We start from the raw sequence: 72,089 nt of genomic DNA, 5'->3' as shown, positions 1-72,089 counted from the left end.
AAACACTCATGCACACAGCACACATACATAGCAGAACAACCCAACCCATACCTTCTGTATTTTTTTCAAGAGACCCTAAAGAATGCCTACAAAAATCAAGTCTGTAGAAAGCAACGTAGAAGCAGAACAAATGAAAATAGAAGTGTCCAACATAAGCATCCATCTCTAGCAGAATTTATAAGAAACGTTGAAATAAAACAGCTAATACAGTCATTTAGTGAAACAAAAGATGTTTCAAGTACAGAAACTTTGCCTCCTCTATCAAAATGCAAAACAAACCAGAAAACAATTAACAAAAAATCAGCTATCACTACAGCTAAAACTGCTTCTATAAATCTTGATATAGTGCAAAGTAAGCCTACCAAGAAAAGTATTTTAGCCAAAATGTTCCATCACAGAGTCCTTCAAAATCTTATAAAAACAGGAGAGAAACCAGGTTCAACCCTTAAAACCTATCGTAGGAAATTAAGCTTAGAAGCGTTGATAGACAGTGCAATTCTTCTCAAAAGAAAATTATTTATTTTAGTGTTAAACAAAATGAAACCACTAACAAAACTAATGACTACATTACAAAAAAGACTTCTCAATAAACAAAATGTCAACAGAAAGAACTTTTTAAATATCTGCAGAGGTGAATGGAGTCACACTACAAGCACAGAACCATACTTTAATGAAGAAGCATACAAACAAAAGCAAACAAATACAATTGCCATACATAGCAGTGGTCGAGGTTATGAAAAAGTTAATAATACCATAATGGAACAAGAAGTACTGCTTACAAAAATATGCCCTGAAAACTTAGAATGACCTCTCCATTCAACTGAATCAGAACGTCTAGTGTACAAATGGCCATGCACGTCAATGTGTACCATTCCCAAAAAAAAATGTCAAGTCTTTACGCCAATTCCTCAATCAATATGTGAAAGGCAAAGACAAAATCAAAATTAAACTACTGCAAAATATGGATACCTGTCCAGTGCACAGGTACACAGGACTACAAGGACATTTATTGGCCTGCATTACAGGACCTATTTGCAAAACCACCTTCCATGATTTCAAAAGGATATCAACACATCTTTCAACTATAAGAAATTTAATCTATAAATTGTACTATGCTAAAAGTCCTGCTTTAGCACTAGCCAATTTAAATAACATTCTTCTACATGGTACAGCAAAAGACCTACTTGAAGAAATCGACTATATCCAGAAAAAATATTTTGGAAGTGAAAGCCTCTTACAAAATGAAATAGCTTTAAACCAAATTAGCAACAATTCTACGCATGGCAACCTTTTACTACACACATACAAAAAAGAAATACTAAAATTTAAAAGTACATCAGCTGAAGTACCAAATCATGTGTGTGTATGTTGCCGCAGAACTTTTTATAAAAGTAACACAAAAACTGTAGACCTATCATACAAAATAGAAGACAATGAAGATTATAAATGGTATGAATTAGCTCTCTACCTTATAGCAGAAAACAAATACGAAATAACTGACCCCTTAATACTTTGCAGTTACTGCACGACAAAACTTGACAACAACCAAACTCCTTCACGTGCTATCACAAATAATTTGGAATTATATCCACTACCAAAACCCCTACAACAACTTAATTTATATGAGAGCATCATAATTCAAACAGTACACCCATTTCAAGCAATAATACGCCTTCAACCAAAAACAGCAAAATTATCTCCCTCTGAATTAGTGAAAGGTATTCGTGGAAAAGTAGTGTATTTACCATTAGATCTAAAAGAAAATGTGCACACTCTAGGAGTGCAACGTCCAATGCAGCAATCTTTAATTATCTTAGTAAATGGAGTACCTACAAAAGACAAAAAAGTATGGCAACAGCTGGTAGATTTACATAAAGTTAGACAAGCCTTGCAATATCTTAAAGAAAATAATGAATACTACAAAGAAATTAATACTGAAGAAAACTTGAAGGATACAACTGAAATAATTCAAGAGACACAAGAAGCTGGTCAATTTGATCTCCTAGATCCTGCTACAATATCAAATATTTTAGAGCATTATACAATTCATCCATTGCACTCTAATGACACCATAGAAGATGCACTAGAAACATACCAAATGTGTCAAACAAAAGGATCACCAATCGGCATATGGGAAAAAGTATAGAAGCACATGCTTTTCCTCTACTCTTTCCTACTGGCAAAGGAGGAAGGTACCATGATAGACCTATTCAAATATCAGCATCAGAATACCGCTCATTACGGATGTATTCTGAAGATCCCAGATTTAGACAAAATGTGGAATTCATATTCTACCTACTCTTTGAAAGAGAACTAGCAACTTTATGTTATGGAGTTGCACACACATTAAAATCAGGATCCCACTTTCAAAATATGTCAGCTACACAATTATTACAAAAAGTGCAACAAAAAGATGAGGTTGTACAATCAAATATTACAAATCTATTAGCAAATATGCATGGTACTAAAGAGTACTGGTTTCGACGTCATGGAGATGTACGTTGTATGATCAGAAACCTTGGCCCACCCACTTGGTTTGTTACATTAAGTTGTGCAGAATATGCATGGGAAGATTTACATGATTTCCTACGCATATCAAACAAAAACAAAACAAACATAGATATACTAACACCTGGAGAACTTTGTTCTCTGGATCCTGTTAATGTTTCAAGATATTTTCACCATTGCTTCATTGCTATGCTACACTTTATTTGTAATAAAACTGTTCCTCCCCTTGGAGAAGTGCAACACTTCTTTTGGAGAAAAGAATACCAAGCCAGAGGAGCACCACATATCCACATGCTTTTATGGATTAAAGATGCTCCTAAATTTGGACAAGACAGTGATGCCACTGTTTTACAGTTTACAGAAAATTACGTCACTTGTGAAATTCCATCAGAAGCCACAAATAGTGATCTTCATGCACAAATTTTACAATTTCAAAAACACAAATGTGGCAAATATTGTTGTCGCAAATACAAAAACAAAGGAAAATACTACACCAAATGCCGCTTTGTTTTCCCTAGACCGGTTACAAATACAGGTCAAGTGAACAACCTCATGTCTTCAGTTAGACATAGTGTTAAAGGTAAGTCACCTAAAAATACATATTACATAAAAAGAACAGAAGAAGAAAAATATAACAATGATTACAATGCAATCATTGCCCACTTATGGAATGCAAACATAGATGTGCAGTACATTGCAGACAATTCCACTGCAGTTGCACGATATGTTACAGCATACTTAACCAAAGCAGAAAAAACAGAGCTCCAAGACCTCTGGAATGACCTGTTATCAGATAAAATAGTGTCTCAGAAATTATACAGCTTAGGCATAAAAATGCTCTCCCATAGAGAATGTGGATTCTATAAAGCAGCAGATTGTTTAACTGGTACTGCATTGTATGGTAAATCTGAAAATATAGTATGGCTAAGTCTTGGTCCTGCTAAATGTAGAAATAAAAGTTCTAAAATCATACGAAGATATAGCAACAATAGCCAAACATGATCCCAACAGCCAAGTCATTTTAAAAAACAATTTATTGGACTCATACTACCCAAACAGAAGTAATACTTTGGAAACCATGTGTCTATACCACATAGCCCAAAACTTCAGATGAGAAAAGAGGTAAATACAGAGTGACAAACTGTGAAGGCAGCTTAGTAAAACTCACCAAACCAAATTTAATTAATCATATCAAATTGTCATTAAAGACAACATAAAGAACTATGTTACATGTCCCTGCTACAACTCTTTAAACCATGGAGAAAAGAAGAAGAAATACTAGATAACTATGACTCATATGAAGACACTTTCAAACTAAATGAAAGCACTATAACTGATGTAAACTTTACACAGTACAAAACAATGTTGCACAATGAACAGCAACACAAAGAAGAACTGCAGGACCAACTAGATAAGGACACTCCTGACAGTAGTCAACCTTCTGTAAGAGGAAGCCAAGAACCACTGGGTGAACCACTAATAACAAATGAGGCAGAATTAGCTACGACAGAAGTAGAAAACACCATGTGTCACTTTGAAGATAAAGAAGACTTAACTATACTACAAACAAAACTAAACAATGAGCAACATAGCATGTTTCAAGAAGTACCAAAAGAAATTGCACATGGTGTACAACATGGAAACAAAGATTGCACCTGCCAAAATTACAAACCTATACTACTGTACGTCAATGGTGAAGCTGGTTCTGACAAAACATTCCTAATCAAAATCATCAGTAAGTTCCTTCAACAATTGACAAACAACAAACTGTCAGCTGTTGTCACTGCCCCCACAGGATTAGCTGCCTACAACATAGGCGGTGTCACTTTACACCAATAACTACTCCTGCCAGTAGAACACCAAAACAAATTAGACTATTACAAACTTTCTACAGAAGCTGCAATGTAACTACGCAGAGTATTAAAACAAATGAACATTCTACTAATAGATGAAGTGAGCATGGTGTCCAACCTAATGTTGGCTTTGATTCACCTCAGATTACAAGAAGTACTCAAAACAAACTACGAAGAGCTCTTTGCCGGAAAACACATTATTGTTTTCGGAGATCTTCTTCAATTGACACCAGTAAAAGGTGAGCCTATTTTTAAAATATTAGGACACAAACTCTGCCATAAAACTGTTGGGAGCATTGGAAATGTCAACCTTTGGCAACATTTCCAATACAGAGAATGAACAGAAAACATTCAGCAATCTGCAGATCTCACTTATGCCAACATCTTTAAAAGTATTAGAGTTGGTATACTATCTAAAGAAGCACAAGCAGTATTGAAAGCCCGGCACATTCATGCACTTTATGGCGATAATGCACGTGCTACAGATGTTATGGAACAATTAGCCCATAAAAATGTCAGTTGTATGGCCTTAATGCCAACTCTTACAAGCTGTTTCAAATTCAATGAAATAATGTTAAATAAAGAAATGCAACCAATCATGGAAATTGGCGCCACAGACAAACTAGATGTACATGGTATGACACTACCCATGTGTGAGCAAGCCACAACAAGACTAAATAGTTTAGAAAATTCAATCTCCAACACAGCTGGGTTGGAAAAGATATTAAAAGTATCCTTAAATTGCAGAGTAATGCTTAAACGTAACCTTGGCGTGAACCAAGGACTAGTTAATGGAGCACTGGGTACAGTTGTTGGCTTTCAAACATACCCATGTGATGACAAAATTCAGTTTGTCAATATTCTCTTTGACAAACTTTCAGAAGTAAAAAGGATAGGACGCTCAACAGCTCAATTCCTTCTCTTCAAAGACATGTATGTACACAGAGAACAATTTTCTCTAACTCTTGCATACTCAGTCACCATTCATAAATCACAAGGCCTTACCGTAGACAAAGCAATGATAGACATTGGTAACACAGTCTTTAAAGAAGGCATGAGCTACGTAGCACTATCACGCTTACGTACACTTGACGGTCTTTTTCTAATCAACTTTGATGAAAGTAAAGTAAATGCTGATATTCCTTGCATTTTAGAATACAATAGACTTCGCTCACTATACACCCCCCATCTAAACACATATTCTGTTCCACAAAAAGTAAAACGTTGTAAAACAAAACTAAATCAAACAGAAATGCATCAGGATGTCACTGCAAATCCTCCAAAGAGAGTAAAAGAAACTAAAACTTCATCAAGTACCACAAACATAAAAGAACCAATTAGGGAAAGTAAACCAATTACTTTGTCAAAGAAGGAAGACAAACTAAAAAAAATCAATCAGATACAGAACTACCTGATCCATTTACTCTTTCAAATATAGTTGGAGTAAGTTGCTACGCAAATGTAGCAATGAATATTCTATTTCAATTGCCACCAATATTTGAAAACATTTACTTACACGGTGCAGACCAATTGTGTCTGCAAATGTTAGTACTTCATAGAAACACAACAAAGAATCCTGACAGCATGTATAGTGTTTATGGAAAAAGACAACAATTGGATTACTGTGCTGGAATGGTTAAATTCACTATAAACTCACAGGAAGATCCACAAGAATTTCTAATGTACTTACTACAAGTACTGGAAAATAAAAACATACCTACAAATGAAATCTTCCAGATTTCATACATGTGGAGACATGCATGCACTCTCTGCAACAATGTGACACAACAACAAATCCCCAATGAACGCTTTGTATATATATCAATACCTAATTGTGAATCCATTCCATTTCAGCAACTTGTACAAAATGCAAACCATGGTAGATTATGTACTACCTGCAATTCGGATAATCGCTCCACCTTATTAATACAAACACATAGTAAATACGTAATACTAATGCTTGTACGTTACAATGCAGATGGTACCAAAAACAACTGCAAACTGACTGGATTCACACATGGTCAAGTATCACTTGGTAAGAAACCCTTCAAAACAATAGGTATAATCTACCACGCAGGAGCCACAACCAATTCAGGTCACTACACTGCATATATAAAAAAGAAATGTGGATGGTTTGAATGTAATGATAGTACCATTACTCTAAAGCAGAGATTACGAGCAAATCTTTCAAACACTTATTTAATGTTCTTAAAACCCAAATGTATCAACTAAACTGTACTTAAACCTTAACTAAACTTGTAGTAAACAAATATAAACTGTTAGAATATTCCAACAGGTATCTAACTGCCCAAAGATTCTACAACAAGTAATCAGATAAATAGAGCAAAAATTAGATAGTTATAATACACCAACTGGTATCTAACTAACCCAACATTTTACAATATCCAAACTAATTAATCAATACCACTAAATAATATAAAAAAATAGACAGTTAGAATACGCCAATTGGTATCTAACTGCCCCAAAGTTTTACAATATCCAAACAGATAAATCAATACCACTAAAATATATAAAAAAAATAGACAGTTAGAATACACCAACTGGTATCTGACTGCTACAAAATTTTACAATATCCAAACAAATAAATGATATGTAACTGCTCCAAAAATCTGCAACACGCCAATATATAGAGCATTAGCCAGAAAGAACAAGTGAACACTGAAAACAAACAAACAAATAGACTGTAGCATAACAAAAAAAGTTTTTTTTAATCCAACATGGATTTTTTTTTCTCCCACAGACCCAATGATTTTAGCAACAAACACAGAAACTGAGCAAATTGCACAGTACACTGGTTTGTAATGTACTAAATATGAGGGTAAAAAAAAATGTTGATTATTCAATGTTATAAGTCGTTACAAAATACCAATACTAACATGATCTTTTCTTTTATCACAGAAATGAACAAGAAATACATGTACTGCAGTTACTAAACCAAACAGTAAGTATATTATAATAAGTACAACCATCGCAGCATATCACACCCATAGTGGCTTATAACTTTGTTCCTTATAAATTTGTTTTTGGATCCCAAAGTTATAAGCCACTATGAGTGTGATATGCTGCGGTGGTTGTGGCCAGGGCATAGAGTCTGGGGAGCATGGCCATGTGGCCATGCTCCCCAGACTCTATGCCCTGGCCACAACCACCGCAGCATATCACACCCATAAAGTCAAACATTTTAACTATGCCTTATGGGAACTTTTAATGTCCGCGGACATAATGTGTGTTCTTAGAACACTTTCAACTTGCCAGCGAACAATACGGACAGTGTCCTCAGGACACCCCCATTTTGTTTATTTACGAACAGTTCAGAAGACCGCGAGTGTTCTTAGAACAGTTTGAGCTTGCTTGCGAACAACACGGACAGCGTCCTCAGGACCCACCCTTTTCGTTTATTTACCAACATTTCAGGACACCGCGAGGGTTCTCAGAACACTATCAACTTGCCATCGAACAATACGGACAGCGTACTCAGGACACCCCCATTTTGTTTATTTACGAACATTTCAGGACACCGCGATTGTTCTTAGAACACTTTCAACTTGCCAGCGAACAATATGGACAGCGTCCTCAGGACACCCCCATTTTGTTTATTCATGAACATTTCAGGACACCGCGAGTGTTCTTAGAACGCTTTCCAGTTGCCAGCGAACAATACGGACAGTGTTCTCACGACACCCCCATTTTGTTTATTTACGAACATTTCAGGACACCGCAAGTGTTCTTAGAACACTTTCAACTTGCCAGAGAACAATACAGACAGCGTCCTCAGGACACCCCCATTTTGTTTATTTACGAACATTTCAGGACACCGCGAGTGTTCTTAGAACACTTTCAAGTTGCCAGCGAACAATACGGACAGCGTCCTCAGGACACCCCCATTTTGTTTATTTATGAACATTTCAGGACATCGCGAGTGTTCTTAGAACACTTTCAACTTGCCAGCGAAAAATATGGACAGCATCCTCGGGACAACCCCATTTTGTTTATTCATGAACATTTCAGGACACCGCGAGTGTCCTCAGGACAGTGTCCTCAGGACATCCCCATTTTGTTTATTTATGAACATTTCAGGACACCACGAGTGTTCTTAGAACACTTTCAAGTTGCCAGCACACAATACGGACAGTGTTCTCAGGACACCCCCATTTTGTTTATTTACGAACATTTCAGGACACCGCAAGTATTCTTAGAACACTTTCAACTTGCCAGCGAACAATACGGACAGCGTCCTCAGGACACCCCCATTTTGTTTATTTACGAACATTTCAGGACACCGTGAGTGTTCTTAGAACACTTTCAAGTTGCCAGCGAACAATACGGACAGCGTCCTCAGGACACCCCCATTCTGTTTATTTACGAACATTTCAGGACACCGCAAGTGTTCTTAGAACACTTTCAATTTGCCAGCGAACAATATGGACAGCGTCCTCAGGACACCCCATTTTGTTTATTTACGAACATTTCAGGACACCACAAGTGTTCTTAGAACACTTTCAACTTGCCAGCGAACAATACGGACAGCGTCCTCAGGACACCCCCATTTTGTTTATCTACGAACATTTCAGGACACCGCAAGTGTTCTTAGAACTCTTTCAACTTGCCAGCGAACAATACGGACAGCGTCCTCAGGACACCCCCATTTTGTTTATTTACAAACATTTCAGAACACGCGAGTGTTCTAGAAACACTTTCAAGTTCTCAACGAACAATACGGACAGCGGCCTCAGGACACCCAATTTTGTTTATTTACGAACATTTCAGGACACCGCGAGTGTTCTTAGAACACTTTCAACTTGCCAGCGAACAATACGGACAACGTCCTCAGGACACCCCCATTTTGTTTATTTACGAACATTCAGGACACCGCGAGTGTTTTTAGATCACTTTCAAGTTGCCAGCAAACAATACAGACAGTGTTCTCAGGACGCCCCCATTTTGTTTATTTACGAACATTTCAGGACACCGCAAGTGTTCTTAGAACACTTTCAACTTGCCAGCGAACAATACGGACAGCGTCCTCAGGACACCCCCATTTTGTTTATCTACGAACATTTCAGGACACCGCGAGTGTTCTTAGAACACTTTCAACTTGCCAGCGAACAATACGGACAGCGTCCTCAGGACACCCCCATTTTGTTTATTTAAGAACATTTCAGAACACGCGAGTGTTCTTAGAACACTTTCAAGTTCTCAGCGAACAATAGGGACAGCGGCCTCAGGACACCCCATTTTGTTTATTTACGAACATTTCCGGACACCGCAAGTGTTCTTAGAACACTTTCAAGTTGCCAGCGAACAATACGGACAGCGTCCTCAGGACACCCCCATTTTTTTTATTTACGAACATTTCAGGACACCGCAAGTGTTCTTAGAACACTTTCAACTTGCCAGCGAACAATACAGACAGCGTCCTCAGGACACCCCCATTTTGTTTATTTACAAACATTTCAGGACACCGCGAGTGTTCTTAGATCACTTTCAAGTTGCCAGCGAACAATACGGACAGCGTCGTCAGGACACAACCATTTTGTTTATTTACGAACATTTCAGGACACCGCGAGCGTTCTTAGAACTCTTTCAACTTGCCAGCTAACAATACGGACAGCAACCTCAGGACAACCCCATTTTGTTTATTTATGAACATTTCAGGACACCGCGAGTGTTCTTAGAACACTTTCAACTTGCCAGTGAACAATACGGACAGCGTCCTCAGGACACACCCATTTTGTTTATTTACAAACATTTCAGGACACCGCGAGTGCTCTTAGAACACTTTCAACTTGCCAGCGAACAATACGGACAGCGTCCTCAGGACACCCCCATTTTGTTTATTTACGAACATTTCAGAACACGCGAGTGTTCTTAGAACACTTTCAAGTTCTCAACGAACAATACGGACAGCGGCCTCAGGACACCTCATTTTGTTTATTTACGAACATTTCAGGACACCGCGAGTGTTCTTAGAACACTTTCAACTTGCCAGCGAACAATACGGACAGCGTCCTCAGGACACCCCCATTTTTTTTATTTACGAACATTTCAGGACACCGCGAGTGTTCTTAGAACACTTTCAACTTGCCAGCGAACAATACGGACAGCGTCCTCAGGACACCCCCATTTTGTTTATTTACGAACATTCAGGACACCGCAAGTGTTCTTAGATCACTTTCAAGTTGCCAGCAAACAATACAGACAGTGTTCTCAGGACGCCCCCATTTTGTTTATTTACGAACATTTCAGGACACCGCGAGTGTTCTTAGAACACTTTCAACTTGCCAGCGAACAATACGGACAGCGTCCTGAGGACACCCCCATTTTGTTTATTTACGAACATTTCAGGACACCGTGAGTGTTCTTAGAACACTTTCAAGTTGCCAGCGAACAATACGGACAGCATCCTCAGGACACCCCCATTTTGTTCATTTACGAACATTTCAGGACACCGCAAGTGTTCTTAGAACACTTTCAACTTGCCAGCGAACAATACGGACAGCATCCTCAGGACACCCCCATTCTGTTTATTTACGAACATTTCAGGACACCGTGAGTGTTCTTAGAACACTTTCAAGTTGCCAGCGAACAATACGGAAAGCGTCCTCAGGACACCCCCATTCTGTTTATTTACGAATATTTCAGGACACCGCGAGTGTTCTTAGAACACTTTCAACTTGCCAGCGAACAATACGGGCAGCGTCCTCAGGACACCCCATTTTGTTTATTTACGAACATTTCAGGACACCGCAAGTGTTCTTAGAACACTTTCAACTTGCCAGCGAACAATACGGACAGCGTCATCAGGACACCCCCATTTTTTTTATTTACGAACATTTCAGGACACCGCAAGTGTTCTTAGAACACTTTCAACTTGCCAGCGAACAATACAGACAGCGTCCTCAGGACACCCCCATTTTGTTTATTTACAAACATTTCAGGACACCGCGAGTGTTCTTAGATCACTTTCCAGTTGCCAGCGAACAATACGCACAGCGTCGTCAGGACACAACCATTTTGTTTATTTACGAACATTTCAGGACACCGCAAGCGTTCTTAGAACTCTTTCAACTTGTCAGCTAACAATACGGACAGCAACCTCAGGACACCCCATTTTGTTTATTTATGAACATTTCAGGACACCTCGAGTGTTCTTAGAACACTTTCAACTTGCCAGTGAACAATACGGACAGCGTCCTCAGGACACCCCCATTTTGTTTATTTACAAACATTTCAGGACACCGCGAGTGCTCTTAGAACACTTTCAACTTGCCAGCAAACAATACAGACAGCGTCCTCAGGACACCCCCATTTTGTTTATTTATGAACATTTCAGGACACCGCAAGTTTTCTTAGAACATTTTCAACTTGCCAGCGAACAATACGGACAGTGTCCTCAGGACACCCCCATTTTGTTTATTTACAAACATTTCAGGACACCGCAAGTGTTCTTAGAACACTTTCAACTTGCCAGCTAACAATACGGACAGCAACCTCAGGACACCCCCATTTTGTTTATTTATGAACATTTCAGGACACCGCGAGCGTTCTTTGAACACTTTCAACTTGCCAGTGAACAATACGGATAGCGTCCTCAGGACACCCCCATTTTGTTTATTTACAAACATTTCAGGACACCGCGAGCGCTCTTAGAACATTTTCAACTTCCCAGCAAACAATGCAGACAGCGTCCTCAGGACACCCCCATTTTGTGTATTTACCTACATTTCAGGACACCGCGACTGCTCTTAGAACACTTTGAAATTGCCAGCGAACAATACGGACAACGGCCTCAGGACACCCCCATTTTGTTTTTTTACGAACATTTCAGGACACCGCGAGTTTTCTTAGAACACTTTCAACTTGCCAGCGAACAATACGGACAGCATCCTCAGGACACCCCCATTTTGTTTATTTACGAACATTTTAGGACACGGCGAGTATTCTTAGAACACTATCAACTTATCTACGAACAAAACGGACAGACATACCGTTCTAAGGACACCCCCATTTTTTTTATTCACGAACATTTCAGGACACCGCAAGTGTTCTTAGAACACTTTCAACTTGCCAGCGAACAATACAGACAGCGTCCTCAGGACACCCCCATTTTGTTTATTTACAAACATTTCAGGACACCGCGAGTGTTCTTAGATCACTTTCAAGTTGCCAGCGAACAATACGGACAGCGTCGTCAGGACACAACCATTTTGTTTATTTACGAACATTTCAGGACACCGCGAGCGTTCTTAGAACTCTTTCAACTTGCCAGCTAACAATACGGACAGCAACCTCAGGACAACCCCATTTTGTTTATTTATGAACATTTCAGGACACCGCGAGTGTTCTTAGAACACTTTCAACTTGCCAGTGAACAATACGGACAGCGTCCTCAGGACACCCCCATTTTGTTTATTTACAAACATTTCAGGACACCGCGAGTGCTCTTAGAACACTTTCAACTTGCCAGCGAACAATACGCACAGCGTCCTCAGGTCACCCCCATTTTGTTTATTTACGAACATTTCAGAACACGCGAGTGTTCTTAGAACACTTTCAAGTTCTCAACGAACAATACGGACAGCGGCCTCAGGACACCTCATTTTGTTTATTTACGAACATTTCAGGACACCGCGAGTGTTCTTAGAACACTTTCAACTTGCCAGCGAACAATACGGACAGCGTCCTCAGGACACCCCCATTTTTTTTATTTACGAACATTTCAGGACACCGCGAGTGTTCTTAGAACACTTTCAACTTGCCAGCGAACAATACGGACAGCGTCCTCAGGATACCCCCATTTTGTTTATTTACGAACATTCAGGACACCGCGAGTGTTCTTAGATCACTTTCAAGTTGCCAGCAAACAATACAGACAGTGTTCTCAGGACGCCCCCATTTTGTTTATTTACGAACATTTCAGGACACCGCAAGTGTTCTTAGAACACTTTCAACTTGCCAGCGAACAATACGGACAGCGTCCTGAGGACACCCCCATTTTGTTTATTTACGAACATTTCAGGACACCGTGAGTGTTCTTAGAACACTTTCAAGTTGCCAGCGAACAATACGGACAGCATCCTCAGGACACCCCCATTTTGTTTATTTACGAACATTTCAGGACACCGCAAGTGTTCTTAGAACACTTTCAACTTGCCAGCAAACAATACGGACAGCATCCTCAGGACACCCCCATTCTGTTTATTTACGAACATTTCAGGACACTGTGAGTGTTCTTAGAACACTTTCAAGTTGCCAGCGAACAATACGGAAAGCTTCCTCAGGACACCCCCATTCTGTTTATTTACGAATATTTCAGGACACCGCGAGTGTTCTTAGAACACTTTCAACTTGCCAGCGAACAATACGGGCAGCGTCCTCAGGACACCCCATTTTGTTTATTTACGAACATTTCAGGACACCGCAAGTGTTCTTAGAACACTTTCAACTTGCCAGCGAACAATACGGACAGCGTCATCAGGATACCCCCATTTTTTTTATTTACGAACATTTCAGGACACCGCAAGTGTTCTTAGAACACTTTCAACTTGCCAGCGAACAATACAGACAGCGTCCTCAGGACACCCCCATTTTGTTTATTTACAAACATTTCAGGACACCGCGAGTGTTCTTAGATCACTTTCCAGTTGACAGCGAACAATACGCACAGCGTCGTCAGGACACAACCATTTTGTTTATTTACGAACATTTCAGGACACCGCGAGCGTTCTTAGAACTCTTTCAACTTGTCAGCTAACAATACGGACAGCAACCCCAGGACACCCCATTTTGTTTATTTATGAACATTTCAGGACACCTCGAGTGTTCTTAGAACACTTTCAACTTGCCAGTGAACAATACGGACAGCGTCCTCAGGACACCCCCATTTTGTTTATTTACAAACATTTCAGGACACCGCGAGTGCTCTTAGAACACTTTCAACTTCTCAGCAAACAATACAGACAGCGTCCTCAGGACACCCCCATTTTGTTTATTTATGAACATTTCAGGACACCGCAAGTTTTCTTAGAACATTTTCAACTTGCCAGCGAACAATACGGACAGTGTCCTCAGGACACCCCCATTTTGTTTATTTACAAACATTTCAGGACACCGCAAGTGTTCTTAGAACACTTTCAACTTGCCAGCTAACAATACGGACAGCAACCTCAGGACACCCCCATTTTGTTTATTTATGAACATTTCAGGACACCGCGAGCGTTCTTTGAACACTTTCAACTTGCCAGTGAACAATACGGATAGCGTCCTCAGGACACCCCCATTTTGTTTATTTACAAACATTTCAGGACACCGCGAGCGCTCTTAGAACATTTTCAACTTCCCAGCAAACAATGCAGACAGCGTCCTCAGGACACCCCCATTTTGTGTATTTACCTACATTTCAGGACACCGCGACTGCTCTTAGAACACTTTGAAATTGCCAGCGAACAATACGGACAACGGCCTCAGGACACCCCCATTTTGTTTTTTTACGAACATTTCAGGACACCGCGAGTTTTCTTAGAACACTTTCAACTTGCCAGCGAACAATACGGACAGCATCCTCAGGACACCCCCATTTTGTTTATTTACGAACATTTTAGGACACGGCGAGTATTCTTAGAACACTATCAACTTATCTACGAACAAAACGGACAGACATACCGTTCTAAGGACACCCCCATTTTATTTATTTACGAACATTTCAGGACACTGCATTCTCAGGACACCCCCATTTTATTTATTTAACAACATTTCAGAACACCGTGAGTGTTCTTAGAACAGTTTCACCTTGCTTGCGAACAACACAGACACATATTGCGTCCTCAGAACACCCCTATTTAGTTTATTTAGAACATTTCAGAACAGCCGTGTTGTCCGCAGACAAATCGAACACAACAAGAGGGTCTACCACATAAAAAAATACAACATTTAACCTATCTCATACTCTTACACCCTCCCCAAACACTCCTACACGCCAACACACTCTACTAAATACAATTTTTCAACCAAGATTCACCGCGCTGTCCGCGGACGTCCGCGGTCCAAGGTGGCGGGCACTACCGAAAATCTGACGTGCTTCACGCTCTACGCCGTCCAATCAGCGAACATGTTGCATGTCCGTGGACATGACGTAAGCCTATTGGCCAATCAGGACACTGTCCGCGGAGCGAACAGGGAGTGTGTCCGCGGACCAAACACAGATATCACTAATTTTCTTTTACCTACTTTTTGGTCATTTTAAAAAAAACTACTGGACGGATTTTCACCAAATTTGCAAAAGCACGCTTTCAGGACCAGGCCTCTACTCCTGGTCCAAATTTGGTGAAAATCCGTCCAGCGGTTTGGGCTGTAGGCACGAACAACGTTTTTCCCCCATTCAGTCTATACGGAAAAAAAAAAAGTTTTGGGACCCCCCTTATAACTTTGCCCCTCTGGACGAATCCTCACCAAATTCAGAGTGGGCTATATACTTTTTTTGCAAAGTTTGGTGAGGATTCGTCCAGGGGGAGCAAAGTTATAAGCCGCCCAAAAAGTCCTCTTCCTATGAAAACAGCAACTTAACCATAACTACATGGCCACTGCCGTGGCCATGTCATATACATATATATATATATATACATACATACATACATACATACATACAATTTGCCATCTTCTAGAAAAGCCTGGGTGCTGTGAGGCCATTAGCATGGTGATTTGGCACAGTGACATTACATAGATAACACAAAAAGAGACCATGTTCAAACCACATGGACAATTCTATTTACCAATTGACTTTTGTTCTGCCATTTCCTCTTTTTATATTTAACGTATTAAATGCAGATCCATTGGGAACACTCCAGAGGTTGATGGTCTTCCTCCTGGAAATGCCTGTACAGCATGTCTATCCTGATGTGTACAGGTGATTTACATTTTTTATGTGTGACAAAGTTAAATTGTGAATTGACTTTTCAGGGGGCCAGGAGACTCTGAGGGCTATGGGAAGCTGCCCGCTGGAGGAGGTATATGCTGTATGAGGGCATACCAGATAATATGTAGCCCAACCCTGTAGAACCAATGGATAGAGACAAGAAGTGAGCAATGGGTATTAGAACATCTGGACCCACCGATTTAGGTGGCAACCTTGACCCAGGCATCAAAGACTCCAAAGTCAACAAGGTTGAGGCCATCTACAAGAGAATACCTGAGGGCTCAAAACCCATTGATCTGCACAAGAACAGGGACTACAGATGCCAAAAGTTCATATAGGCTGACAGTAGGGACAGGATAGAAAAAACACGATTACAATACGTCCCCTTTTCTCTTTGGGGCAGTAGAGCGCTCCCATGGTAACCTCAGGATCACCCTGCTTTAAGGGCATTCCGTAAAGAGTGTTCATCATAGAGAAATGGGGGCATCTCTGATCCAACACTCAGGAAGCTTATTGGATCAATGGAACATAACCCCTAAAAACCTCTTAGACTCCTATGTAACCAACATTTGGATACAATACCACAGCACTAAGCAGCGCTAAGGGAAACAAAACCTTTAAAAATACTTCTTAAAATACAATCAAAGGGCAGGTATGGTGTTCGCCAAGGCCAGTGAGTAGATACGTTCTAGAAGAGACACTGATGACTGCCAGGAGCAGCAAAAGGGAGCCCTCGAAGGAGTTTGAGCCTTAAATGCACCTGATCTTAAAATGGTGCCTGACCATGTTGATGCCTCAGACATTCACCAGCAGCACCCACCTTTAAGCAATGGATCCATTATCCATGTTATTCGATCCCCACGGGAGAGCCCAACAATCTCTAAATAGTAGGACAAGGTAAAAACACAACACCAGGCCCTGACTATTAGGAGAAGGGAAATACATAGGGAGGAGATGGAACTATCAAGGAGGAGCCAATCACTAAAAAGAGACTAAGGGTGAATTGGGTCCACCAAGAAGAACATTCACTGCGACTACTACAGCATCAGCAGCTGCATAAAAAGAGGCAGATGCCTCCAGACTTTGGTGAATTAAGGGAGGCACTTCAAAAAGCTGGTGAGCAAGTTGTGAGGAAAGGAGAACTGAGAAATCAGATGTAACCTAGCAGGGGCACACACCAGAAAGATGCTAAAAAGCAACCAATTCAAGGGGGCTATATGAGAAAACAGAATCTGAGTGATTTTCCCGCGACTGAAAGTACAGCGGGCAAATCTTTTGCATGAGAAAGGTGCAAACTATCAAAAGTTTGCACCTTTCTCACGTGAAAACACATACATTCTCACACCCACACACCCACAACACACCCATAACACACCCCACAACCACACCCTCAGCACACCCACACCCCGTACATAAACAAACCCCGCTTACCTTCATCTTCACGCTGGTTACGGTAGGCTGCGGGGATGTCCCCCGCATTCCCCGCTCACTATACCATAAATTATAGTGAGTGGGGCAATGCGGGGGACACCCCAGCAGCCCCCATTTTATTTTTCAATGCTACCACCAAAGGTTCGAACTTTTGGTGGTAGCATTTTTAGAACTTTTGGTCAATGCGACCATTTTTTTTAGGTAATTTCGACCTAAACCGAAAAAACATAAATGGCCAAGCCAACATGGCGAACAAAGAGAGAAGGTAAGAAGCGAAAGGTAGCCGAACCAAGAGAGCCACCCAAGAGAGCCAGAGCAGTCAAAGACAAGAGAGTCACACCAGAGAGAAGCTTTGAAGTAGGAGGTGATCAATCCAAGATGGTCATTTAAGAAATCAGAGGTGACCAGGCCAAAATGGCCATACAAGGCTGAGAAGAGAGTGGGTTGCTATATCCACAAGAGTGTGAAGAGAGCAGGGTGTTACACAAAACATGATGCCATCGAGTTCATGGATTGGGTAAATTTCTCTTAGGTCGAGTAGATATAGTAGTTGCTCGACCTGTGGGACAGAAAGGATTTTAATGATTTTTCGAGGCCTGAAAGGTGACCTTGTGGTTATATTCAGTGGCATGTGGCCTAGTAGCTAGGCATTAGGAGATGTAGCCTAGTGGTTATGCTCAGGGGCATGTGGCCTAGGGTTTATGCATGCATTTATGGGGCCTGATGGGAACAATTAGGGGCATGTGGCCTGGTGGGTAAACACTGTCTGTCTGTCTGCTTGTCTTCCTTTCTCAGTCTGTCTTCTGTCTACCTATCAATATTATCAAAAGTATTTTTTTCAGGCATTTCCATTTCAAAATTACAATTTAAACCATTATATTAACACAGATTATCCTCACACATACAAACTAGGATAACTATCTAAGGGTACGACGTCCTTTCATCGCCTGCATGTTCATCCCCTGGCATTTTAACGTGCACATTCCATCGAATGTGCTGATCAAAAGTCTTAGGGGGGGTGGGAAAGGGCAGATAAGGGTTTGGCCGGTTAGGCAATAGCAAAAATAAGTGTGGGAGAGGGGTCTGGGGGGGATCCCTGCCCCCAAATAAATAAATAAAAAACAATGAGCATTTTCGATGGAATGTGCACATTAAAATGATAGGGTATGAAATTACAGGCGATGAAATGACATGGAACCCTATTTAAGATGAAAACTTAATATATACCTTCAAAGAACTCATGGAATGAGCATTATACGTGTTCTGAGATCATCAGACCATCTGTCTGTCTATATCAATCGTGAATCTAGTGCTTTATCTACCAATTTCTCTATCAGAGTTTATCCATGCCCTCCAAGCCAGAACATTCTCCAACTCCACTGTTGCGCGTCAATGACATACAGTGTCACAGTTCTGTAAGGTGGTGTGGAAAACCATAGGCTTTCTAAGCCCCAGCCAGGACCTACTCCTCACAAGCCCAGAATGGAATGTGATGGAGATGACAACTAGGTGTCCACCCTCAAACCAGGACTGTTCCCCTATCCAAAACAAAGACACACCTGGACTTCCCAACATAGTTCAGGATTGTAAAAATGTGCTATGTAGCCTACTACAATGTTGTATTAGGGGACAGAAGTGTCAGATGCTGCAGCAGGGCCTGCTCTGTCCCAGGTACTGGAAGATGGGACCATGTACCAAAGAGCAATTGTTGTGGAAAGAAAGAGTTAAGGAGAGGGTAGCTAAAACATTCTCCGTGAAGGACTGAAATTGTAGTGAGGCTTCACTGGCAACCATACATAAAGGTTATTGATATTGCATTTGAGATCATTCTAGACATCAGAAATCTGGATTATAAATATTTTTCAAAACATTCAGATACATGAACAGAAAGATGTTGTGTGAGTCCAGTGTACAGAGATTTTCCATTCATCTCTGAGGGTCAATTCTCCAACCTCTACGAGCATGCATGTATGGGAGTAACATCCTAGTCACTACGTGCAGAATTGGTCAGACCTGTTTTGGTTTGATGGTTTTCCTACACTGAGATTCCAGGGCTCCATCAGTTATCCTATGCTGAACCATCAATTATGTTGTTGGCAGTTGCTTGTTCCCTGTCCCCTACAAGTAAACGTGCCTCATGCCTGCCGGAGAGAATGGGTATGATGCTTTGCCATCCTGCTCTCTCTGAAGTCTGCCCTATCTGGCAGAATGCGGACCACCACTGTGGCATTAGTGGCTCCACTACCCTCTCTGATTTTGAGTACATGCTTTTGATCTGGTCATTCGAACCACATCAAAAAGGGTAGGAAACTTAAGAAAGAACTTCTTGTAGCGCTAAGGTTAAACAGAGAGGAGAATTCACAAGGGTTAAAGATTTAAGATCTAGATATAGAAAACTCACCAAAAATATGGGAAAACCTCTGGCCCAGATGCATGCAATGCCAATTGATTTATATAAAAGTGAACCCTCAATATGGGTCAGAGTATTGACTCTCAAGTTTAATTTTATGGCCCTCATTGCAAGTGTGCCGATCTGGTAACAATGCTGGGAAAAATGCAGGTAACACCTGATCTGTCATTGTTATCTGACCGGCACACCTGCTAACCTCACAGCACCCATCCACAAGCCAGCTAGACATGGGTCACTAGTAGGGACTTGGACACCCCTACCGTTCTATGTATCGGCTAAAATTCACACACACATGCTAAACTCCTCTGACAAATCTCCCATACCTTGGACTTTGGTCCCACAAGAACGTTCACCTACAGCGCTTTGAAGCCATACCAATGGTAAAAGTTTCTATACATTGACAAATTACATTACATTACTTTAGATACTGTAATTGAAATCCATGTACATTGCTCACGTGTAGCACAGCTTTATAAATTATGAAATAGTGAGTGTTAAAGTATTCTTTAAACAATCCATGATACTCCAAAACTAAGAAGTCCGCCAAGTTGTATGTAATGTCAAGCAAATAGAAAAAGCTTGCTCATGCTTTAGCAGTTGTAAGAAGAAGAATGCAGATAGGTTACACTTATAATAGGGGGTTTGTACATGTCTTCATCTGAAGATGTTGACGTAAACAAAAGATGGTCATCGATGTTTATGTAAACCAAACTAAGCAGACACAATTGTTTTATTGAGATAAACATACACAGCAAAAAAACATTTTTTTTTTTATGAGTGGCGAAACTGTTCTCTTCTCTTTGGCAAGGTCAGTTGCTAATAAGCTCAAATGTTAAATACGAATCTTGCATTTCTGTGTTCAAAGACAAACATCACAGTGAATATGTGTGCAGTCAACAGCATAACTTTGGCTTCATTTTAATGAAAACTAACAGGACGATCTTTTGCAACTGATTATATGAATGGTACTCATCTGTTAGCATTGGAATGGCTAACATGGAAGCAGGGAGGAACAAACTAAGCTGAAAGGGAGGGACTCATGCTTTATAAACCAACTGTTTTAGACAGCCAGGAGGCCATTCCCAAAAGACTGCTGGAGGCTAGATTACTGCAGATCCTGAGAGACATAGCCTGGAGCACAACAGCTGACCCACATGACTTGACCAGCTTAGGTAATCGAGCAAGCAGAACATGTACTGACGAGGCCAAGACAGTCACTCCAGTCTATTATCCTAAAAATTGGCAAACCATAAACTTTCTAATATGTGTGTTTTAGTGCTCCCCAGACTAAGATTTCATAATACTCACACTTTTATTATAGTAATTGCATACTAAATTCCACAAACAAACAAGGAAGAAGACATTTTATATTTTTTCAGTTAGTCTTCTGATTTATTCTATTCAAAATAAAATTGTATCCATAACCTTATGACAATAGTCACAAATACTTAAATAGAGTTTGTCACATTTGTATCTACCCTTCCAACACGTGTTTGGACCTCTGGTCATTTTCAAGGCAACCTCTCATGATTCACCAAATAACTTGTCAACTACACATTTTTATTATTGATCATCAATTCAACAAATTTGATTAAAGCATTTGTTTGCAAAAGACTAAGATGTGAATGTTGATTATATTTTTTCCATGACCTATTTGAAAAGTACAAGTTTCAGGGTGAGAAATAAAAATCTAATTATTGAAAAAAGGCTTCTATGTTCTACTGTGTTACCATATTCTTATGGCCATCAATCAAATATGAACTGTGCCACATGAAAGTTAAGAATGCTGTCTTAGCATACACATCTTTTTCAGAGCCTTGATGCGCACAATTGTGTTGCTGTTTCAAAATATTCTTTCGCATCAGAGAGAGCAGGCTTAAACCCCAACAGCTCTTGAATGAATTGAGTTTATGTAATGATTTGTAAATGCATATCCATGATACTCCAAAACTAAGAAGTCCGCCAAGTTGTATGTAATGTCAAGCAAATAGAAAAAGCTTGCTCATGCTTTAGCAGTTGTAAGAAGAAGAATGCAGATAGGTTACACTTATAATAGGGGGTTTGTACATGTCTTCATCTGAAGATGTTGACGTAAACAAAAGATGGTCATCGATGTTTATGTAAACCAAACTAAGCAGACACAATTGTTTTATTGAGATAAACATACACAGCAAAAAAACATTTTTTTTTTTTATGAGTGGGGAAACTGTTCTCTTCTCTTTGGCAAGGTCAGTTGCTAATAAGCTCAAATGTTAAATACGAATCTTGCATTTCTGTGTTCAAAGACAAACATCACAGTGAATATGTGTGCAGTCAACAGCATAACTTTGGCTTCATTTTAATGAAAACTAACAGGACGATCTTTTGCAACTGATTATATGAATGGTACTCATCTGTTAGCATTGGAATGGCTAACATGGAAGCAGGGAGGAACAAACTAAGCTGAAAGGGAGGGACTCATGCTTTATAAACCAACTGTTTTAGACAGCCAGGAGGCCATTCCCAAAAGACTGCTGGAGGCTAGATTACTGCAGATCCTGAGAGACATAGCCTGGAGCACAACAGCTGACCCACATGACTTGACCAGCTTAGGTAATCGAGCAAGCAGAACATGTACTGACGAGGCCAAGACAGTCACTCCAGTCTATTATCCTAAAAATTGGCAAACCATAAACTTTCTAATATGTGTGTTTTAGTGCTCCCCAGACTAAGATTTCATAATACTCACACTTTTATTATAGTAATTGCATACTAAATTCCACAAACAAACAAGGAAGAAGACATTTTATATTTTTTCAGTTAGTCTTCTGATTTATTCTATTCAAAATAAAATTGTATCAATAACCTTATGACAATAGTCACAAATACTTAAATAGAGTTTGTCACATTTGTATCTACCCTTCCAACACGTGTTTGGACCTCTGGTCATTTTCAAGGCAACCTCTCATGATTCACCAAATAACTTGTCAACTACACATTTTTATTATTGATCATCAATTCAACAAATTTGATTAAAGCATTTGTTTGCAAAAGACTAAGATATGAATGTTGATTATATTTTTTCCATGACCTATTTGAAAAGTACAAGTTTCAGGGTGAGAAATAAAAATCTAATTATTGAAAAAAGGCTTCTATGTTCTACTGTGTTACCATATTCTTATGGCCATCAATCAAATATGAACTGTGCCACATGAAAGTTAAGGATGCTGTCTTAGCATACACATCTTTTTCAGAGCCTTGATGCGCACAATTGTGTTGCTGTTTCAAAATATTCTTTCGCATCAGAGAGAGCAGTCTTAAACCCCAACAGCTCTTGAATGAATTGAGTTTATGTAATGATTTGTAAATGCATATCCTCATAAACAATGCATGCAGCTAGATTTGCCCTATTTTAGCAACAAATGAGTTATGAGAGTTAGTTGTGAATATCTTTCTTTTTTTCTGGCCATGCTTCACAATGTCCATCAATCGATGTCTTGGTGTAGAAAGTTTAGCAACAATGAACTGCTGAAGTTTTCATGAACTGCTGAACTTTGGGAACAGTGAACGTAAAACAACCGCAGAACTATGGCACAAAGAGCCATTTCGCATGGGTAAGCATTGCAGACCGGTTAAAAAAGAAATCAGAAAAAGATATATTTTATACTTTGTACATTGTCTACACCATGGACCCTACCGACATGCCACATTTCAGGTTTGTAGCTTTTTGGGAAGTGTGCTGAACATTTCGAACAGACACACACATATGCAAGCATTGCAGACCGCTTAAAATATAAACGCTCACAAAACAAAAATTTGAAAAATGTATATTTTATACATTTTACATTGTTTACACCATGGACCCCACATGCCAAATTTCAGGTTTTTTAGCATGCTGGGAAGTATGCTGAACATTTCGAACAGACACACGCAAACATTTCCCTTTTATATATGTATATAGAAGATTGGCTTAGAAAGGTTTGACATTGGAACTGAAGCATGCTCAGCGAATTAAAAAGAAGAAGAAAGTATAAGACATTATTTGTCAAGGGAAAACAGTGTTGGGTGGCGACCAAGGCTGTATTTGATGTGCAGATGGATATCACTATTATCAACACGTCAAGTTTATTTCGGAATGAGTAATTCCATACAACCTAAATACATATTCATAAATAAATGCATTTTAAAATTAATTCCAAAGAGGTCAATCATTCATTCACAAAACAACGAACAGCCACCTTTGAACAAATTCAACAAAAAACTATCAACACAGCTAAAACCCTATATACAATCCTCCATCTAAAACATCAGCCTCAGTGCTCACCATACAGTTTCCTCACCTTTACAGGCTGGTGGGGATAACACAGCAATGCCCATCCAATAACTAGATATTATGCCTGTAATAAAAAGCATAAAGCGGGTCGGCATCGATTAAACCTAGCCACCCTCAGAAAGGACCAAAAAATATATTCTAAATGGGCATAATTGGGGCAAACAAGAATGAAATGCAATAAGTCTTCCAGGGGTGTGCTGCATAGTAAACAGTTTATATCTTCCTCTGGCCGACTAATATTCCACTTTGCCATAACTGCGCTCTCGGACAGACGATTTAACCATGAGTGGCTAATGGAGCAGCATTAATGTATATATGTACCCAGCATCAAATACTCTGACATATAGCTTGAGGTGGCAATCACACGACACCTATTGAGCAGTTTCATCAATTCTTTATTTTTCCGCTCTGTGATCTGGAAGTTTGTCAAGGATTTTTTAAGCACCAATAATGTTTTAAATCTAAATTATGTAGATTATTAAAATAAGCCAGTTTATTCATCTGCCCTAAGGACTTATTCACTTGCTTAGGCCAGGGAATGGGCAGCCAAACTCTATCGTTTAGTATAGAATTAATGATGTGGTTGGTTAGGGTTGCTTTACAGTTGCTCCAGACTCTCAACAATCGCAGATATCAAAGGAAGACAAATAATTTGCTACTGTAATCAGAGAGGTTTCTAATACAAAAAAGTGTTTCTGTGAACCACAGCGCTTGAGGTAATCCTAAAACAATTCATGGCTCAATTACTTGTGTTTGGTGCGGTTTGTACTGAATATAGACAAAATTAAGATGGTATTTCAGCCTAATAGTGTATCTCTTTTGTGTATACATTAATATGCATCAGCCAACACGTGTTTCGACCCAAATGGTATTTTTCAAGGCTGTATATCCATTTGGTAGCATAATACAATGTCAAATGGGCGTTAAAGACAAGACCCGCAACCAAAAGAAGAGGGAAAGGAGAAGAGAAACACAAAAAGAGAAAGAAATTATATTAAAACATGCCAGAGAACTAGCATACACAACACTTATTTCAGAAATGATCCCAGTTTAGATTATTTGATGATTTTGAATTGATCAACCATCTCCTCTTGTTACAAAAATCTTGTGCCGAGTTTCAAAATTTCATATGTTCACAGTGTAACAACAACCCAATAACAAATTGACTCAAGCACTGTGGTTCACAGGAACACTTGTTTATATTATATTAGAAACTTTAACCACAGGGTTGGCCAGGGGCAATGCCAACCAATTCCTGTGTTTAAGCAGCTAAGTCAACTATTTATATTTAGATTTAGTTGGCGCAGTTTGACGGTGTTGTTTTCCCGGAACCAATTGCATTACCTAAGTAATGGGACAGGAACAGCATGGATTTATATATGGATAGTCGACTGTTGAGCTTGCTGGTTTAGCATATACTGTTATTGATGTGGGAGCCTCTGTTGACATGCCTTTCTATTGAACATTCATCGATGCTGAGAAAGGGTTTGATTGAGTTGGATGGATATTCCAGTGAACTGTCATGTCAAGGCCATGCTTTCCTGATGGCTTGATTAGAGTAATTCAGGGTCCTTATGATAGACAATGTACTATGGTCATAACAGAGGGATGTCTGTAGTCAGAGTTCTTTATGGCACATGGCACTAGGTATGGGTGCCCCGTGCCCTCCTTGCCTTTTTCATAGGCCTCCACGGTCAAGGATACACGAGGCAGTGGTCATTGCACCTTTAATTTCCGAGAAAGGCATAAACCCTGCACAGTATTTAATTTTTTAACATAGTTTATGACTATTTTTAACTTGCAAGGGGTCAATAGAACACAATTCACAAAACCAAATGCAGTAAACGTACATTTAATCAATCCGTACTCATTAATATGCCACACTCTCAGGGTACCTGCCCCAAAGCCATGTGACTACCCTACAACTATAGATTAGAAAAGAACAAATGACTTACCTCCATGTAATGTTCTTTCTGATGGATGCTCCTCCTACATATTCTTCATCTTTGATAATCCCATCTGCAGTGCAGCTGTTCTTTGGAAACTTTTCTGCCACCAAATGTCACAGTGCAGCTCCCCATCAGCTCTGCCCAACGACTCTACGCTCCCTGAACTGGACATGACGTCAGGGCAGTATATGTTAAGTTATGTTATATGGCACTTATATAGCACCTACTGCCATTGGTATGGCCTCGAAGCGCTGTGGGGTTGAACGGTTGTCCATGAATTAACCGAATTTTTAAAAACGAATGGAGAAATTACCAAATTCTTTTGGTCAAAAAAACAAAATTCCTACTTTCTTTTTGCACTTTTCTTTTTTTTAACAATGCGTGGGGAGACCGCCTGCACCCTCTCATCCTCCTACCTTAACTAATACCCATGCCTCACCCCACACATATATTTCATTTAAAAACTAACAAAACTTCGAAAGAAATCGGTCACAAAAATGTGGTAATTTCTTCCTCATTTTTGGGGGATTCGATCATTTCTATGGATACCGGGTTGAACGCCTTTCGGAAGACCATAGTCAGAGATGTAAGTGGTGAAGAAAGCTTTTCTGAAATGCTGTGTACATTATTAGCCAGCACAAAAGTGGGTTGGGAGAGGCTATGTCACTAGCTTCATCACATAGTTATCAGATGTGCGAAAGGGCGCTGTGACAAATTGTCAGGGGAGTGTGAGAGTCATAAGGGTCAGATTATGTCAGCGGTCGGTCTGAATTTTCAATGGGTCTCAGCTGTATTCTATTGGAGGAGATGATGCATGTTTTGGGGGGGTGTAATCAAGTAGTGTTTATTGAGAGATATGAAGGTGAGTGGGCTGTGCCCGTGCGGGATCCAGTTATGTTTCTTTGTGGTGGCATGCTTGACGTTCCTTTGAAGAGAGACTGAAACCTGGTTGGAAAAGATTGTGGTTAAGCTCTGGAACTACCTAGCCAACTCTCTTAGAATAGTTCCCTCCGTCCACTCCTTCAAAAATAAAAATAAACTGTGGCTCCATGAACTGGATGCCTTGGCCGCCTCACCCTAATCCTCGCAGGCACCCTTTTGGAAGGGGCGACCTGCTCCGGCATCTCTGTATCTTACCTCCATTGCTGTATCCTGATATTGTTGTCACATTTTGTATATTGCATGACCTGTCTTTTTTGCTCGCCTTATGTACTGTTTTAAATGCGTGTAACCTTTTTTTGCTGTAACCACTGCCTTCAAACATGCGCCCTGATGCCCTTGGGCTAGGTGCGCATTACAAATAAATAAATACAAATACTAGTTGTGTTAGATGTAGGGTTTCCAGGTTGTCCAGTAGGGATTGTGTCCTATAGTTATGTTTATGTGGGATGTCGAACCAGATATTGAAGTCCCCTAGTGTTGTGAGGACAGGTTGGGAGACCATTATGGCTGCTAAGGGGTCACTAAGGGGTTCTGCAAAGCACCTGCTGTATCCTGGCGGTCTATATATGAGCAGGAAGCTGTGAGCGTGCAAGGGGGTGTGCTGAAATTTTACCAGGAGCGATTTGCAGTCTGAGTTGCAGGCTTGTTCCTCTGAGTGCAAGATGGCCAGTAACGATTTGTGGAGGATATATCGAGGTGCCAAGCCCGATTACCTCAGTTCCACCCTATTCGCTGAGTAATTTGATGCTGAGAGCAATGGACCTGAGAGACCACCTTGGAGAGGAAGGAAGGTCTAACTAGCAAAGTCATCTTCCCTTGGAGAAAAACAAATAGGGAGGTTTAACAGACAATGCATAGAGATCACTCACCCATCTAGAAGAAGTGACAGCCACCAGGGAGATCACCTTAAAGGTTAGCAGCCTGATATGAGCAAGAATGTATGAGCTCAAACGGTAGCACCCATAAGAAAAATCAACATGAAATTGAAGACCGACACCAGAATCATAAAGTGGCGTGGTGGAAACGGATTGCACAATATCGTAAAAACTGCATAACTGTGGGGATCATGAAGAATGAGCTTTGCTTAGAGAACCTTTTAAAAACCAAGATAGCAGCTATGTATCCCTTCACAGTGCCAATCTGCAGGCCAGTCACAGTTAAAGATAGCAGAAAATCCAGGACACAGTATAGGGGACATGATAAAGGGTCCAGATCCCTCTCCCGGCACCAAGTCAAGAATTTACAGCATATACAAGCAAAATTGACTTAGTAGCGGGCCTCCCAGCTGAGAGGAGTACATCCAGAATGTCATCTGACAAGCCGCATTCCGGGTATCTGAACCTCTCAGTAGCCAAGCATGAATGTTCAAGCTTCTGAGGTTTGGGTTGAGTACCTGCCCATCCCACTGGGAGATCAGATCCACTTTCCTTGATAAGCACCACAGAGGACAGATGTACATGTAGAGCAACACCTGGTACCACCGTTTTTGGGCCCAGTCCACATCGGTCAAGTCCACTGGGGCTCCGAAGAGGCGCAGTCTACTGAGAAATAGCTCAATGACATGTATCAGCAGGAATGCATAGAGGAGGTCTGAAGTCCATTCAACTACCAATGAACACCCCAGAGATCCCTGATGAGAAAATTGCCTGGAAAAGAACAACTCACACTTCCTGTTCACACTAGAAGTGAAGAGATCCACTTAATGATTCCCCCAGCAGGAGAAAACCTCCTCTAAAACTTCCTGATGGAGCTCCCATTCATGCATGGCCAAAGTCTGTCTGCTCAATGCATAAACCGTGACATTTGCTTTTCCGGCACGATGAGCAGCTGTCAGAGAGACTCCGCTATCCAGATACCAGAACTGCAATCGCATTGCTTTTCTGCAAAGAGGCAAGGACCCTACAGAGCCCTGCTTGTTGCGATAGTGCCATGACAGAGTGTTGTGCAAAGGATCAGCACACATCTCCCTTTAACAGAGGGGAGGGAGGAAACAAGGGCCAGCATGATCGCCCTGAGCTCCAGAAAATTGATGTGCTCCCGAGACTCTGAGGGAGACCACAATCCACTCACAGTCAGGTCCAACAGGTAAGGGCCCTGGCCTGTCAGAGATGCATCCATGACTGTCGTCCCCTGAAGCCAGGGTAAATGGAACAATGTGCCTTTCAGCAGGTTGTCCTTTGAGGACCAGCAAGCAAGGTCTCCAGCAACTTGACCTGATACATGCAGAAGATCTTTCAAATACCCCATGTGGAGAGACATGGATTACACGGAAGCGCCACGAGCTGAAGCAAGTACCTCTCAACATTAGCAACTAACCGGGGAGAGAGGTTAGGAGATCTCTCTGTTCTCATGGAATTCGCGAGGCCATTCTCATTTCCGTCAGAATAAACCACATTTTTATAACTTCCACAGTATCTTCTACAAGAGACATGGCTGATGCAACAACAGTTATGCGAAAATTACTTCACCTTTAAGAAACCAGTGCTACAAGGACAGAAAGTTCACCCCGTGGCCGGACTCCTGACTCTGATAAGAGTAGATGCAAATTTTGAAATCATTGATAACAGCAACCTAAACCCTTGGGTCCAAATCACCACCTTGAGTTATTAGCCTGTGAGCTTTGAAGTAGAGACAGAAGGAGCCTCAACCACTGAGAAAAAGATGCTGACAATTGTGAACCTATATTGGAACCCGCTGGCGATAAATGATGAGGTTTTTATAGATGTCGTATTTACGGCTATTGATGACGCCACAGGCCACTTCCAAAAAACGGAATTCATTATATGTGGCGATCTAAACTTACAACTTTATGATCACCAAGGGAAAAGACTAGATGATAGCTTTCTTGTTCCTAGAGGAAGATGCTGGATCAAAGAGATGGATTTTTGTCATCTTTCACTCACAACTAAACCCTTAAACATCAAAGGGGAAATGCAGCCAACCTGGTTGAGGGGCTCCTCCACGGCAATCATTGATTATATCAATGCCCTCAAGAGATTAAAGAAAGACTTACTAAAGTGGACATCATCTATTCCAACAATAGTGACCACTGGATGCAACTTCTAAACTGGTCAACAATATATCAAACAAGAGCAAAATTGTGTCTACCACAAGTAGAACTGGATGGAAGACTAACGAGATTGTGCTGAAACACCAACCACATAAACTCACTGTCTGAAACCTTCCTTGTAACGAAACGGAATGGAACGGTTAAGTTAAACTATGAATGGCTTTTAAAGCCTTTTCAGCAAGAAACAATTTGTAAGAGCAAACCAAGCTTGCAACACCTTCATAGTTTTAACCCCCAGCAAAAAGAGAAGAAAGCAGAAATGCGCAGGAATATTAAAATCATTATCAACAGCCAAGAGGAAAATAAGCAAAAGCTGATCAAGAAGGAGAAGCATAGGTATACAAATTGGAGCAAAAACAACAGATTTATGGTAGCTCAATATGATGCGGAAAAAATGCTTGAAGCTTTGAGAGATAGAAACACCAGAAATCTATGGACCATCCTAAATCAACGCGACATAATCAATGAAAGATTAATCTCAGATGTTCCTGAATCCATCTGGATTGTCAATTTTACAGAATTATACAAAGCACGAGACTCCAACTCGAAGGTTGATCTGGGGAAGCAACCGGATAAATGGACACTTGACCATAACCAAGAGGATATTTCAGAAGTTATATCCAAGTTAAATATGTCTCGCACCCCAGGCCCTGATGGGCTATCCAATGTGCTCATTAAACAGAACCCCCAACACTGGACGAAACTATGCATGCATGAAACTGTTTGATTTGATCTCAGAACTAAATGCCATACCTCAAACATGGTAATCTGCAATTCTTGTACCCATCTTCAAGCAGGGCGACAGAAAACAACCGAATAATTATCATCCCATCGCCCTGCTTGACCTGCTTGGAAATGTTTTTGCTTCAGACCTACTGCAAAGGTTATCTAATTGGGCTGCAAAGAACCATATACAAGCAAAAAGACAAACTGGCTTTGTCAAAAAGGTTGGCACCAATCTCAATTTGTTCTTATTAAACCTCTTAAAACAAGAAGCTATCCAAGAAAAAATTCAGATAAATGATGTTTTTGCCGATTTAAAATATGCTTTTTGACATGATCAATAGACAATAGACAAGCACTTTGGAGTAAATTGAAAGCCTGGGGATGCCCCTCAGAAATTTTGGAGCCAGTCAAACTATTATACAGTAACACCAGTATCCAGATATCTATGACGGCAGATGGTATTGTTTCTGCACCAAATATAACATCGAATGGTTTGAAACGAGGCTGGCCTCTGGTGGCGAAACTTTTCAACCATTTCACCTCTGACTTTGATGAGCATATGAATATGACGACCTGAAATCCGCCGAAAGTCAACGCTACTGCACTGCCACAGATGATGTATGCAGATGACATTGTGGTTTTAGATAAAACACAGCATGGTCTACAGATATGTTTGGACCAATTAGAAAATGGCATGACCTTGAATGAACTAAAGATCAATACAGAGAAAATGCAGATCATGCTGTTAACCAAGAAACTGATGAAGTCGATATTTGCCTGGTTTTTACAGCAGAATAAAAGTATGCAGGTTAACACCTTGAAATATCTGGGTGTATGGATCAACCGATCCAAATCTGAGGTAGAATGGTCCATGCACCTTAAATTCAAAGCACATGCTCTGGCTAGACAAGACACTTTCATCCATAGAAAATATGGAAAATATTCACTGAAACCAGTGCTAACCTTTTTTCGACAGAAAGTGGTAGCGATCTTAGCTTATGGAGCTGAAGCTATGATCAGCCTTGACCCTGAAATATGGCAACAGCTAAGAGCCATATTCTGGCGCAAGGTGTTATCATTACCACCAACGCTCCCGATGGCAAGGGTCCGCTACGAGATCGCAACCCAGTCACTGCAATCCATCGTAATATGGAAACATCTTCATATGTATCGGAAAATTTCAGAAAGATGATCAAGTCCCAGCAATGGAGATGCTCTGTAAAAATTCACTAACAACTAGGAACAATGTATTGAACAACTGGAAAAAGAAAATGGAGCCTCAACTTGAGAAGTCAGACATTTCAATCGAAATGTTGATTCAACATCCGAAGCACGCGAAAAAAAGAATAATGTTAAATGACTGGATACACACAATGCAAGCTAAGACGCAATATCACATGAATCTTAAAGGATAGTTCCGGGACTTTTTTTTTATTGTCCCTACGGTTCGGCCATGTGTTTTTAAGCATAGCTCGGTAGATCGTAGAAAACTTTCCTATCGACCTTACCCGACTTTGCGTCCATTAACGCACTCGAAATCAGCCGCCATTTTCTGATAATCCTATCATTTCCCCCCATCGCCCTGGCTCACCTGCTTTTGCGGCACTAAATCAAATCCCCCGCCCCTGAGCCTGACATCAGCAGACGCGTACCGCCCATTTCCCAAAGCCAAAGCACGTTTCGTGTCAACAATCGCTGCGCCTCAGCTAATGAAGTGTCGCCATGGAAATGGCAGGACGCCTCTTTCCTCAATAAGTATAAACACACCGTTTCACAACACACAGCAGCAGATTTTCGATTCCATTACTCTCTGTGTGTTACTTTGAGTATTCTGTGACTCGTTTCTGTGCTCTGGTCAGCTACCTTCGCCGCTTCTAGGCCTTGTGAACACCTGTACCATCTCTGTAAATTATTTTACTTTCTTTACCACACAATGGCTACAATAATGCCGTATATGTACGAGCCCGAGTACACCGAGGAAGAACTACTGGAAAGGCAAGCACGCGAAAACTATGGGGATTCGGACGGCAGTTGGGAGGACCAGTCAACGGATGAAGAGCCTGGACCATGTCGCATGGACGGCGTCTCCACCTGGTGCACGTGCAATCGGTGCGAGCTAATGCCAACTGAGGAGGAGAACTGCTGCTGCCGTGAAAATTCCGGGTGCTTGGCCTACATTTCGGAAGGCGAGCCAAGTCCGCATTGCATCACCGAGCTGCCTGAGTTCAGGGAAGCCTGCCTCTCACGGACCGTGTTGAGGATGATGATGGTGCTTATGCACGAACTTCGCGGCACTGTTCGTCCGCGTAATCCGAGTAACGAGTAAGTATACTCTGGTTTTGATGTCAGTGATGCCACTACTATGTCATGGTCGTCTCCCACATATAAAATGACATCTACATATCATTCAAATGCATGTAAATTGGTTCCATATTGTGCATTTTCTAGATAGAATTTTTTTCAAAGCAGAATGACATTTTTTACCTGAATCGACAGTGATAAGAAAGTTTTGTCATTTTAATACAGTTTGCATCTTTCATTTTCACAGGTGGTACAGGCTGGTGGCCTATCGTTGCTTCACTTGGTGGCTTCACGGGAGGCTCGGACACCGCGTTCGGAGAGTAATACCTGCCTGTGCGATACTTGCCATTAGACAACATTTTCCCAGCGACAGTGGACAATACCGCGGATTTTCCTTGGATGTGCTGCAACCGGAACTTTACAATGTGTATGGTTTATTATTTATGTTCAATTGAAATTAAGATCTAAAATAAAACCCAACATATATTTTAACAATGGTTGTTTTGATTTTTTAAATGAATCTAGTATGTCTCCATTGAATAGTCTTCCTGTGCCTTGTCTTGCCACACCACATGTCTCCGGCCAGCATCCTCCCTCACGCTGGCCGCCCAGCTTCAATCCACATAACCGTTGAACCCATATGCAGCAGACATACATATGTTGTTTTGCGGGTTGGCATCAAGCCTCCCGGCCTTGCCTCCTCCCGCAAAAATACTTACCACACCACTTTGTTCAAGCGTTGGCAATAAAAGGAAGGCCGTTGGATTTTATTGATATAAAACATGGTTATAGGTAAATAATCAATATGGTTGATCATAATAAATCATCCTTTTGGGCACCGGGTACAGAGATGACCCCCTCTGGCCCGTGCCGCCTTGCCACCACAGGCCAGCCTGCTGCTGACTAACTGCCTAGGCATCCAGGGTCTCCAGGGTGAACTGCACCCATATATTCTCCTGGGAGGCTGAGGTATTTATAAACTCACCCCCCTGCCTTCCATGTACTAGATCCTTCAGCCTGCCTCTTACATGCAGTTAGATGGCCTCTCCTTGGTGAGGCCCTGCGGCAAACGAGTCTTGTCTGCACGACCAGCGCCCTAATCCACACCCCCCCACCCTATCAAAGGCAGTTCGCACCGGGGTACTTGCGCTGCCAAGTGGAGCTGTCAGGGAGCGATAAAGGCCAAGAGGTGCCAAAGACCATGTACACTTCAAAGTGGTCTATAGAGCATGGGTTGTTGTTCCCATGTCTACCTCCAGACCCCGTGTCTCCTGCCAAGCATCCCCCCTCACGCTGGACGGCCCCCTGCAATCCACATAAGTGTGTCTCCATTCACGAGTCTTCCTGTGTCTTGTCTGCACGACCACGCCCCAATCCACCCCCCGCCCTATCAAAGGCAGTTCGCACCGGGGTACTTGCGCTGCCAAGTGGAGCTGTCAGGGAGCGATAAAGGCCAAGAGGTGCCAAAGACCATGTACACTTCAAAGTGGTCTATAGAGCATGGGTTGTTGTTCCCATGTCTACCTCCAGACCCCGTGTCTCCTGCCAAGCATCCCCCCTCACGCTGAACGGCCCCCTGCAAACCGCATAATGCCACGACATATACACGTCATTCATTCACAAACACACCCCTGTTTCGAATTCTTTATAACCCACTTCATATTTCTAATGAGCACTTCTTTGCGCTTTGCTAGTCAACCCGTGAAGGTGCTGGTTATCTGCTCTTCGTCTCTGTGAACTTCCGTGACCACTTCGAGGAAACTCCTCAGTTTGCAACCTGTGAACTGCTCCCTGTTCTACGACAAGAAACTACTCTGATCCCTGCATCTAACTGTTTGTTCGTCAAGGTAAGGCCATGTACCATAATCATTTTGCGTCCAATTTCTTTTCGTTCAAGACAGTACATGCAAGGAACTAGTCACATGTTCTGAGTTTACATTGGTATTCATAGAGAATTGTTGATCTTTACTTTTCAGAACTTTCCACAATGCCTGCCTGTTCCATTGGCGGTTGCCCTTCGAAGACCCATAATAAATCTGAAGGTACTATAATGCATGTTTTCCCTAAGACAATAGATCAGATAAGAGAATGGGTCCGATATTGCGGATATCCACCGTCTGAGCTTGAAAGTAGAGTCCTAGAAGTCTTTGCGGACAAGAGGGGTGATCGATACCGCATCTGCAGCAGGCACTTTACCTCTGACATGTACTCCACATCATTGCTAATAAAGAAGAACACACCGCGAGCGAGGCGAAAATTGCTCTCAACCGCTATTCCCACTCTATTCGTCCACATCCCTCCACTGGTGAGTCAAGTTTACGTATTTATCTCTCGGCCTTGCGGTAGTGTGTAGCATTAGCTAACAATAATTTCCCCATTTATGTATCCACTCAATATGAAGGCGGAAGATTCTCCATCCGTGTTGTTATTTCAGTCATCAGCCACTTCAAGCGCCTATCGGGTAATCTTACTTGGCTATTCTGCCACTGACTTGTTTTAGGCATGTAAATCAATAGTTTTAATTTATCGTGTAATTATTTTACCTAATGGTACACCCTTGTACTCGTCCTCTAGTCTTTCTTTTCAGTTATAATTATTGTTATCCAAAATAATGCAAGTACTGTCTTTCAGGGAGATGCTGAGGAGTCCAACGTATTGACGACTACCGTTGATGTCACTCAGATGCTCGAGGTACGTTTCCGGACAGTTCCATCGATGGAGAACATCAGATCTTGCATTCTTGTAGCGTGATTGTTACACACAATGTTTCTTTCGTTTTTAGCCATTGATATGTCCTTCTGTCGTCGCCCTCCTATGTGTCTTCTTTTTTCAATATTGTGTTCATTACTAATGTTTCAGGGAGTCGATGGAGCATTAGTCCAAGAAGAAGGGGGAGCATGCAGTTACGGGTCGGCGCAACAGCTTGCAGAAGTGTGCACCGCAGTTACATCGTCCCTTGATGTTCTTATGCATTTCGAGGTATGGATACTGACAGTTCGATCAAGCGAAATCATATGACATGATTACATCCGCTATACTTCCTTCTTTATTAACGCAGTACTATGTTTCAGGGAGATGACGGAGCTTCTTCTACAAGAACATCACCCCTAGTAGTTGATGCAGATCTCTGGGTGGTGACACTTCCAACGATCGAGCAAATCGAATCATATTTAGATATCCATTATTTATTTTAGACAACTGATCATTTGTGCAGGTCTATTTAGATGAGCCGTTGACGCCTGCAAAAAGTTTCTGTTCTTTTTATCAAAATAGAAAACCATACTAATGCAATTACTGTGTTTCAGGGAGTTACTGAGCAAAAACAAAGAGGTGATGGCTGGAAGGTTTAGACTTAATCTTAACCACTGGCAATGCTCTGGGCAACCCTCCAGACCACCGTTCTTCGCCTGCCAAGCCATTACAGAAGGGAAAGACCATATGCAAATCAGGCTTAGCCCCACCCCAAAAGGGGAAGTCCAGCCCGAACTGCTAGGCCACATCCCTTCTGCACGAGACCACAAGCATCCCCAAACATGTTTCGCCCTTGTTGGGGCTCATCAGTGAGGAGTAGCTCGGGTCTCTAGGCCCAGCAGGCACGGGACCCACGTCTGGGCATACCCGTCCCACTCGGGGTGACATAGCAAAAACAAAGAGGTGATGGCTGGAAGGTTTAGACTTAATCTTAACCACTGGCAATTCTCTGGGCAACCCTCCAGACCACCGTTCTTCGCCTGCCAAGCCATTACAGAAGGGAAAGACCATATGCAAATCAGGCTTAGCCCCACCCCAAAAGGGGAAGTCCAGCCCGAACTGCTAGGCCACATCCCTTCTGCACGAGACCACAAGCATCCCCAAACATGTTTCGCCCTTGTTGGGGCTCATCAGTGAGGAGTAGCTCGGGTCTCTAGGCCCAGCAGGCACGGGACCCACGTCTGGGCATACCCGTCCCACTCGGGGTGACATAGCAAAAACAAAGAGGTGATGGCTGGAAGGTTTAGACTTAATCTTAACCACTGGCAATGCTCTGGGCAACCCTCCAGACCACCGTTCTTCGCCTGCCAAGCCATTACAGAAGGGAAAGACCATATGCAAATCAGGCTTAGCCCCACCCCAAAAGGGGAAGTCCAGCCCGAACTGCTAGGCCACATCCCTTCTGCACGAGACCACAAGCATCCCCAAACATGTTTCGCCCTTGTTGGGGCTCATCAGTGAGGAGTAGCTCGGGTCTCTAGGCCCAGCAGGCACGGGACCCACGTCTGGGCATACCTGTCCCACTCGGGGTGACATAGCAAAAACAAAGAGGTGATGGCTGGAAGGTTTAGACTTAATCTTAACCACTGGCAATGCTCTGGGCAACCCTCCAGACCACCGTTCTTCGCCTGCCAAGCCATTACAGAAGGGAAAGACCATATGCAAATCAGGCTTAGCCCCACCCCAAAAGGGGAAGTCCAGCCCGAACTGCTAGGCCACATCCCTTCTGCACGAGACCACAAGCATCCCCAAACATGTTTCGCCCTTGTTGGGGCTCATCAGTGAGGAGTAGCTCGGGTCTCTAGGCCCAGCAGGCACGCGACCCACGTCTGGGCATACCCGTCCCACTCGGGGTGACATAGCAAAAACAAAGAGGTGATGGCTGGAAGGTTTAGACTTAATCTTAACCACTGGCAATGCTCTGGGCAACCCTCCAGACCACCGTTCTTCTCCTGCCAAGCCATTACAGAAGGGAAAGACCATATGCAAATCAGGCTTAGCCCCACCCCAAAAGGGGAAGTCCAGCCCGAACTGCTAGGCCACATCCCTTCTGCACGAGACCACAAGCATCCCCAAACATGTTTTGCCCTTGTTGGGGCTCATCAGTGAGGAGTAGCTCGGGTCTCTAGGCCCAGCAGGCACGGGACCCACGTCTGGGCATACCCGTCCCACTCGGGGTGACATAGCAAAAACAAAGAGGTGATGGCTGGAAGGTTTAGACTTAATCTTAACCACTGGCAATGCTCTGGGCAACCCTCCAGACCACCGTTCTTCGCCTGCCAAGCCATTACAGAAGGGAAAGACCATATGCAAATCAGGCTTAGCCCCACCCCAAAAGGGTAAGTCCAGCCCGAACTGCTAGGCCACATCCCTTCTGCACGAGACCACAAGCATCCCCAAACATGTTTCGCCCTTGTTGGGGCTCATCAGTGAGGAGTAGCTCGGGTCTCTAGGCCCAGCAGGCACGGGACCCACGTCTGGGCATACCCGTCCCACTCGGGGTGACATAGCAAAAACAAAGAGGTGATGGCTGGAAGGTTTAGACTTAATCTTAACCACTGGCAATGCTCTGGGCAACCCTCCAGACCACCGTTCTTCGCCTGCCAAGCCATTACAGAAGGGAAAGACCATATGCAAATCAGGCTTAGCCCCACCCCAAAAGGGGAAGTCAAGCCCGAACTGCTAGGCCACATCCCTTCTGCACGAGACCACAAGCATCCCAAAACATGTTTCGCCCTTGTTGGGGCTCATCAGTGAGGAGTAGCTCGGGTCTCTAGGCCCAGCAGGCACGGGACCCACGTCTGGGCATACCCGTCCCACTCGGGGTGACATAGCAAAAACAAAGAGGTGATGGCTGGAAGGTTTAGACTTAATCTTAACCACTGGCAATGCTCTGGGCAACCCTCCAGACCACCGTTCTTCGCCTGCCAAGCCATTACAGAAGGGAAAGACCATATGCAAATCAGGCTTAGCCCCACCCCAAAAGGGGAAGTCCAGCCCGAACTGCTAGGCCACATCCCTTCTGCACGAGACCACAAGCATCCCCAAACATGTTTCGCCCTTGTTGGGGCTCATCAGTGAGGAGTAGCTCGGGTCTCTAGGCCCAGCAGGCACGGGACCCACGTCTGGGCATACCCGTCCCACTCGGGGTGACATAGCAAAAACAAAGAGGTGATGGCTGGAAGGTTTAGACTTAATCTTAACCACTGGCAATGCTCTGGGCAACCCTCCAGACCACCGTTCTTCGCCTGCCAAGCCATTACAGAAGGGAAAGACCATATGCAAATCAGGCTTAGCCCCACCCCAAAAGGGGAAGTCCAGCCCGAACTGCTAGGCCACATCCCTTCTGCACGAGACCACAAGCATCCCCAAACATGTTTCGCCCTTGTTGGGGCTCATCAGTGAGGAGTAGCTCGGGTCTCTAGGCCCAGCAGGCACGGGACCCACGTCTGGGCATACCCGTCCCACTCGGGGTGACATAGCAAAAACAAAGAGGTGATGGCTGGAAGGTTTAGACTTAATCTTAACCACTGGCAATGCTCTGGGCAACCCTCCAGACCACCGTTCTCCAGGGAGTTACTGAAGCATCATCTTCAATAATATCATCAATGGAAGTCTATGAGGAGCCCGAGGTATGGATCTTGACAGTTCCATCTAACTAGATCAACTATGCGTGAATAATTGTCGTTTGAATCTTCTACACAAAGCGTTCATTCGTGTTTTGCTATTGAGATGTACGTGGGTATTGGTCCCCAAGTACATTTTGTGTTTTCGATATTATTATACATACTAATGAAAGTTCTATGTTTCAGGGGGTCGATGGAGCGTCAGTGCGTGATGGATGTGCTTATCATGAAAATATAGTCGTTGCAGCGCAAGAGGAAGTGGAGACATGCACACACGAGTCGGAGCAACAGCGTCCTGATGTTGAAGTTCGAGGCAAGAAAGTTTCAAAGAAAAGAAAGCAAAAGAAGGTTAGTGTCCTGGTCACTATATTATGTTGTTTTTCACTGTTAATAGTTCAATACTGTAAGTTGTGTTTAAACTGAACATCCCTTTTCCAATCTGTCCTCTAGTTGCGAGTGGGTGTACGAACTAGATCTACACAGACAGTGAAGCGAACGAGAGATGTTGCTTGTCAAACCTTTTGGCAGGGACTTAAGACTGGAGATGCATCGTGCCAATGGGAAGAATATGAAGTGATTGACAACGGAGCTATACCACATCCAGCCATTGATAGTGAATGTCCTCCTGGTAGTTCGGATGCAGTCGGAGATCAATTCACAGAATCCACACCCGCAAAAACTAAGACCGCGAGAAAGTTGAAGAAATTGTCTTATTCACCCATCGCCGGAGAAGGAACAGATGTTGCAATGGAAGAGAATGAAGTGGACGACAATGAAACACCATCAATATCACTGAACATAGCGGAAGACGATATCAGAGATTCTACCTTTCATGTGAGTGACATGTCCTCAACGTTACAGGCCGAACCAGCTGGGATGCAGAGTGACAGTATAAGGAAAGAGGCCAAATTCATTGTATTCGATAGTTGTTTGATTGATATTATTATTCGGATGAAATGTGGGCATTCGGTTGGTGGGGAAGTATGTGGGGAGCCATTGATTAATGTGACTCGTGCAATTCGAGGCACTAACCTTAAAATACATGCCACCTGTACAAAATACCATCCTTTCTCATGGTCTGCACAACCCATGCTGGGGCAACTGCCAGCAGGCAATCTACTTTGTGCAGCGGCTGCACTTTTTAGTGGTTCAAGTTTTAAAAAGTTAGAGTCTTTCTTTCAGTTTGTGGGAATCCATTTCATTGCGAAAACTCAGTTCTACAAATACCAAACCGATTATCTATTTCCAGCCATTAGCGAAGCTTGGAGAATGGAAAAAATGTCTATTGATAGTACATTCGCGGGCAAACGGTTCAGGCTAGCCGGTGATGGACAGTGCGACAGCCCAGGATTTTCAGCCAAGTACTGCACCTACCACTTTCAGGACATGGAAAGTAAGAAAATTGTGAGTTCGGTGGTCGTGCAGGTGTCACAAAGTACATCCTCAGTGGCCATGGAGAAAGTTGGCTTTGTAGCATCATTGCAAGAACTACAATCGCGGGGAATGGTGATCGACCTGATAGCCACGGACAGACACGTTTCAATTGCCAAGACAATGAGAGAAGAGTACAAAAATATAAATCACCAATTTGATGTTTGGCATCTTGCAAAAACAATCAATAAAAAAATGTCGGCTGCAGGTAAAAAAAAAGATATGCAAGGTATTTCACAGTGGTCCAAGTCAATCAGCAACCATCTTTGGTGGAGCTCAAAAACATGTAGAGGGTCATTGAAAATTCTACTGGAAAAATGGCGGTCAGTAATGCTACACTGTACCAACGTTCACCGTTGGAACACAAACCAACATTTCCACAATTGTGAACATGGCCAAGTGTCCACAGAGGTCTCAGATTCGGTCTGATCCTTGTTATCTCCACCAACCCCCTCCTCACCTGAAGTCTTTATGGCTGAGGTACCGTCTGAATCAGAGTCCCAGGATTCATCCGTTGGTATCTCCTTTCTTCTCTGTCTCCAAGAGTCGCTGGGCTTCTTGGGCGTCCTTACTCCTGGTTTGGTGCAATGGGTATGGGCTCCACTAGAGGCCACTTTGCCTGAGATGCAATTTGCCTGGCAGTGGGGACCCCAGGGAGCCCACCCCAGACCAGGGAAAAAGCCTTGCCGAAAAAACCCTGGTAGGTTGTGATATCTTGCTGGGACTACTGGTCCCAGAATGCACTGAGATACTGAAGGAGTAGGCAAAGTCCACAATGGCTCCGGATATACACCAGCAGCAGCAGTAGGATACTAGGAGTCCGGAGGGCTAGGATGCAGAAGAATATCAGGTTCCTCGCAAGAACTGCGAGTTAGGAAAGAGGGAGTTCCAAGAAGGTAAGGTAAGCAGTAGACAGCATACAGCGGAACAGCCGTCCAAGAACGGCAGAAATGGAAAGGGTAAGCCGTTCGGAAAGCGGCCAGGAGGAAAAAAGGAAAATAACACACGAGCGCTGGGAAACACTTTCCAAAACACTGGAAGTTGCAACGCAAGTGCGTTAGCAACTTCCGGGAATATAAAGTCAAAAGACTAGAACGCGCATAGCGATTCCAGGGAAGGAGTCCGTCTTCTACCTTCTTTCCAGTCTCCATCTTGGGTATAGTCTCCACGGCGGGCGAGTCGTGACAGTATGACCCCTTTTTAGGCCTCCACCCCCTGGTTTTCCGGGATGGAGGTGAATGAATCTCCGTAGTAGACGAGGAGCAGAAATGTTCTTAACTGGTTCCCATGTGCATTCTGACCTTGGGTATCCTTTCCAAAAAAACAGGTATTGTAGTACACCTCTTTTGTATCTGGAATCCATGATGCCGGAAACTTCATATTCCTCAGTGGTCTTTGGAGACTTTTGCGGGGAGCTTTTTGTCTTTCGTGAATGAGGGTCCTCAATATATGGTTTAAGGAGTGAGGTATGAAAGACCGGATGAACTCTTTTGAGAATCGAGGGAAGGTCCAGTCTAAAAGCCACAGGATTGATCTTGGCTGAGATACGAAAGGGCCCAAGATACCTGGGTGCAAACTTTCCTGGATGAACCCATCTGGGTAAATACTTGGTGGATAACCACACCTGCCTTCCTACTTCCCACTGAGGATTTGGGCTTCTTTTTTGATCTGCCCATCTTTTACAGTCTTGTCGAGCTTTTGCGAGATTGGATTCTGATACTCGATGCATCCTCTGTATGGTATCCAGTAGATGATCCACTGAAGGTGTGTTTGTAGGAGGGATACCAGAGAGAGGTATATGCTTTGGGTCGTAACCATAGGTGCACTTGAAAGGACTCATGCCTAGGGAGGTATGTCTAGTGTTGTTATAAGAGAACTCGGCCATGGGCAGAAGATGGAACCAATCGTCTTGTTCTTGGTTACAAAAACACCTTATGTACTGTTCGAGAGTGGCGTTCAAACGTTCAGTTTGCCCATTGCTTTCCGGGTGGAACCCTGAGGAAAGAGATCTCCTGATTCCTAATGTTCTGCACAGAACTGTCCAGAATTTGGACGTGAATTGAGCGCCTCTATCTGAGACTATATTGGTGGGAATCCCATGAAGCCTGACTATGTCCCTCAGAAAGACTTCTGCAGTCGTGCTGGCAGTAGGGAGTCCTTTAAGAGGAGAAAAGTGAGCCAGCTTGCTAAAGGAATCGATTGTGACCATTATGGCGGTGTGTCCACAGGATTCTGGCAGCTCCACTATGAAATCCGTGGATATCTGTTGCCAAGGTCCTTCGGGCTGTTTTTCTTGTTGTAGAAGTCCTAGGGGTTTGTGGTAATCGTACTTGTTTTGAGCACACACAGGGCAGGTCTTTACATACTCCTTCACATCCTTAGCCAGGGAAGGCCACCAAAATTGGCGAGATGTTAACTCTAGTGTGGCTCTTTGGCCCTTGTGTCCAGCTGAGGGAATATCGTGACACCAGGACATTGCTTGTACTTGGAGTTCTCGGGTTGGTATATACAAAGCTTCCTTTTTAAAGAGAAAGTTGCCCTTCCCTTTCAAATCTATTTCTGAACTCCTATTGTTCTGTTGTTCCGCTTTTACCCGTTCCAAAAATGTGTTTATGTTGACGATGAATGTCTTCCCTGCTAACATAAGTTCCTGTTCTGGTGGATCTCCCGAATCTTCACCCATACTCCGAGAAAGGGCATCTGCCAGAGTGTTGTCCTTTCCTGGGAGATAGGTGATCTCAAAGTCAAATTGTGAGAAGAAATACGCCCACCTAGCATGTCGTGAGTTGCGGCATTCCATCTTTTGAAGGACTTTAAGGTTTTTATGATCCGTACGGACCAAAAACGGGACTACAGAGCCTTGTAGCAGATGTCTCCATTCCTCACACGCTTGTCGGATGGCCAGGAGTTCTTTTTCTAACACGGAATAGTTGCGTTCACTAGTGGTCAACGTGCGTGAAAAATAAGAGACAGGATGTTCTAAGCCGTCTTCCTCCTTCTGTAGTAATGCTGCCCCGATAGCACCGAGGGAAGCATCAGTTTCCACAATGAACGGGCGTGTTTGATCTGGTTGTCTGAGGATCGGAGCTGTTACAAAAGATCTTTTCAAGGTTTGGAAGGCTTGTTCAGTGCCGGAATCCCAATGGAATTTCACCCCCTTTTTAAGAAGATTGGTGATAGGTAGAATAGTCTCAGAGAAATTGGGGATAAACTTTCTATAGAAGTTCGCTAGTCCTAAGAATCGTTGGATTCCTTTGACATTAGAGGGTACAGGCCAATTTGTAATGGCATTCGTCTTGGCTGGATCCATCTGTAGGTTATCTGCAGATAATATAAAACCCAAATATGGTACTGTGGATGCCTCAAATATGCATTTTTCGGGTTTAGCTAGTAGACTGTTTCTCCTTAAACGTTGTAAGACTTCTGTTACCAAGACACGATGTTCAGCCAGGGTGGCAGAAAAGACAAGAATGTCGTCTAGGTAAACGACCACTGAGGAGTAGAGCATATTTGAAAACACATTGTCCATGAATCGTTGGAATTGTGCCGGTGCATTGACTAATCCAAAAGGCATTACTCTATATTCGTAATGTCCTAGAGGTGTCCGGAAAGCCGTCTTCCACTCATCCCCTTCGCGGAGTCTTAAAAGGTGATAAGCTCCTCTTAAATCCAGCTTGGTGAAGACCCGGGCCCCCTGGACAGCTTCAATGATGTCCTTCATTAATGGCATAGGGTATCTATCTCGCACTGTAAGACTATTCAGACCTCTGTAATCTATACAGGGACGTAGTTCTGTTGTTCCTTTCTTTGGAATAAAAAAGAGAGAAGCCCCTGCTGAGGAAGATGACTCTCTAATAAGGCCGTTCTCTAGGTTCGTGGCAAGGTACTCTTTCAGAGCTTGCTTTTCCGGTAGTGACAACGGAAACATTCTCCCGAAAGGCACAACTGCTTCCGGTGTCAGATCAATCTTGCAATCTTCTCTGCGATGTGGTGGTAGAAGGCGGGGTTGTGTGTCTGTGAATACATCAATGAATTCCTGATAGGGAGCTGGTATCATGTTGACACTGAAGGAATGATGCAGTGTTGCTTGAATGACTGGGGTGATTTCTGTAGTTAAGCAATGTTGACTGCAGTACTGTGATTTGAAGTCTACTGTGTTCAAACTCCAATCAATGTGAGGATTGTGCTTTCTTAACCAGGGAATACCCAGTATTACCGGAAAATGTGCCGCCCTGATCAGATCAAATGAGAGGTATTCCTGATGATTAGCCATCTTTATCTTCAACTCCTGTGTTTCGTGACTAATTGGGCCTGATGTTAATGGGGTACCATCGACTCCTTCCACAGCTATAGATCTGATCTTCGGTCGTCTGGGTAAGAGATGTTCCTTTGCCCACTTGTCGTCCACAAAGTTGCCAGCCGCTCCACAATCTAACATGGCTATGCACTCCACGGACCCTGTCGGCTCCCATTCTATTAGTATCTTGATCACCATAAGACTGCAACAGTCCAAAGCCGAAGGCTGCGCTAAGTGACAGGGATTTATGGTGTTCACCCCTTCCCTTTCCCTGTTTAAGGTTGGGGTCCTTCGTTTCCCTGTCTTTTGGGGGGTACTGCAGGACAATCTCTTAATAGATGGCTGTTCGACCCACAATACATACACAAGCCGAAGTCCCTTCTTCTTTTGCGTTCGCTAGTAGATAGAGGTCCACGTGTGGTTCCAATTTGCATAGGTTCTTCCGTGGATCTCTTTTCAGGCATCGAAGAGGGGTTTGGTCCTGATAAAAAATTGCGTGGTCTTCTTCTTTCTGCCTTCCTTTCTGCCATGCGGAACTCTACTTGTAAGACTAAGGAGACCAGGTCTTGGAAAGAATTAGGTCTGGCAACTCTTGCCAGTTCGTCCTTAATGTCTTCGTGGAGTCCTCTTCGGAATATAGTCTGTTGGGCAGTTTCGGGCCATCCTGCTTCTGCAGCTATCCTTTGAAATCTCACAAGGTACGTTTGAACATCCGATGACCCTTGTCGTATGTCGAGTAGATTTTCAAAGGCGGAATACAAGACCTCCGGTCTCTCGAACCTTTCTTTTAGTCGTTGTGTGAATAGGCCGTAATCAATGAGAATCGGATCTGAAGTAGTAACAAAAGGCGTAGCCCATGCCAGAGCGTTGCCTGTCAGATTGGATATCAAGAACCCAACCTTAGTTCTGTCTAATTCGTAGGTCCTGGGGCGAAAGGCGAATTGGATTGTGCAGGCATCCAAGAATTCTTTTAATTTCTTTGGGTCCCCATCATATTTCCCACACGACAAGGGAAGAGGGAGTAGTTCTCCTCTGTTATCATCCCGTTGAGGTGCCCGTTGTCCCAACTGTTGAACCTGTTGCTGTAATGCTGTATTGTCAGCTCTTAGGGACTGTACTTCAGCCGTCAGGGCCTGGATGGCGTTTACCATTTCCTGGTATTGTTCTAGGGAGGCCATAATCTCTGGGCGTTGCAATCTCTCAGATTCGGTCTGATCCTTGTTATCTCCACCAACCCCCTCCTCACCTGAAGTCTTTATGGCTGAGGTACCGTCTGAATCAGAGTCCCAGGATTCATCCGTTGGTATCTCCTTTCTTCTCTGTCTCCAAGAGTCGCTGGGCTTCTTGGGCGTCCTTACTCCTGGTTTGGTGCGATGGGTATGGGCTCCACTAGAGGCCACTTTGCCTGAGATGCAATTTGCCTGGCAGTGGGGACCCCAGGGAGCCCACCCCAGACCAGGGAAAAAGCCTTGCCGAAAAAACCCTGGTAGGTTGTGATATCTTGCTGGGACTACTGGTCCCAGAATGCACTGAGATACTGAAGGAGTAGGCAAAGTCCACAATGGCTCCGGATATACACCAGCAGCAGCAGTAGGATACTAGGAGTCCGGAGGGCTAGGATGCAGAAGAATATCAGGTTCCTCGCAAGAACTGCGAGTTAGGAAAGAGGGAGTTCCAAGAAGGTAAGGTAAGCAGTAGACAGCATACAGCGGAACAGCCGTCCGAGAACGGCAGAAACGGAAAGGGGAAGCCGTTCGGAAAGCGACCAGGAGGAAAAAAGGAAAATAACACACGAGCGCTGGGAAACACTTTCCAAAACACTGGAAGTTGCAACGCAAGTGCGTTAGCAACTTCCGGGAATATAAAGTCAAAAGACTAGAACGCGCATAGCGATTCCAGGGAAGGAGTCCGTCTTCTACCTTCTTTCCAGTCTCCATCTTGGGTATAGTCTCCACGGCGGGCGAGTCGTGACAAGAGGAGGCACAGAAGAAGAAGTGGTTGATTCCTTCATCACCCACTCACAAAGCCATTGAAAAGATTGTATTTGATAAAACTATAACAAGAGATTTGAGGGGACTCACGGAATTCTGCCACACAGGAGATTTGGAGGTGTTCCACAATATGTGCCTAAAGTACAGGCCAAAACGATTGCATTTTGGCATGGAGGGCATGATAAATCGGACTCTTCTAGCGGTCTTGGCACATAACCATAATGTTGGCCGTCAACAAAGTAGGACGACCGGAAATTTAGGGACGCTTCGCTACAATAAGGCCTTCACTAAAAGAAGTAAACAATGGGTGATCAAACCAGTGTTTGAGGTTATGCAATATGAGTTTATTGAGAGACTTATTGTTGACGTCCTAGATAGGCACATAAATGGAGTTGTGAACGAACCTGTGCAGGGGACAACTGCATTGCCACCCAACATTGCCTCTGTTCCATGTCCACCTAAAGAAGAGCTCATTGAGAAATACACATCACGGTTTAAATGATTGTAATTTGATTGTCTGTTCTCTCGAGTCTCCTCATGTCGCAGGCCCATTGAATATGTGTATCTATGTAATGTGTAAATAAAAGTGATTGCTCAGTGTACATGCAATGTGTCTATCCAACCTTGTTCATTTGCGCATTAAATTAAACCAAACAGTAATATAAATCATTTTTCAAAAAATATAGAATGTCTCCGTATTTATGGTTCTCTGGGGCTGCAAAGCACGCAGACAAAATGCAAAGATGGAGTGTAAATTTCAAGTCCTGTGAGATGGCCTTACACTGAATGTAGCTAACTAGGAATGTGTGCTCGTTCAAAGTGAAGGTCAGCTGCTTTGATTTTTTGCTCGGGTGCCAGAATGGCCCACGGCTCAGTATAAGGTTCTATTGTTATTTGACCTTGACAGGCCGGGACCATCCCGAAAGACTTCTTTTTGGGGGTGTGGGGCAATAACGTAAGAAACGATAATGAATATAATTTCAGAAACGAAAGCGATTTAATGTTCGTTCATTAGAAGAAATAACGTCGGCATAGAAGGAGTGGTATTTCGGGGCTGCCCTACGCACAGACACAATGGAAAATGCAAATATAATGTAAGTAACTCTTTAGATGAGTTTATACCGCAATTTAATTACTATACAGTAGCTTTAAAGACGTTTTAAGTTGTACTTGTTCGTTCTATGTGGCATATTGTTTTGTACCGCGCACTATCTTGAGGAGAACCATCTCCTTTTACGGAAGCACCTCAAAACCTTCCTCTTTGCTTCTGCTTTCTCTCTCCCTCTCCCCTGCTACAACTGGTCCACTGTCTGCGACCTCGGTCCTGGGCCCTTCCACTCTCCACCTGCACTGCCTCCCTGTCAACCCCTGCACTGGGGGACTGTCTCAGTATCCTACTGCCCCCCCTTGACGTATAATACCCAGTTGCACTGTCCTAGCTATGAAATAATTTCCCGACCTAATATATAAAATGAATAATTTTAATAAAGATCTGATGGTGAGACTAATTTCATTTTTTATGTTTTTCAAACAGGTACATCATCCATTATTGCATGTGTCACGAGTACCAGACACCGGCGGATGGGTTTTTTAACCGCCAGTTGCTTCTCCGCGTGAACAACGTTACCACCCTGACCATTTTATGGGACGATCGCCAAGTACAAGTATGCCCTTACGCGGTACTAACGGCTAGATGCAACATACAGACCGTTGTGGTGGCCTAGTGCCTCGTTGTTGGAACAGCCATGCGATTATCAGTGCGACCGAAGAGCTTATTTTATCGTAAACCAACACCCTGTATACTGCACACGAACATCGCTTGCCTCAAGACGAACTATTTTGGATCGAGAGCAAATAAAAATGCAAATCGCTGAATATTCTCAAAACATTTGATGTCAAATAAATGTACTTTGCCAAATGTACAATCTTGCCGTTTGCTTTTAAACCACAGTTTCATATTCCGAATTGTGGCGCTGTATTGTGAGATGATCTAAGACCCTGTGTACAGCAAAGGAACATCGCGTGCCTCAAAACAAACTTTTTGGAACGTGAGCAAATAAAAATGCAAATCGCTGAATATTCTCAAAACATTTGATGTCAAATAAATGTACTTTACCAAATTTACAATCTTGCGGTTTAATTTAAAAGTACAGTTTTATATTCCCAATTGTGGCGCGCTGTGTTGTGTGAGCTCATCTGTGTTGATTTCCTGGTTCTGTGTGGAGTCGCGTAGAAGACGCCTGGGCGCGTTTGCCTACGCAGCTCAGTCACGTCACGGATAGAGGCGGGGAATATGAATGTTTTGATAAAGTCTGTTTCAGGGGCGGGGGATTTGATTTAGTGCCACAAAAGCAGGTGAGCCAGGGCGATGGGGGGAAATGATAGGATTATCAGAAAATGGCGGCTGATTTCGAGTGCGTTAATGGACGAAAAGTCGGGTAAGGTCCATAGGAAAGTTTTCTACGATCTACCGAGTTATGCTTAAAAACACATGGCCGAACCGTAGGGACAATAAAAAAAAAGTCCCGGAACTATCCTTTAACTGTGACTCAGAAACCAGGTTGATTAACCAGCTTCCGAATTATCTGAAATTGATTCCATATAAAGACATACGCAATCTATTTCTGCGACTGCGCCTCAACTTGCTGCCAACGAGCGAATGGTTGGCCAAAACTAAGCAAATACGGATGCAGGTTTTGCAGGGATCCAGAACATATTGAATCCATCTTCTATGTAATAATGGAATGCAAGGAACTGACGGACAAAAGAACTGACGGACAAAAGAAATTCCCATAGAGAAAGGTATTTGAGATTCATGATTCAGTTGGATGCAAAAGACCAATGGGACCAGATCCTGTTAGGCAATAACAATAAATTGATATGTACGATCATCCAATTTTCGAGAAACATCATAAAAGAAGACTTAAAGCCATGTGATATATGTCATTTGATCCTGTGTTAATATTGTTTAAATAACAATATGTAATTCACTAAATGTATAGAAATGAAAAGTTTAGAAATAAACTAAAACATTTTATTAATAAAAAAAAACATGCAGAAGATCTGACAGTCCTGCAGATCGATGGGCTTGGAAGATCTGGGCTACAGCTACAATTACCATCTTGAATTTGTCCTTTGACAAGGCAGGTACAAATTCAGAAGCCTCACATCTAGTATTGGACGCAAGCCTCTGTCTTTCTTTTGGACAGAAAATAGGTTGAATACTTTGCCTCACTCTGAGCACAGCAACCAGTTCTAGCACGCTCTTCGAGAGAAGTTGATGGACCTCCTCCAAGAAGATGAATTCCAGAGGCAAGGTGGTGGTGTGAGTAAAGTTGTCTGGAGCACCCAGAATAAAATGGAGGAAGTAACCCTGCTGAACAACCTACAATGCCTGGATTTTGTTTGAGACCATTCTGTGCTGGACAGAGAAATTCTCCAACCCCCCCACAGGGGACTCGTGGCCGAATGGGCCTCATCATGAGACCATTGATAGCCGTTCTGGTAAAATCGTCATGGCTGCCGCCGGTATCATTTTTTTCTGGCACCCGCAAATGGGCAATTTACGGGTCATTACGGCCCTGCCAGACCCAGTAATTGCCCATTCGCGGGCACCGGAGTAAACTGCTCCCCATCCCCAATAGGGCTCAATGGAAATGGGGAGGTTGGATGCACCGGCACCATTCGTGAATGGTGCTGGTGTATCCGACATGCTCTGCTCACGGGTGCCAGAACTTGTAGTTTGCTGGTCCGGTAACAATGGTACCGGCAAGCTTACCGGTACCATTGTTACCGGACCGGCAAACTTATAATGAGGCCCAATGTCTCACAGATGTTTTGTACCCTGAGTGGCTGAGGGGACAGAGGCTGCAGCCATGCCACCCCTAGTGACAACTCTGCCACTTCCTCTGGGAAGTGTCTGCCTTGCAATCTCCCAGGAGCTGTGTGACCTCTTCCCTGTTGGTGCATCAGAGGCTTGTTGTACGACCAAACCCATGGAATTTGCCAGCACCCTGGAGGACTGAAACTGTTTAGGGCATCAGTGGCATTGGCCCCAAACAGGTTCTGCCCATCAAAAGGCAACTCCAGAAGCTATGCCTGCACATCCTGTTCAAAGCCCGATATCGCCATTCAAGAGTGATGGCATACCACTGTGCCTGTCAGCTCAATCAGCTGTGCCAAGTCCAGATTTTATGATCTGCCGTGAAGCCTCCCTACTATCTTGTACAATGGCCAAACATCATTCTCTCATGTTCACTTCAGGGATGTGGTCTGCTGCCTTGGCCACCGCAGACCAAAGCTGAAAAGAGAATTTTGCCAAGGCGCAGGAGGCATTTACTGCACAGAAAGACAGGCTGCCTGAGGCAAACACATTGTTTCCCCAAGTGTCCAGTCTCTTACACTCTGTCAGGTGGGAGAGAAGGAAAGGCTGATGTCTTTAAATTCTCAGCCGCGTCCTGTACCACCAAGCTTTTAGGGGAGGCATGAGTGGACAATAAGATTAGGTTTGACGGAGCAGGATGACATTACTTTTCTAGTTCTCTGTCAACTACAGGTGGGGAGGCAGGCCTTTCCAACACCTCTTACACCAGAGCTTCCACAGCTATATCGAACAGCAGCAAAGTCTCCTTCTTGGGTGCTTCATCTTGGATGTCCATTAATTTGGACTGGACCTTTGGTCTGGATGGGGCCAATAACCCTGGGTACCAGCAACCTTGCTCATCAACCTCTGGAATGATGCCTGAGGTTTATCCTGAGAGGGGGCTTGTAGCATATCCAGCTCATGAGGGGTGTCAAGACGACTAGCCTCCTAAAGGTCTGTGGCTAGTTCTTGTTGTCTTCAACTTTTTAAAATGAAATTCCTACAGTGGTTCCAAACCAAAGGGGTTGATTTCCTCATCATGAATTAGGCTCATTTTGAACATAAAAGGCCTCATTGGAAGAGGGGTGTATTCCTGTGGGGCTCCAACGCCGTCAACACCAATCGGCACTGATGACATTGAAGACGAGGGTTGAAATGGCACTGAGGCCTCAATGCTCAAAGCCATTGCTTATCGGCACCGGCAGCCATCATCACCCTCTGGGACAAGGCCCAACCCTTAGACAATGCTGGTAATAAGCAATGCATTGAGTCCCGTTGAAGCCATCAGCGTAGAGGCTGAAGTCATCGGTGCCAGGCCACTGGTGAAGATTTCAATCATCCTCAAACAGAAGAGGTCTCCTATTCCTCTGAGGTGGAGGATTGGTTGGGAAATGGTACCTGTGGTGCAGCCTCTGCGGAGTCTCTGGAGCGAAGACTCCTCTTTCTGGAGGACAAAGAAGAATGATGCCATGATGAACCACACTATGGAGCCAGACATCACATGAGGGCTTTGTGCTGCTCTTCCAGTGCCTTCATATTTTCTTCTCAGCTATGATGCAAGCCATATAGGACCATTTCAGTTTCTGACTAGTCATGCATCGGTGTGGGGGTCACAGGCCCAGTATGCAGGCGAATGGTGAACATGGGATTGACAGGTCCAGGACCAAGTCAATCCTTTGGAGTACATAATCCTCAAAGAGCTTAACTTTTTTACAGGTCCTGAACATGTGGGCCGTCATCCCCTCCTCGCTCTTACAGAACCAACAGACGATAGTAGGGAGTAGTTTACTGGACCACATCTTCCAAGGTGACCAGTACATCTGATGAATAATTCTCTGTTGCGTGTGGCATAGATCAAGATCCACCTTCCAGTGAAAGCTATGAGCACAAACCTGGTTCCTGTCAACTTCCAAAATTGGCGAAAGTAGGTCAGCATCCTAGACACTTGCCCCACAGCACAGATGATAGTTCGTGGAAGCTGATAAAGAGGATGGGCCTCATTACACGGAAGGCAGTAATGGTTAACAGCCACCGTTAATGGTAACGGTGACTGTTAACCATTACCGCCTTACTACGGGGTCCCTTAGCGGGTTGGTGCTTTAACGCCTGCTTTTTGCAGGCGTTAAAAACCAACCCGCTAAGGGACCTTGGTGCTAATTACGGCACCGCAAAATTGCGGTGCCGTAATTAGCTCCTTCCCAATTCCCATTATGCCCTATGGGGCAAAAATGGGAATGGGGAAGGGCAATGGTGGAAGGGGGAATTACCGCCCCGCCAACCTTGGAATAGGGCGGTAATTCCCCTTTCCACCAAGGTGGTGCCGGTAATTTACCGGCATGCTCCAGGGTGCTAATAGCACCCTGGATTACCGCCTTCCATGTAATGAGGCCCGATGACTTGGAAAGATGTGAAAGTCCAGAGGGACCATGTTCCTTTGCATTCAGTGAGAAGAAGAGGATGACAAATAAACTCTGAAGTGTTTGATAGTACACATTTTTGGTATTACCCAAGTTGCCTAGGAGCCAATTGGCTGCGACCGAATTGGCCGAATTTGTTTTTTGGCCGTTTTGACCAAAAATATATGTGGGGGGTAGGTTTGGTGTAATAAATAATATAGGGGGATTGGGCATTGGGCTGTGGGGGGATTTCCCCCGCATAGATTTTCAGTCAAAACGGCCACAAAAAAAGTGGCCAAATCGACCATGGGCAAATTGATACAAGCAATTTGTATACATCCCTAAATTTCATGTGCTCGTAGCTTTACTATTTTAATTGAAGAAAGTCAAAGTCCAAACGTTTATTCTCATCAAGAACCTATCATAGCTTCCATAGCCCAGCCTTTGGCAAGGCCCTGCAGGAGACAGTGGGCCTCATTACGAGCATGGCGGTAGTCGTGCCTGTATGGCAGGCACAGCTACCACCATGCTCGCTACCGGCACCGCCTCCTGCGATAGGGCATTAACCGGCCCATTACAAGATGAATGGGCCGGTAATTGCTCATTCGCAGGTGGCGGTATTGCCGGGCTCCCGATCCCCATTCTGCCCCATAGGACAGAATGGGGGTGGGGAGCATGGCTGCGCCAGCACCGTTGATAACAGTGCCTGCGCAATTACGAGTTATGCTCGCGGGTGCTGCACAGCCTGCCAGGTAAGGCCTGGCAGGGTGTCAGGAACCCACGAGAAGAACTCGTAATGCGGCGGGACAGTATGAACGGTGCCGGTTCCTTACCAGCACCGTTCATACTGTCAACGCCAGGGTCATAATGAGGCCCAGTGTGACTATCATTCTTAGTAGCATGGTTCACCCAAGGGCACTATTCACTTGAGAGGTGGTACTTCTTTTCCCCAAGCAGATTTCCATGTTTCCATTCCAACAAGGCATAAAACATGAATGGTGGTGTGGAGGAGGCTGTAATTGTCCTGTTCATATAAAACACGAATTCTAGTAGGGTTGGTTGAACAAACGGTTTTCAATATGCAACAGTTTTGGGCTCTCTGCTGAGTCCGTATTGATCCAGTGGTGGAGTGTGTGTAGGGAATATACCCTGTGATACATCTTCATCTCGGGGAACCCAAAACCCCCTGACTGAACAAAGCTCTGTAAAATGTCCAAGGGTATTGTTGCCATAATAGCCTCTCCCCAGAGGAAAATACTGAAGGCCCTGTAAATGTCAGATACCCGTTTTGTAGGGAGCAGGAGCATACCAAATAGATAAAGCAGTTTTGGGGAAAGGGTCCTCTTAATTTCTCCAGTTGTCCCCCATGGTGTCGGATTTAGTCTTTCCCACTGTTGTCAGAATTCGGTGTGAGTTCCTTGTGATTTGGATTTACTGTAATCTAAACCCTTCTATGGCCCAAGATTAATGAGTTGCCTGAAAGAGATTTCTATGGCAAGAGGTCATTAGAAGGAAAATCTCAGTCTTAGAGGTAATCACCTTAAAATCGGAGACCCCTAAATGACTCTAAGACCTCCATTAAGCACCCAAAGAAATTCTCTGGGCTAAATATCAAAACCAGGACGTTCTCTACATAGAGCAGGACCTCAAGGTACAGTTACTGCAATCAGTTCCTTTACTTTAATAGCAGGGTCTTCTCTAAGCAGGATAGTCATGCGTTCCACAAATGTATCAAAAAGGAGGGGTGACAGGGAGCAGCCTTAATGCATCCCCCTGTTAATACTAAATTCAGCGGAAGCCACCACCTTACCTTCTACTCTGACTTTGGCCTTACCGTAAGGGGCATCAAAAAGGTTTAACAATCTCGAGCCAGTGTGTACGTTACTCATGATATGCCAATGGCAGGCACCATTAACTATGAAAGTCCTTTTTAATGTCAAAACTGGCAGCTGCACAGGCCTCGAGGGAGGTTCTGCACAGGTGGACAACATCTTTTAGTTCCCACTGGTTGTCAAAGTTATTGTGGCCGTTTATGAACCCGGTCTGACTATCAAGAATCCATTCCAATTCCCAGGAGTGAATAGACTCCCTAATTGGCCCACGTGATCTAGGCAAGGGAGACTCAAAATTGGAGATGTGGTAAAGGAAGGTGACATAATCCCCTTTGCTGACCTAGCTCCCTGCTTCAAGCTCCCTCCAACTGAACAGTACCATTACACGCAGCTGAAGCATGCACTGCAGGCCCAACTCCCTGACTTGATCAACATGCCAGACTATACCCCAATGGAAAGTAACTTATTCCCAGAACATATCAAACACAAGAGAACCTTGGTCCTGTACAGTGCCATAACCTCTTTTGCTACAACTGAGCTATTAGGTCTGAAGGCCAAATGGGAGAGGCATGTGGGTGTGATATTGCCGGAGGAATGGGTCTCCTCACTGATGTTTCCCCGAGAGATAGCCATCTCATCCAGACTCAGGCGAATCCAACTGAAGATACAACATTGGATATATTACCCAACAGTAGCGCTCTTTAGATGGGGCAAGATCACTGACCCAGATGCAAGAATGAGGAAGGGACCTTCTTCCACATCTTGTGGGAGTGCACTCACATTCAACAATATTGGCAGGCATGCTGTAACCAATTGTCGAGAGTCATGGGCAGAACGATCCCCAAAGATCTGAAATTGCTACTTTTAGGGGTGGATGATGAGGTGAACTGTCGAGATATGAAAAACTGTTTGTGTCTACCACACCACGCTGATAAGAAGAAACATAGCACAACTCTGGGGATGTGAAGTGACACCAAGCTATGAACAATGGACAAAAACGTAGATGTTTGTGCTGCAATGGAGCACAGAGTATATGCCACTAGAGGTTGTCCTGAGAAAGCGCAAAAGGTATGGGAAAAATGGAAGGATGCTCACTGATTTGTTAACGGGCTTGCTTAACCTGTGTGGCTTGCGGTAAGGTACTGTGGAAGCTATGTATCCTATGTCATTGTACCAGGATGTAACCCACTGTTTCGACAGACCCTTATTTTGTTAATGTATGATTTCAATGGTTAGTAGAGACAGGTTGTGGTTGACAACCTCTACATGTTGTTGATTAGTTCATCCAAAAAAAAAATAATCAATTGCAAGAAGGTTCTTCCCAAAATGTCGGGCATACATTTTGGCTAAGAGCTTAATGTCAACGTTCAGAAGGGAAATCGGTTGGAAATGTGTGCAATTAGCATGTGTTTTACCTTGATTTAGGGTCACCATAAATAGAGCTGAATGCATAAATTCCACAATGGCACCCATCTGAATTATGTCAATATATAATTTTTGGAGGACAGGCAAAGAGTACATCACTGACCACCCTATAAAACCCAATAGGTAACACATCAGGGCCTGGCTGCTCCCCACTCACATAAGGCTGATGTTGTCTACAATTTCCTCTCTTGTTATATCTGTCTCCAGGGAATCAGCCTCACTTATAGTCCACTTAGGGATGGATATGTTTTCTAAGAAATCCACCACATGCTCTACAGTAGTCTGTCTGTCGGACAATATAGCTTCTCATAGAAGGCCGAAAAGGCTTCAGAGATTTCCTAATTTTTTCTTGAAACTCTGCCCCTCTCCTCGACGATTGAGATAACTTGTCTGTTTTCCTCTCCTTTTTCAAGGTGGCTTGCTGGGAGGCATCCTGCCTCCTCTCCATATTCCCAAAATGCCTGCCCCCGCTCAGCCTGCAAATTCAGCTTATCAGAGAGGAAACGCCTTGCCCCTAATAGCCTTTTCTTGCTTGCTCAGAAGAGTTATATGCTGGTTTAGCCAGGTGAACATTGTCCTCTAACCTGGCCTTATCTCTTTCACTTATTTTGTGTCCATGGGCTGCATTGCTGTTTATGTTACCTATGATCGTCATCTTTAGATCCTCCCAGAATACACCGAAATCTTAGACCGATCCTTTATTGGAAGATAAATATAGGGATATATCATCCGATATATCCCCCCAAAGTCATTTTCAGTTAGGAGTTGACCATTCAACGTCCAGCATCCTCTCCCACCATAACCTCCTGATGAGCCAGCTCTCATTATATTATTCACTTCCACCCATAAGGTATCACTAAAAATGTTTTTGGAGTCGAGAAATAGATCAATATAAGAGGAGGACCCATCTGAGTTGGAGTAAAGTATGTGCTGTCTATCCCCTGGGCACAGCTCTCCCCGGGCATCAATCAGGTCCTAGGTATGCAGAAGGCCAAAAAGGTAATTCCTGACCCTCTCATTTGAATATGACTTACAACCCCATGTTTCATCTAGCTTGCTGCCCAGTGTTGTATTCAATTTCCCAAAGATGGCCCCAAAGTCTATGTTCAGGTTGTTCTTATTTACTAGTACCAGTGGCTTGTACTCCTCTGTTACTTTCACACAATACACCAAGCATCTTAGTCCTATTCCTACTTATCTATTGTGAACCTCAAATCCTTCCTAAGTTGAATGCTATCTTCTTTAGATGCAACCACAAAAGCAGATGGAGACTTCCCTTTTATCGGTTCTATTCAAAATAATTTCGCTGTGTTTTTCCTAGGATGGGTTTCCAGAAGGACAGAACCTCCACCCTTCTCTACCCAATGTATGCAAGGATCAATTTCCTCTTCACTGGGCTATTAACTCCCTTTGTGTACCAGCTGCAAACCTTTAGATGATTAAAATACACACTATAGGTATCTTCTGTTTTCTCCCTATGGGTCGTGTTCTTCCATTGATGATTGGTAAGGGAACAATGCAGACTAGTGTGGTGAGGCAGCTATAGGTTACAGCATACCATCAATGTATGCCAATGATATCTTTGTATATTCTTTAGACACTGTCAGGTATATTCCTACATTATTTTGTTGTGCCTATGCATATTGGGTATCGCTTCTAAAAGATATACCAATGGTTTTGTGCTGAATGTCCTAGAATGTAAGGATGCTACATGCAAGAAACACGTCTCTATGTTCTCTGACTGTAAACATGTCTCCAGTCATCTTTCTTAGGGTTAGAGCTGAGTGCTGAACTAAGTGGAATTATCGAGAATACATTTTAGAAGGTTTACCAATTGATTAAGGCCTTTTTTACAACATGGTCAAGTCCAGCAAAATCTGAAATAGATTCAGTAAATCTAATTAAAATAGCTGTACTATCAAAGATGTTTGTAGGCTGCATGCCCTTCCCTTTTTATTGACTAGGAGGAAAAGTACATTAATTAGCTGATTAGTGGTTATTTTGAACGTCAGCAAACTATCAAGTAGTTGTATAAGAGGAAGGGGGAGGGGAGCACTGCTCTACCTGTTCTAAGTTCATATAATTGGTCTCCACGTGTGAATCGAATCAGAGGCCTATTCGTGGTTTACATTGAAGTGCCATTTTATATTCAGAGTTATAAGACAAATCCTGTCTGCAAAGGAGATGTTAAATGTGTGGATCTTCTTAAATGCTTGGCTGATAGTGCTCCGCGTGTGCATGGTCAAACGGGCAGAGACCAAGCAGAGATGCAGATAACCTGACTGCACACGTTCTGGTGTGTAGGAGTCCCAATAAGGATCTTGCTGTCAGCTTTTTTCATGAGGCAATTAGGATCTGGGAGGTTTATGGCCGCAACCAACTGAGATCATTTCATGAGAGGGATCATATAGGTACCTTTGAGTAACTTTTACAGTTCAGTCCAGTCTCCCTAATTCAGCCTTTTTCAAGTATCGTTAACTAGTGATTGCTTGCTTAAATATTCTATGGTCAATGAGTGCTCTGAGACCTAACATTTATTTTATTCAAGATCAACTCTGGTAAGTGGGTTGATGTTATTATTTCATCAGTTGATAAAATACAGGGTTGAATCGAAAATTCATCCTGCAGTCACCAAATGAGGCCAAATGTTAACAGAGGGTACCTTTTTTAGACTTTTAAGCTTAATGATATGCTACTGGATAATGGTAGCCCACAAGCACATGGTGCATCAAAACAAACTACTGTTTATCTATTACTACCGTGCAGACAGATGAAGTAGTGTGTATCATTGCATGCCCATGTTCAGATGCTAGCACAATCCCTATAGTGTTTACAGGGTGCACTTAAGCACATTCTGGTCCTTTATTTTATCTAAGATATCACACACATGTTTACGTTAAGTCAGAGTGTTACTTTTGTGTCACCCTTTCCAGGAGGTTGAAGGAACTGTGAATACGTTTCTGAGATCCCCCTTTTTAAAAAAGGCTGTTGTCATCACTCGATTACATATAGCTCCTAGATAGAAAAAGAAAAAAAAAACACCAGGTGGGAATGGTTAATTGAAAGAATTGACAGATTAGCATCAACTTCTTTTCACGAGGTTGCATAAAGCACCACTTTTTTATACATGGGTCCATTTTATAAACTATTAAAAATCTTCTGGATGTGTGCTTGATGCTTTTATATTTTACTAGTAGACATGTTAGATCATTTTAGGAAGGACGAATGAATGACAGTGGGATTTTTGTAGGAAAGATTGTAGAAACCTACACTGAGCACCTTAAGGATACTTTTATGTATTTACATGTATTTTGCAGATTGGCTTTCTATATTAGATGCTATTAGATGGTGTTTATATATCATCCTTTATGTGCACACAGGATGTTTCAATGTCGTTTTTGATTACATATTGTACTGTAAACTTCAGCAATGTATTTGATATGTTGATGACATTTCCATGCCAAAATCTTTACTACCGTGTTTATTTAAAAGAAGATGAATCAAAGAGAGCGTTATGCATTTTTTATTTTATTCAATTTTGCTTCCAGTTTCCAAAAATAGAAGGGCAATCCCTGAAGCTTGATCGCAGAGAGAAGCCAGAGTTACCCATCGCCCATAGCGAAAAGGAAAGACCATCTCTTGGTGTGAGGTGCCGATTTACACGACGAAATGATGCTTGAGCAGCTTTGTAAATAATAGAACTGTTTCAAAATGAGCTGGATGTATAAATGTTGCATTAGGATTACTTCTGGAAGAAATAGTAAGCAGTCACCAATGTCAAACCTGCAAAAAGAAATTACTTTATTTGGCTCACAGAAATTACATATCTGAATGTGGAAAGGCAGAAGATGCTGCGTTTAATCCAACATTTCCTTTATTGACTCTCCTTGACTAAAGGTATTGAAGCAGTATTTGCCACCTTGGCGGGCAGTCCACGTTGGTAATTACTGTGTTCCCGCCTGAGTTAAGGACCCAAGTGAAGTGGGGGTCCCTGAATGAGGGCTGCAAGGCCGTGTTAACAGCAGGGTCAGCCCGACATGGCAGGTAATGTTGGTATTAGCACCCACATACTACATACGTGGGCCATAAAGCATCAGTCCGAATTTAAAAAATGAAAAATGACATAATCAACATGGAAATAAGACCTTAGCAGTGGGGAGCCATTTTAATAGATTGCAAGTGTAAGTAAGACTTTATTTTTCATATTTGTGGGGCAGTAAAGGAGAGTAATGATGTGTAGGACACGCAGCTGACAGGCTGTTCAGAAAATGGGCTTCAATTAAAGGATACAGCCCACATTCTGAGCATCCTGGTTGGCTAGCACCTCTTCATAGGGTGCTAATGTGAAATTGGTGAAAAATGTCATCTTTCTGATCATGCAGACCAAAAAATAGCAAATCCAAAAGTTATCTATTACACTCCAGGAGATGTGAACGGGTTGGCCTCTTCTGCCTGACACAAAGTGTGCAAACATAAGAATAACTTCCGAAACAGAGACCAGCATTTTGGTCAGAAATAAAGAAGGTCAAAAAAGAGAGGCAGCAGGCAGGGTCTGGATGAAGTGGGGGCGTAAAGTGCACTAAAGGAGCGAAGGTCCTACAAGCCTAAATCTAGAAGTGATTACATGTTTGAAAGCCAAAATAATGTCATTATTAACATGTTCATTGATCATTAGGGAAAAAGACAGGTATAATTCTCCTGTCTCTGTTTTTCCAGTCTGATAATGAAATAAACAATTGTATTCGTAAAAGCACCAATATGGTCACAGGAAGTGGTATTAGGACTCCTGGAGACCGCCCAAGAAGCTAAAAATGCCATCATCGTGTTTATGAATACTATCTAGTATCCACATTTGCCAGTTATATTAAAAACACTGTGCAATATAGAAACGTTTGCATTCCTGATTCCCATTCTCTGGAAGTTTGTTTGGCATTTTCAGGACTTGAAAACGTCCAAAAGAGCTTAACTAGGTCTCTGGTCATTACTGTTGAAAGTCTATGTTTTCATAGAATGCCATCCATGCTAGTATTTGCTGACGGGGCTTCACATTTTTATTAAGTCTTTAGGGGGCTGCTGAAGGGAGAGCTTCATGTTTTTAAGTCTTCTACACACAATCAAATAGGCATATGGAAAGAAAAAATGTGACTCTAGAACAATATCTGAGTTGTTTTATAAGGTAACACCAAGGTGATTGATTGGTGTTTTACTTGTGTTATGTTATGTAATTAATTGTATGTTCAGACCTACACAAGAGTTTTCCAGTCGGTCGGTCTACAAGCCTCGACTTGCACAGACAGGCGCTAATGGGTTAACTGTGCCGTAAAAGGCTGCAGCGCCGTTAACCTATTAGCGCCTAATTACGAGGTCCCTTTGTAGACCAGCCGTTAAAGTAGGGACCCGCAAAGGGACCTTGGCGCTAATTACGGTGCCGCATTTTGCGGCACCGTACTTAGCGCCTTCCCCATTCCCATTGAGCCCTATGGGGCAAAAATGGGAATGGGGAAGGGCCATGGAGGAAGGGGGAATTACTGCCCCACCAACCTTGTAATGGGGTGGTAATTCCCCCTTTCTCCATGGCGGAGTCGGTAACTTACCGGCATGGACCATGGTGCTAATAGCACCATGGTCTTCCGCCAGGGTTGTAATGAGGCCCAATACCTATGAACACTTTCCTGGAGGAGCAATGTGATGCACAGCAAGTACACAATGGGCCTCATTACACATTGTGCGGTAAAATCCACAAATTACCGGCATGGCGCCCTTAACGTGTCCGCCCTCGTAGGAGGGCGCTAATAGCGTACCATTACGAGTATGCGGACACAAGCTTTGCGCCATGCCGGTAATGCCCCTCCAGCCTTGCCGCTAATCTCCCCCAAAAGTCACTTACCGCCTTCCACGACAGTGCAGATAGCAACTCCGCCTTGACGCATCGCGCAAATAGCGGCCACCGCTAATAGCGGTGACCGTTAAATACCGGAACCGGAAATAGCATCATTGCACAGGAACGGGAAAGAGCACGGCGGCCATCTTTAAAAACACAATCCATTGCCATCCTCTGCCCCCTGGACCTGTTTGTGTTACCTTGCTGCCTGAGATCCTTTGCTACACTGTTAACATGCCCAAGGCACTAAAAAAAAACACAGACCGCCAGCGAAAGGAGAAGTTCTCCACTGAGGAGTTAGTGATGCTGACTCAGACCTTAGCGGAAAATGCAGAAGTGGTCTTCGCAAATGACATGCGGCGGGAGACCCTCCTAAAGAAGAAAGCAATCTGGGCCGAAGTGGCAACAAAAGTGAGTGCTGTAGGCACCAGCATGCGCACTGTTCGCGAGTGCAGAAAACGATGGGACGACCTGAGACTCCGGGTCAGGATGATCCTGGCCGAGAACCACAAGACTGCCACCGCTGGAGGATCAGGGTCACTGATCAAGTTGAAGGAGTGGGAGGAGACATGCGCAAACCTCATCGGGGTAGAATGTATTGAGGGAGTCGGGAGGATGGAGCACGGCGTGCCAGACACTTCTGATGGAGGTAAGTGCACTGATGCAAGCAGGCAATGTGAATGTACAAGTCCCCACAAATGGCAGCCCTGGATCACTGCATGGATGGCCCTGCATCCACACATGCATCCCACCCTGCGCATGTCAGCGCCAGACATGAACACACACACATGCATACATCAACAGAGCCAAATGCCACACACAACACTGCATGGATGAGGCACTGAAATGACACCTCACCTGCTTCCTCCACAATGAAGTTCAAACGGCCCCAAATGAATTCATGATGTAGCCTGCATTGAGTACATGCGACCATAACCAATGACATCCCCCTTCTTGTCCCCGACAGGGTCGCATACAGACAGCGAGGGAGCATCCCAGGCATCCCCTGTGCAAAAGAAGAAAAGGCCACAGCCCAGCGAGGACGCACCAACAACAGCAAGTGGAAAAAGGCCAAGGCCCCTATTGCAGCGTCCAAAACAACTCCTGCGCGCCACTGCCAGTGCCACGCAAAACCCTACTGCCCCGCCTCTGGAGGTCCACTCCCCCCCCAAATCACCGCCACCGAGGGTCCACTCTCAGCTGCTGCCAGTTCGGCAGGGGAGGCGGCAGCCATTGCCCCATTGTCCGACGTGGATGAGCCCACAGAACTCGATCTGCCTATGCACACCCCAAGCCCTGCTGTAACCCCCGAGCAATCACCCCTACACACACCTGGCTCGCACGTCACCATTCACAAGTCCATGGAGGCTTTCAGTAGCCCCCCAGAGGCGGCATCTGCACACCAGCCAGCATCAGGATGCACAGCAGACACACCACCACAGGCCGCCACTGCCCTTGACCTGGCCAGCGCCATCCAGCGCCAGCAGACTCTCACAGACCTCGTAGGTCAACATGTGGAGGAGGTTGCCCGTCTCAGGGCTGACCTCGGGGAGACATCCAGGCACTCCAGGGAGGGAATGGAGTCGTGCACAGACAGGATGTGTGGGGAGCTGATACGCATCCGGGAGGTGCTAACACGCATCGCAGATGCAATGGAGCGCCAATTTCCACCAGGACAGTCTGCCACCTCTTCGACCACCAGTTCGCGGCAGACAAGCCCAATCAGACGCTCTTCACGCACCACCGGGCGCACCTCCAGCCAGCCCCCAAATGCTGGCCCTGGCAATGAACAATAGGGTGTGAATGTCCATTGACCTCTGTGCATGCCTGGACACATACATTGTTGGAGACTCATGAGGGACAGTTGTGGGGGGTGGGGGGAAGGGTGTGATGGGACAGTTGTGGGGGGTGGGGGGAAGGGTGTGATGGGACAGTTGTGGGGGGTGGGGGGAAGGGTGTGATGGGACAGTTGTGGGGGGTGGGGGAAGGGTGTGATGGGACAGTTGTGGGGGGAAGGGTGTGATGGGACAGTTGTGGTGGGTGGGTGGGGGGAAGGGTGTGATGGGACAGTTGTGGGGGGGAAGGGTGGCGGGATGGTTGGGGACTTGCACATTTTTCTGTTTCTGTTCATTAATACAATGTTGTTTGAGCAAAACACAGGTCTTGACTCCTTCATTGTGTATGATCAATTTATTGACGCCAAGGTCCATTGTGAGCTAACAAACAGACACCAGTGCATCACCAGCCATATACAGGTGACAGTATGACTACATGTTACTCAGAATATTTGGTTGATCAAATGCTGTCTCACAGCACGTCCCTCATGGCCATCCCCTCTTGCATGACCTGCATCCCCTTCACCTCCATCCTCATCCCCATCATCATCCTCATCAGGTGCCTCCATTTCAACGTCAGGGGGCAGTGGCACATTCCGTCTCATACACATATTGTGCAGCATGAAACATGCCGTGGTGATCTTTGCCACCTTCTCATGGCCATACAGGAGGGCGCCACCAGACCTGCTAATGCACCTAAATTGTGACTTCAGAAGTCCAAAAGTCTGCTTGATGACAAGGCGGGTACGGGTATGTGCATGATTGTATTCTTCTTCGTGCCTGTTCTGTGGGTTCCGTACAGGTGTGAGGAGCCACCTCTTCAGGGGATAGCCGGCATCACCTACATGGGGGGAGGAATGGGTTCCTGTTACTTTTTGACACATGTGTGGCCTGTTCATGTCACATACTTTGGCCTATCATTGTGATTCATGTACACATTCAACTGCATCAATGAATATGGTCTGTGTGACTGCTTTGTGCAAAGGTGAGCGCCAGCATGCAAGTAGACATGCCCCATTGATGCCTCCAACAGTGACTGCCATGTCCTGGGTGAGGCCAGGTCATTGGTGTCCCTGTGGGCAGGCACATTTGGTACCACACTGGTGGTGTACTGTCCTTCCGACATTGCTTTTGCCATGCTCAGAGGCAACACTTCAGTGGTGCCATGGGTTTGTGGTGCATTGCCATAGCTAGGGGGTATCCCTTTGCATGCATCTAAGGGCACAATGCATTGTTGATGTTGTGCTGTAGGAATGCTGCATGACTATGTTGACAGCATGGATGACATTTTTGTATTTCGTGGCGTGGAGTGTCGTGCAATGTGGATGAGGATTGATGTTTGATGTCACTAGATTTGGATTGTCAGCTGTGTCATGTGCTATATACTTGCATGTGCGTTCATCCCAAATACGTTGCTGCCCTCACAGATGCCCATTAGCGTACATCTGTATGTGAATTTGGGCGACGGACTACAGGCTACATCCAGTTGGAGTATCTATCTACCCCCCCAATGCACACCCAGTTGGAGTATCTATCTACCCCCAATGCACACCCAGTTGGAGTATCTATCTACCCCCCCAATGCACACCCAGTTGGAGTATCTATCTACCCCCCCATGCACACCCAGTTGGAGTATCTATCCACACCCAGTTGGAGTATCTATCTACCCCCCCAATGCACACCCAGTTGGAGTATCTATCTACCCCCCCAATGCACACCCAGTTGGAGTATCTATCTAACCCCCCCAATCACACTGCCATGTGCTTGGCCTGGAACTCACCAAGTAGCTACGAACGTTGTCCCATTTGTCGCTCCATGTAGCGGGGGATAGTTGAGTTCCGCAGGACCATGGAATCATGGGTAGATCCTGGAAATCGGGCACAGCAATGTGTGATTATCTTGTTTGCGTCACATACCATTTGGACATTGATGGAGTGGAATTGCTTCCTGTTTCGGTAGACTACTTCATTGTGATGTGGGATGACCAATTTCACATGTGTACAGTCGATGGCCCCAATGCAACTTGGGATGCCTGCCAGTGAATAGAAGCCAACTTTGGTGTTTGCAATCTCCTGGGCAGTCCGTGGCATGGATATGTGTTCGGGTGCATGCTTCAGGAGGGCATCGAGTACCTGGTTCAGTATGCGTGAGAATACTGGTTGGGAGTTGCCATGCATCTGCCCTACTGTATGCTGGTAGGTTCCTGTGGCCAGGAAGTGGAGCACTGTCACCACCTTGAGTAGAGGGGGGATGGCAGTTCGGATATCTATGAGGCTCACAATGTCGTTGTGTATCATGTCCACGATGCTGGTGATGGTGTCCCGGTCCAGACGGTACAGGGTGTGTATCTGCTCAGGTGTTAGGTTAAATGGACTGGCTCTGATCCGGGGAATTGGTGAGTGCCTCTGTGGTATGATTAGGTGGCGTGGTGGTGCTTGCTGTGCCTGTCTGGCCCTCCTCCTGCCTCTCCTCTGTGCAGCCTGTTGTTGTAGCAGCAGCGCTGCAATCAGGTCCTCCAGGCCATGTAATGCTGCCAGTATTGGAACCATCTTGGTGTGGGAAGGGGTGTGGGAAGGGGTGTGGTTTGCTTCTTTTGAACAGCCACAGTCTCCATTGCCTCCACCTGTGCTGATTTTGGCCACCTGTGGCAGGTGTTGACACTGCTTGTTCTTTTAACGGGTGGTTCGCGATGGCAGTATTGCCGCCATGCCGGTAAGGGGTTTTGGGGTATTTACCATGGCGCTATTGCCGTGTACACTAGCCTTGTGATGGTGTGCTATTAGCGGCATGTCGTTATTTACGGGTTGGCGGGTCACGTGCACGCGGACTGACCGCTATTAGTGGCACCGTAATTAGCGGTGCCGCTAATGGCGGTGAGCCGGGTCGTAATCCGCATGGGCATTTAACGTTACCGGTATTCCATTACCGGTAACGTTAAATACCTACCGCCATCCGTGTAATGAGGCCCAATGTTTAGAATCAAGCTTCTGAACACAAGTACAAAGTCAATGAAAAGGAAACGTTTACTGACAGTAGAAGGCAGTCTAATCCATTTTATCAGACTAGGGTAGCATAAATTGCTCTATATTCAGACTCCCAAATGGATGAAAGTGGGCACCACTTACGATATAATGGGCCTCATTACGACCCTGGCGCTAAGGGTTTAACGGCGCCGTAAAAGGTGTCGGTGCCGTTAAACCCTTAATGCCTGATTACGAGGTCCTTTTGCGGGACCGACCTTAACGGCTGGTTTTACCAGTCCTTAAAGTAGAATGCCGCAAAGGGACCTTGGTGCTAAGTACGGTGCTGCAATTTGCGGCACCGTACTTAGCGCCTTACCCATTCCCGTTGAGCCCTATGGGGCAAAAATGGGAATGGGGAAGGGTCCATGGTGAATGGGGAATTACCACCCCGCCAACCTTGGAATGGGGCGGTATTTCCGCCATTCACCATGGCGGACCCCGGCATGGACCATGGTGCTAATAGCACCATGGTCTAGCGCCGTGGTCGTAATGAGGCCCAATGGGCCTCATTACGACCCTGGCGGTAAGTGAAAAATTATGCCGGTAAATGATTACCGGCATCGCTTACCGCTAGGTCCGATTATGACCCGAGAAAGTGCAATTAGCGGCATCGTACTTAACGGTGCCGCTAAGAGCACCAAGCTCACGCGCACGTGACCTCCCAAGCCGTAAATACCGGCATCGCGCAAAGGTGGTAACATACCGAATCAAGCGGACATGCTCTTAACGCCCTCGCGAAGCCCGTAAAGTACCTTACCGCCGCCACCATTGTGGACATGATACACGACGACATATGATTGAAACACCCACCGCCACCCCCCCCTACTGAAGGTAGTGTCCGTGCTCCACTTCCTGGCCACAGGCACCTACCAGCACACAGTGGGGCACTTGCATGGCATTTCGCAACCATTATTCTCATGTACGCTGATCCAAGTGCTCGATGCCCTCCTCAAGCACACAGACAACCACATATCCTCACCACGGTCTGCCCAGGAGATCGCTAACACCAAAGTGGGTTTCCATGCACTAGCCGGAATACCTGGTTGCATCGGTGCCATCGACTGCACCCATGTGGAATTGGTGGTACCACATGCCATTGAGGTAGCGTACCGCAACCGTGAACTATTCCACTCAATCAACGTGCAAATGGTATGTGACTCCAACAGGATCATCACACATTGTTGTGCCCGATTCCCCGGATCAACCCATGATTCAATGGTCCTGCGGAACTCCACTATACCACGCTACATGGAGCGACATGCAGGGCCAAGATCCTGGCTACTTGGTGAGTCACATGTCATGTGCATGGAAATGTGAAGTGGGTAGGTGATTGACGTACCAATGCATACTATACCTGGCTGAAAGGGGGGGGGGATGCATGCCTTACCTGGCTGAAAGGGAGGGGGAGAGATGCATGCCTTACCTGGCTGCGAGTACCAGAGCCAATGGAGCCAGCACATACCGCAAAGCAGGCCAAACTTCAGCCGACACCTGAACACATAATGCCCGATGTAAGCAGCCCAACCATGTGATTGAAGGTGTCTCCCAAGCATGACACAACCATCTGCAAGTGCACTGCATTGCATCGGACCCCATCCACCTCAACGAAATGCACCTACATGCAATGACTCCAGCCAATACACGGCACCAAACACCATCAATTGAAAGGGCAGTCCCCAATAACTGCGCACAAAGGAGGGACATGACGGACATCAATATCAATACACCACTACACAGACACCGAGGACCATCAAAATAGCATAACAACATTTGAAGTCCCCAGTGAGGTCAACATGAGGCTGACAGCAATGTTGCCATGATGAGAGCATTGATATCACTGGACACCTGCCAGGTCACCAAAAGAAACGCTATGGGCTGACACAGTGGATGGGCACACACAAGGCACTGGACCCCCCTGCATACACTGGCTGATGGCATGCAAAACAGTCCATGAGAGGAATACACATATACCGGTCTCATAGTGTGACTCCAATTGTGCATGTAAATGTAGTACACAGTGAGAGATGAATGCATGCCATGTTGCCAAGTCATTAATGGAATTTGATGACATGACTGACACATAGATTGTTGCCCACATACAGGTGATGCAGGCTATCCCTTGACGAGGTGGCTTCTTACCCCAGTCCGGAACCCACAGAACCAGCACGAGGAGGACTTTAATCGTGCACATACACGAACCCGTGTGGTGATTGAGCAGACATTTGGCCTGTTGAAGGCACGGTTTCGCTGCCTCAGCAGGTCTGGTGGGTCACTCCAATACCTGTCAAGGGTTTTGACCCATGTTGAATCAAAAGACTGGGTAGATGTGGGGATGAGCTGTCGCCGCCCATTATTCTATCCCAGAACAAACTAAATCAATAGACTGGGTGGATGTGGGGATGAGCTGTCACCGCCCACATTCACATCAGAATCCAGGAGAACTGCGCAGTTTGCGCACACCAAAATGGTCACCTAATCTGCCGCCCACCAGTGCAAAGAAAGGTGGTTCTGTTCAAAATCCGTTTTTTTATGTCAAAAAGTTGCTAGAATCATGGGCACAAGACCACTCTAAAGATACAACCTTCTTGTGGGGGGTTCCACATCACCACTCTACTGTAAGGATGCCATCAAAACAATGTTAAGTAAGGGTCCTATACTATCAAGCAAAAGACCACTCTATTGAAATGCATTAATTCAAGACAGATCCCAAAAATGGGTGCAGTACCAGCTTTGTCCACAAACTGGCGCTAGCGGTCTAAACTCTGACAGTAGGACTGTATCTCAGGAGTGCAAGAGGATCCAGCCTAACAGGGACTTCAAAGCCTGTTGGTTAATTAAAAATCTTAGCCACCTGCTGTTCCCAGAGGCCAAGAGGCTGGGAAACCTTAACACCCCAGAGACTCACAACAGGAGGCAGGATATCACATGGCCCTTCTGAGTGAGAGGGAGGGGGTTTCCCCTTCAGCCTGGAGGAGAGAGACAATAGCCCCTTTCAGTTGAATGGGGTATGTTAATTTTGAATGTTGACTGTAAACAGAGAGCTGCCTGTGAGCAGAGACATGTGATCCCTGACCCACCCAGCTTCAAGGGGCGGGCCAGACTTGAGTGTGGACTCCTATTGCAGCAAATATATATTTTATAGAAACTTTTTATAACTTATTGTAACCAAATGACAGAAATGTACAACTTTGAGATTCTTAGTATGAAAAATGCCCTCACGATTTGAATCCAAACTCCAATTTCTACGGTGTTCTAGGACCAAACCCCGCTATTTATTGATATTACAGACACCGGGTTTATGCTAGAAAACTAGTAAATAGCTGGAATGTGTGTAGAAGGAGGGTGTACATTGGTGTAATTTTTGATACAGATTTAACATTGGTAAACCAATTAAAAACAAAATGAAGTTGTCATTTTTTAATGCAAGCCCCCAGGAAGATCAGAGTCGGACAAGCATAGACCATAAGGAATATATAATGTGTACATGTAATTGCAACAAATTGTGTATCTGGGAAATATGTATTTGTATCAGAAATAGATTTGTGTGCACATTGACAAGGGGAGTGTCTTTCTGTAAGCCCTAAAGATGACACACAACCCAGCTCCCCAATCAAGGGAGAGGGGAGAACTGGGCCAATGACAAGTGAGAGGGGCAGGCTTAGCTAGGCCCAGGCACACATCCATTTTCAAAACACATAAAAAGGAACATTGAAACCCAGGTAGAGAGTTTCACTTTCCACTTTCTTGCGGGACGCTTTGCCGGGAGACTTCAGACTTCACATCCAGAGATCCAGACTTCAAATCCATCAATCTCCATAGACCAGAAATTAACTCCAGAATTTGTAGCAGAGAGGCCTGAATCCACAAGCTGAATCCTCTTCAGCAGGCCTCAAAACCAACCAAACTATTCAACAGCCGGGCGAGCTGTTTGAATTCTTTGCCAAGAACTTTTGCAAGAACCTGTAGCAGTATCCAGAAAGCAGTGCTGTAACCGGAACCAGAGAGAACCAGGGACCAGACACTGTGAGCAGAACCGCCAGAAGTCCTGTTCAACCTGTTGACCAGATCCGTGACGGGGCCCATTCCTGTCCAAAATCTAGTGTGAGTACCCAGCTAGCACTGTGCCAAAACCAATCTCTTAGTGTAAACTAATCTAATTAAAACTATTTTAACCTATTTAGAACTACCTCATAGGAATCGTGTGTGTCATTCTGTCCTTTTTAAAGCTGAAAACTGTCATCTGCCATTTTGAACTTTTAAATTTCAAATTCCGAAAAACTACCTTCACAAAATTGTCCAGAATGA

The sequence above is a fragment of the Ambystoma mexicanum genome, chromosome 2q (assembly GCF_040938575.1).
Source record: "Ambystoma mexicanum isolate Mex_15411 chromosome 2q, UKY_AmexF1_1, whole genome shotgun sequence".
NCBI lineage: Eukaryota > Metazoa > Chordata > Amphibia > Caudata > Ambystomatidae > Ambystoma > Ambystoma mexicanum.
Note: the sequence above shows the minus strand (reverse complement) of the source record.